The 71,430-nt window shown below is 44.8% G+C and overlaps 1 protein-coding gene and 2 long non-coding RNA genes across 8 annotated transcripts in view; all 3 read left to right on the plus strand.

Moving 5' to 3' along the window:
- LOC310700068 overlaps positions 1-4,696 on the plus strand; it is a 9,462-nt gene extending 4,766 nt beyond the window's left edge. The window contains exons 2-4 of one of the 3 annotated variants that reach the window (XR_014522392.1): positions 3,212-3,499; positions 3,768-3,845; positions 4,508-4,696. This is a non-coding gene — a long non-coding RNA (uncharacterized lncRNA). Of the gene's footprint in view, positions 1-3,211; positions 3,500-3,767; positions 3,846-3,995; positions 4,105-4,507 lie in introns of those variants that run through there. The other 2 variants (XR_014522393.1, XR_014522394.1) reach the window with 2 other exon arrangements.
- Positions 4,697-21,112: 16,416 nt separating this feature from the next.
- POC1A (POC1 centriolar protein A) lies at positions 21,113-58,231 on the plus strand. 4 transcript variants are annotated; one of them, XM_083488892.1, is made up of 12 exons: positions 21,113-21,568; positions 25,243-25,327; positions 25,464-26,368; positions 27,234-27,413; positions 29,277-29,384; positions 31,522-31,637; positions 32,829-32,962; positions 43,343-43,411; positions 45,185-45,337; positions 51,373-51,432; positions 53,092-53,244; positions 57,947-58,231. In XM_083488892.1, the coding sequence occupies exons 3-12, from the start codon at positions 26,139-26,141 to the stop codon at positions 58,043-58,045; spliced, it is 1,302 nt and encodes a 433-aa protein (XP_083345018.1). In that variant the 5' UTR covers positions 21,113-21,568; positions 25,243-25,327; positions 25,464-26,138; the 3' UTR covers positions 58,046-58,231. The 4 variants fall into 4 exon arrangements, with proteins under 4 accessions (XP_083345018.1, XP_083345016.1, XP_083345019.1 ...); XM_083488890.1 differs by having other exon boundaries at positions 26,197-26,368; XM_083488893.1 differs by having other exon boundaries at positions 26,201-26,368.
- LOC310700065 lies at positions 29,437-30,731 on the plus strand. The gene is made up of 2 exons (XR_014522389.1): positions 29,437-29,579; positions 29,696-30,731. It is a non-coding gene; the product is annotated as an uncharacterized lncRNA (long non-coding RNA).
- Positions 58,232-71,430: the final 13,199 nt, after the last annotated feature.

The raw sequence follows: 71,430 nt of genomic DNA on the forward strand, positions 1-71,430 counted from the left end.
CCTTTCCCCTCACTGAGTGTGAGCTCATGTAGTTATTTGTGTTAGCACACGGAAGTGAGAATGTATGTCAGAGTTGTGTGGTGCTTGGCACTGTTCAGTACACTCCCCAGTATGAGTAACCCATGCCTTGAAAATGTGTGAAGGCAATTTTTCCATTTATTTGACTGTTGATTTACATATTATTTAAATACTGTACTGGGTACCTCATGCTTTCAATAGCAGGAAGAACGGGGAGTTCCACAGACAGCTTATAGTCTGAATTCAAACAGGAAACTGTAAAACAGTAAAATAATATACAATACCACAATATAAAGCAATAAAAAAATCCATAAAGTGCAGTAAATGAACAATGATGCAACAGCATCACATTAAAAACACCAGCAAAAGCATAAGCACACAGGGCATCATGTAACTGAAATGTGTGCAGGATCTGGGATCAGAGAGGGATCAGACGATGACAAACCAAATGTGCTCTATGCGCTGTGAAACAAAATCATACATAGTATTAGCAGGGAATCTTGCAGTGCAGGCATGGCCTCTGGCAACAATAAGATGGAGAGTGAAGCATATGACTACCGGTCATGTGCTGTGTTGCGACATGGTAGTTTCACTTGAGTAAAAGCTGTAGGTGATTATTATTGTCCCCTGAGCATATTGCATCTGGCTCCCCACACAGCTGACCCAAGTTACTGTTTGGTGGACCTCAAGGTTTTAGGGGGGAAACCCATCAATGTGAAATTTGCCCACACCTGCTCTAAGCCATCTCATCAAGACCAGATTTGAACTTTGGTTACAGAAACCCACTGCCCTTGCCTCCAACTGTCTCTCCATACCAAACAGCAAAAAATTTGGCACCTGGCTTAAGGCACTCTGGTTTTCTTTGAAAGACACGTCTCAGTTGGAGAGTTGAGTTGCACAGTCAGCAATAGTGTGTGTGTGTGTGTGTGTGTGTGTGTGTGTGAGAGAGAGAGAGAGAGAGAGAGAGAGAGAGAATCTTGCAGGGAATAAAGAAGTGTGCTTATTATTAATGTCTACTGGCAGACGGTCTCATCAGAGTGTAATGTGCAAAGATACTGAACAGACTTTGTGACCACAAACTATGCTGGCCCCAAATCCTGGTATGATCAAATCAAAACCATAGGCTTGCTACAGATCACTGCCTAGGATCATATACAGTGGTACTTCGGGTTAAGTACGTAATTCGTTCCAGAGGTCCATTCTTAACCTGAAACTGTTCTTAACCTGAAGCACCACTTTAGCTAATGGGGCCTCCTGCTGCCGCTGCGCTGCTGGAGCACGATTTCTGTTCTTATCCTGAAGCAAGGTTCTTGACCTGAAGCACTATTTCTGGGTTAGCGGAGTCTGTAACCTGAAGCGTATGTAACCTGAAGCGTATGCAACCCGAGGTACCACTGTATTTACACACTGTACTGTGATTAAATGGTTGGCTTGTGCTATTTCATAACAGAGGCATTAGGCCTCTGAATACCAGTTGCTGGGAATTGCAGGTGGGCAGAGTTGTGTTCCGTTCACATCCAGCTTTCAGGTGTCAGGTTTCCCACAGGCATCTGTTTGGCCCCTGTAAAGACAGGATGCCGAACTGGATGGTCCATCTGCCTCATTCAGCAGGCTCTTTTGTTCAATGCTGCATGTGCACGTAAGACACGTTCTAACTTATCAGGCAGATTCACAAAAAAGGTGTATTTAACAGAAAATGCAACAGAGCATAATCTAGAGGTTCTATGTAGTTCACATATTACCTATTACATGGCTGCACATCCTAGCCTACAGTTTTTACCCCTGGCACTTTAGGAGTATCAGCTGCAGCCAATTCATCCCCCAAAATGCAGCTGCATGCCCTGTGAGTGCTGCACAATTGCTTCCCCTGCAAAGAAAGAAAGAAAGAAAGAAAGAAAGAAAGAAAGAAAGAAAGAAAGAAAGAAAGAAAGAATTTGAGAGGTTCACCCATCCCCTCTAAGATCCGCTACTGAACTAGTTAATTTAGACAGAACAGTTTAAGCAAACAAAGGTTTTTGCAATGTGGTGTTTGTAGCACTGGAAAGATGGAAAATACACGTTTGCTGCAGAAAGCCAAGTTAACATCTAATGCTTTATGAATCAGCAGGTGATGTGCCTATCAAGGTGGCCCTTTCTGACCTACATTTAATTTTCATAAAGTGGATTGAAAAAGTACTATTCCTAGTGCTCTTCCAGAAGAAAGTTTACATTACCCTAAGGATCTTCATCCAAAGGATGGCTGTTCCCATTCCTCTAGGTTGTCAGATGGCTCCGGAGATCTGTTGCTAACTTTCTCTACTTCATGTTTTGCCATGTTAAATCTCTGTTGGGGTTCTTTCACCAAAGAGTACTTGCCTCAAACTTGAATCTTGGCATCTGGGAATTAAACGCTACCCCCAACAGTATCTTCTCCCATGCTCAATCCACAAACGGACACCGTTGCTGTTTTGGGGTTGGATTCAGGTTGCGCAATTAAAGTTGACTTGGTGCAACAAACCAGCTTTCTGCAAAATGTGACTTTCTGCAATAAGGAAAGTGATGAGAAAATGTGGGATAACAATTGCTTGGCACAATGGCATATTACCTCCCCGCAGAATGAATGCTCAGAAAACAGGAAGCCGGGAAGCAACCTATACGTGTAACTGAAGCATATATCACAAAACGCCAGCAAGATTCCAGTGACCTCTTTTCAAGGAAATGAAATGAAGAATTGGAACACATTTAACAATATGTTTATGACTCTGATGCCTGTCGTCAGGCTGCTTTGCAGGGTTGTTGTGAAGGTGAAATGCAATAATCCCATATATTCTATAGGGCTATTGGAGGAAGGACATGATAAAAATGTTAAACAGACATTATGCATTTAGAATAGGCTGACTGAGCCAGAGATATGGAGGTTGCAGCAACTTGTATTTTTCTGTCATAATCATTATCCAGCTCTCTTCATCTTCGGTGATTCAGGGCCTTTTTCCACAGAAGAGGAAAGGAACAGCATAATAATGCTGCAATACAACACCACAATAACTCATAATAGGCCAATGTGGTCGTTCTGCAATTATTTACACTTTAAGTGGTTTATGTTCCCTTTGGCATGGCTGCTGCACAGCACATCCTGGTTGTGCTCTGAAAAGACTCCCCCATCATCCCTCAGCTCACTGTTCTTGACAGGTGCGTTTTGTTGTGTTTCTTTCAGAATACACTCTCTGTGCTATCAACAACTCATGGTTTTGACATCCCTTTGGTTACACTCCAAGATTTTACCTCAAGTGCCCATCATCCTGAAGCACGTTTGCTTCTAAGTGCTAAATTTTCCTCAGGTGGCAGCATCATGTGGGATGAAATGAAATCTGCTGGGTGTGCATTTCATTCTTTCTGGGGGTGTTTATTTCTAATATGCCATTTAGAAGCCAATTCATTGGGATCAGTTGGATTGTACGACACATTTTTCCTTCTGGGTCAAACCTCTCTTCAAGACCAAAGGGTGAGATGGGTTGAAGTTTCAGTCAGCACTTTTAAAAGAGATATTTTAATTATCTGCTAGCTGGTCCTAATCTCCATGCTAAACCACCATCATTATTAACTACACAAAGATAACCGAAACCCTACACCAATAAAATTATTAGTTATGCTATCTGAATATGATGTACACAGTGTATACATTGGTTGTAGTTGTATAATGTTATGATGATGATTTATAACATTTGTAAAAGTACATCATGTAATGCTAAACAATAATCTGTTTCTGGTAGGCGTAGCCAAAGTGTTAACGCTGTCCAATACTGTGACCCTCTGGGAACTTTGGGAGGATGGAATCTGGACATTACCCTGTATTTATTTATTTATAGTTATTGCATTTATATCTCACCTTTTCCTCCAAGAAGCTCAAGGTCTTCCCCTCCTCATTTAATCCCCATAACAACCCTGTGAGGTAGATTAGGCTGAGAGGCAGTGATAGGCCCCAAGTCACCCAGTGAGCTTCATGGCTAAGTGAGGATTTGAACCCTGCTATTCCAGTCACACTGACTCTCTTGTTGCCTTGTTGTTTACTATTTCTGGAAAGAAAACGACTTTGCTCTGACTAAAAAAGTATGTTTGCTCCATTAATTTCTCTGAACATGTGCCATAATAGGTAGATAAAGAGCAAGGCCACGTCCCAGCCAAGTGAACATAGCCCTCCATTTGTGACTTGAGGGATATTTTTATTTAGCAGCGTCGCTTTCCATCATCTGCAGTTGCTGCCTCTGAAGCTGCTCAAGGTTCTGTGGGCTGGTTGCGTCACGTAGCATTTAAATGTTTAAAATCAGCTTTGATGTTCCTGTGGAAATTAGCAGCACGCTGTCTCCCACCTCTCAAGGCTCTGGGGTTTCAGCTGAGTCTCCTCCAGTGCTGTATTTTAAAATACAGTGCTGTGCAAGGGGATCAAGGCAGGGTGATAAGCCGTCATGAATGTTCTTGTTCTGACAGTGCTTGTTTCTGTTCTGTCACCCAGGCTGAGAAATGGTCTGATGCCGAATTGAAGGCTAGGAGCAAAACGCACATCTGTGTCCACAGACTGATAGGGAAGCATGCGATAGAACACCACAATGACTTCAAAGTTTTGTACAAAGGAAGCAAACCTCTTGTGTCAAGACTTGAGAAATTCTGTCATTGAGAAATAAACCCAACTTGCAGAATGTGACTCAGTTCTCTCTCTCTTTTTAGACCATGCTTCAAAAGTAGGTAATTTGTTATGTTCTTTATCAGTGATTAGGATCTTTCTTTTAAAACACAAACTGGACCCTGACTTTAGAGAAAGTGCTATGCCACTTCTGGTCTAAAGTCTGCTTTCATATGAGTCACTTGACTCCCTGCATGTCATATCTGACTCTTGCAACAGAACAACAGAGTGATGAGTACAGACACAGCTGTTCTTGAGCCAAGATGGGTATGTTCCCTCTGAAAGAACAAGCTGGGATTTACTGGGTGCTTGTGGATCCACTTTTGCTGCTAGAAGCTCAGGTAGCCTCAGTGGCTAGGAGTGTCCTTTACCAGCTACGGCCAGTACATCAACTACAGCTGTTCTTGGACAGGGATAGTTTGGCCACAGAGATCCCTAAGATAACCTTAAGACTTGATCATTTCCAGCTAGTGCAAAAGGCAGCAGCCAGACTGTTGACGGGGAAGATGATTGCCAACATATAACTCCAGTGCCCAAAAGCTCACCCCGTCGCGGGGATTCAAACCGCTGACCATCTGATCAGCAAGTCCTAGGCTCTGTGGTTTAACCCACAGCACCAGACTAAATTTGTTCTGGGTATAAGCTTTTGTGTGCATGCACACTTATTCACATCCACTGAAACAGAAGTCATCAGACCCTTATATATAGGGTCCCTCCCACTATATATAAGGGTCTGGTATCCCAGAACATGATGCCCCAATTTTTGCCTTCAAAGGACCCTTCCAGCTGAGATCAGACAAGCACCCCTCCCCGCTGAATATCTGGTTTCATAGTTCTAACCGGTTTTTAACTTTTCTGTGTAATATTTTCTGTATACTGCTTATCGACAGTTGCAGTTAAGTGGTACATAAATTGCTTAAATAAATATAAACAAATATTTCTTTCAAAGCTGCTGTATGAAAATAGAGGGAAAGCACAATCAAACACACACACCTGTAACTGCTAACAGACAGGCATGTGAGGTAGCGCTGGCCAACAAATCAAATAAAAACCTTCTAAATGCCAGAGCACAATGGATGTTGTGCGCTTAGTGCACATGTGCCTCTGAGATTTATATAATACCAAACTCCTGCGGCAAAGACTTCGGCAGCCGCAGCAAGGAGACGAAACAGCTTGACTTCTTTGTGTGGTAGGCTATAATGAGGCTCATGTGGCGAGTGAAAGCTGATGTACTCTACAGTGGACTCTTAATAATTGCTGTGGGTAAGTATTAAAGGCACATGGCAGTTCTTATGCAGCTGACTGTCCTCGCAAAATCTCCACTTTGCCAGGCCTCCTCTATACCAAGAAAGCAAGCGCAGGTAGTTACTACTGATTGCTCAGCATCATCTTGATAGGGGCTCGTACCCTCCCTTGAGACAGCCAGAGAGAGAGAGAAGATATCCCTGAGTCTTACACCTCAGGTGCTACCAGAATCAAACATGTAATTATATTTCATTATAATTTAGAATAATATGTTGATAAAGTCAATTACTTAAAAAAGAATAAATATGATAGTCTACACTAGGGGTGTAGGTAGGGATATACTGGTAGATTTATGGGTGGTTTAAAGCATATCAAGGAGGATTTGTGACTCCCAATGGCATAACAAAATGACTTTCCCCCCTCCAAATTATACTGCTGAAATGAAAGCTCAACAGTGGGTGGGCTTTTAGTATGGAAGGATTGAGTGCTCGGTTAGTTCTGGTACTCAGAATAATTCTTTGACTCTGGGTTCTAGTGAAAAGCAAAGTAGGTCCCTTAAGCCAGAAGTCTGCCTTCCCATGGGTCTGCATAACATCATTGACTGCGACTCCTGTGGTTTGTATTATGCACCCTCCCAAGCATTAGAAAGTATCCTTATTCTTGTACAGTTCCAGAGGCTCCAGATTATGAAGCAAGGATATGGACTATTAAAACATTATTCTACAAAGTTCAAGCCCCTCCCTAGTAAGAGACAGACATTCCGAATATTTACAGTGCAATCCTATGCACATCTAAGCACATTTCAATTATTTCAATGGGGTTCTCTCCCGGGTGAGTGCAGATAAGATCGTAGCCCTAATTTTCGGAAGCAACTCCAAGGAGGCAAGAGTCATTCAAAACAATGACTCATAAAGCTGAGCTAAACAACAACAACAACAAAAGCCTGGCACAGATAAAAGTCTGCCCAGGCTGGTTTTTTTTTTAAAAAAAGGCCATGTGGCAAGCAAACACATGGATATTTTTAAGCTGCTCAAGCAAGGGCTGCTCTTGCATCACAGTAATTCCTTCTACCCTTTCTGAGGCACTGAAGTAGACAAGTAATAAAGATACATGCCAGTTGGTGGTGAAATCACTGTCTCTAAAACACGATTTTGTTTGAAGTAAAGATGGTGCTTACAGAACTCTCTCCCCCCCCCCCCCCGCCCAATGTTGCACAACAGCCAAAAGCTGTTCTGTAATCTTGGCACATCTATTTTGCACCTACTTCCAAGACTTGCTGCTCTGTTCCACGCTCAAAAGCATTCTTTCATGCATGAGACATGTAAGGCAAGTTTCTCTCTTGTATTATCTATTGATTAGTCAAATAATAGTCCTTCTTGATTAGAGATACCAACAGTACCATTCATATTTGCATTCAGTCTTGAAGTTTCGTGGTAGAGATTAGGTCTGGGTGATATATCGATGTATTGTCCAAAACTGGTTTGAAGTCTGTATTGTGATATTAGTTTCATAATTTTTGACCTGGCAATATATCGCGAACTGTGATGTGTGTTAGGCCTTGTCCAAAACAGGTTTGAAGCCATGAACTTATCATGGCCAGTGTGGTTCACCAGACCAAGTCATGGAAACATCCAGAGTAATACCAAGTTATGGTGATCCTCTGGTATGGATGCAGGTTATGGTTCACATGGCTGAGCCCACAATCTGCACAAGTGTGCTAATTTTATTTTCCACAAATATGGAGCACATGATCAGCACATCTTCATTTAATTGACTTTTAGAGTGGCCTGGTAAAAATGACAATCTATATGGTGAATCACTCAGGAAACACCCATATGGATTCATTGCATACCATGCTAACCTGCACCCTAGTGACCAAAAGGGTTGTTATTTTAAGGCACCATTCGACTCCTAGTCTATTGGAATAGCCTTATCAAAGGAGGTTCTGCTACCTGCTTGGATGGTACACTTGGCACCTTTCTAGTTAGGCACTCCCAATCAGCTCTGTAAGATCACTACTCAACAAATGCAGAAGGGTTTAAGTACTTTGCCTACAATTAGGCTTCACATTTTGCCTCCTCAATGCTGATTTCCTTTAGATGATCTTGTAAGTCCCGAGACACTTGGCTGACTTTGGTGCAAACATCTGAGAGCAGTTCTGTTCCCTGTTGTATCTAATATGTCACATGGCTTTTGCTTTGTGCCTTTTCCTCTCTGAAGGATATGACTGATTTGATGATCTCGTGGGTGAATTTCTTCCATCTATCAATATCCCTGTTGTTATCTACAAAATTGACAGGCTCCTCAGCTTTTCTCTTATGCTCCATACACATCTAAACTACATTTTTATGAAAGGTCTTGTCTTATTGAATAAATCCCTTATTGTATGTGTGTGTTTTAAAAACAAAGCCCTTGCTATCTGTATTTATCTGAGCTTTTCCATTGGAGTTTTTGCTCTCAATGTGAATAGTAACTTGTGCAGGGAGGGGGGAAATGGCGGCATGAGTTTTGCCAGAATCACGAGGGGGGGGGGTTTAAACAATTAATTCTATGTCTACTTTGGCCTTCTAATCCTCATAGAATAATTCTTGTGCATTTCACTGGCGGCTCACACTTGATTGTGATTCTTGAGCCAAACTAGACATGATGCTAAATGTGTCACATGGAATTATGTTACTTAAAACACACACAAGAAAAAGCAATCTAGCAAGCACAAGGAAGAATGGGGAAGTCCTTCAAATTAGGGGCTATGTAGGGCAAGATCAGGAAGATGGATTAGCCCCAGGTCTCTAGTAATGCATCCATCCCTGCTCTGTAATTTACAGGGCCGGCCCTACCATTACAAAGAGTGTGGCAGCTGCCTCAGGTGGCAGATGTTGATGGGGTGGGCAGCTGCAATGCATATACAGTATGTTTAGTTTCTGACATCTCAGAGTAGGACTGGGAAAAGGTCCTCTCTAAAATCCTGGAAAGCTGCTGCTAGTCAGCAGACAATACTGATATACTGAGGCAAAGCAGTGGTCAAAAGCAGTGTTGCAGACACTCACAAATAACAGTGCTTACTAAGAATAGCTTTAAGCTAATTGGGCAACTTTCAGCAGTTATATGTGGAGATCTGGCTGAGTTGGTCACCAAAGAAATGTGGTGGGAGATGAAGATATAAAACAAATGTTTTGAGGAGCTGAGATGTTTGCAATGTGTCTTAACTCACAATGGTGGAGCCAACAGAATAATAATAATAATAATAATAATAATAATAATAATAATAAATTTATTATTTATACCCCGCCCACCTGGCTTGGCTTCCCCAGCCACTCTGGGCGGCTTCCAACAAAATATTAAAATACAGTAATGCACCAAACATTAAAAGCTTCCCTAAACAAAAAGTCTGGTAGTTGTTGTTCTCTTTGACATTGGTGGGAGGGCGTTCCACAGGGCGGGTGCCACTACCGAGAAGGCCCTCCGCCTGGTTCCCAGAAGACAACAGAACACCATTCATGTGTTTCCCTCTTCCTTCTGTGTTCTCAGTGGGAATGCACAGACAAGGAAATCCCCTTTCTACCTCTTCTCCTAGGCTGCTTGGACTCTTGTAAATGATTAAGCGGAATGCCACCCCCCCTTTCAATGGCAGAGTCCATAAACATAAACTGTATTGAGAGAGCAGCCATAAATGGCTCAGTGAACTGGACAAGTGCAGGGAAGCAGATTCCCAAATCACAGGCAATGGAGAAAGGAAATAAAGAGGAAACGTGCAACAGGAGGACTGAAGCTGGGTACAACCGGATTTTCTTTGTTCTGCCCTGTACAGTGCAAGAGCCTTCTGTAAAGACACATTTATAAATAAGCCTGTGTGTCCTGCATCCAGATTCAAGTCCTTTACAGACATCCTGCCAATTAGCTGCCAACAAAACAGCAATGGCAAACTTTCCAGGTCATCTGCTTGACTCCCACACAGAGAGGCACATGCTCTTTAATGTTTCAATGAAAGTAGAAGGTTGGGCAACTGTCTTAGAGATATTGTGTAAGGTCTGAATTACCCATGAGAACTTTAAATATTATCATTTGTTTGTTTGTTCATCTATCAGTTTTTAGTCATACTTTTCTATAAAATGTATGGCAACTTTTAAGACACTTACGGTACAATCCTATGCATATCCACTCGGAAGTTAAGTCCCCCACACCCTGAATGACACAAAACGTTAATATCATCTAATGCGATAAACATAGCTATGTATAATCTTAAAAATTATGATATGAGCAGATAAATAAGCAATCAGTAAAAAGTCATACATTTAGACAGTGGGCTGTAAGGATACACAGGCTCGCTGCAATTAAATGAAATTCAAGGGTTCTGTAGAAGAAGGGTTTGGATTTGATATCCCGCTTTATCACTACCCGAAGGAGTCTCAAAGCGGCTAACATTCTCCTTTCCCTTCCTCCCCCACAACAAACACTCTGTGAGGTGAGTGGGGCTGAGAGACTTCAAAGAAGTGTGACTAGCCCAAGGTCACCCAGCAGCTGCATGTGGAGGAGTTGGGACGTGAACCCCGTTCACCAGATTACGAGACTACCGCTCTTAACCACTACACCACACTGGCTCTCTGTACTTTGAACCATTGCATTCATTTAATTGCACAACCTCTTCCCATTGTAGAAAAGTGACATACATATTTCCCACAGTTAATAAATGACACAACTTAAGATGCCCAAATGCTTGCTGAAAACAAAATCGCCATGCATGGCAATACTGAATAAATAAGGAATAAAATAAGCGAGCGCATGCTGACCATGCTTGATAAAAAGTAAGCCCCAATGAGTTCCTAGGAAATGAGCATCAACTTCCTATGCTTAGTGTATAACAAAAGGCCCTTGGTTCAATTCTCAGCACCTGCAGTTCAGGCTGGGAAAGAAGTATGAGAGCTGCTTTTCTGGAGATTCACCCCACAAGATTCCTGTAATGTCCTAAGGCTTGGAACCATCTGAGCAGGGCCAATTGTGCAAGCCTTTTCCACACAGTCGCCAGCCTGAGGGATCAAGTAATGATTGTTGGAGGGAAAGGAACAGTGCGAGTTATTCTGCCCATATTGTGCTAGGACTACAGCAGCCCCATGGGGTAGGAATGGAGGCTCTGAACAAAGGCTCCCACCCACTGCTGTACCTGCAAGGCAAGCCTTGAAGTTGTCTGTGATTCAGACATGCAGGACATCATTTGAAACTGCGGGGATCAAGTGATAATGTATAGCGTACACTGAGCTGTCCAGAAGAGTGACATTATAGCTTGCCTTGGAGAAGAACCCAGATGTGAATCTTGAAGTCTCCCCGCAACCACACCCTTTTTTTATTGCTGCTACTGCTGCTGGCCCAACAAGGCGAGTGAGGTGGTTCCCTCCGACTGGGGCAGGCAACAGTGCTTTAAACACCAAGATCTACAGGAAGCATCTAGAATTCCAAATCATTACACGTGGCATTCAGCAAGTTTTTATCTAGACTAGGCAATCTCTCACTGAACTTGTATGAACCAGCTGGCTCTGTGTCATGAAGCCAACCTTTCAGATTGAAAAATCTGCAGAATGAGAAGAGCGGGGCAGAAAAAGGGCTGGTGATAAAAGATAAGAGTTCTGGATTCCGTTCAATGCTACAGTACATCTGTGTTACTCATCCTTTGCCAACAGGGTTCTTGGCAAGGCATAAAGCAGAAATAAACATTGTGTGTGTGTGTGTGTGTGTGTGTGTGTGTGTGTTCTGTTTCTCTTCTTATTTATTTCATTTACATCTCACCCTTCCTCCAGGGAGCTCTAAATAGGGTTTGTCAGCCTCAGTCTCACCAAAACCACCTTCTGAGTTAGGATAGGCCAAAGTTAGGCCTGGTTCTCATAAATGTGGTAAAGCTTGGCCAGCTCTTTCCATTCCAGGAATAACAAAATAAATAAGCATTCAAATGGGGTAGGAAACATGAGTACACAGAATGAAGTCCGCTTGCGCAAGGAGAAGATTCCCACCTCTCTTCTACCCACCTCCCTGAAACTGTTTTGGGTTCCACCCCCATCCAGAGCACTTTTAGGGGGACCAGGGGGAGGAGAATTGGGGAGGGGGTCCCACTGTGTGAGCAAACCTTGTTCTGTGCACACAACTTGGCTGAATCTTGTCCAGAGGTTTCTACACACCACCTCCATATGAAACATTCTCCAGGTATAGGTAATACTGTATTTTTCACCCCATAGGACACACTTTCCCCCCTCCAAAAATGAAGGGGAAATGTGTGTGCGTCCTATGGGGCGAATGCAGGCTTTTGCTGAAGCCTGGAGAGTGAGAGGGGTCAGTGCGCACCGACCCCTCGCTCTCCAGGCTTTGCGCTGATCTCCGCAAGCTGTGGGAGCCCGCACCGGGCTCCCATGGCTTGCGGAGAGTTGCCTGCATGCCGAAGGCTGGGCGCGCTGAGCTCAGTGCGCCCAGACTTCGCGCAGCTCTCCGCAAGGTGCGGGAGCCCTGCGGTGGGCTCCCACGGCTTGCAGAGAGTTGCCTGTTCTGGGGGCTGGGGTTGGGGGAAGCTTGGGCTTCCCCCGCCCCAGCCCCACGCCTGGGGAAAAAATAATTCCCCCCCTTTATCCCCCCCCAAAAAAACTAGGTGCGCCTTATGGGACGGTGCGTCCTATAGGGCGAAAAATACGGTACATACACAGGGTTATATTTTGAAGACAAAGTTGTGAAATTGCTACTTTGACTTGTGATGGGTTTGCTCTACCAACAGATGGGCTGCAAAGGGGGTGCCTGTTACCTACGCAACTATAATTCTCCCAGTCCTATGGGTGTTCAGAATGACTCAGCAATTAGACCTTGAAGGTAATCAGAGGGAGCAGGGAGGAGGTGAACTTCCATGAACTCCAGTGGCGTTCACCTGATACTAATCTTGGCATCCGGCCTATTTGTGTCAATGTGTCCCTGAGTGCAGCACAGGTTGTGAACTTTGTTGACCTTCGCATGCGAACGCAAGCCCAAAGGAGTGTGTGTGGTGGTTCAGCAACAGAATGAGCACACATCAAGGCCAGAACTTTGTGCAAAATGAATGTCATGATTTCTCCCCTCTTCTTTAAAGGAATGTTTATTAAAAGGCTAAGTATCTCCTGCGTCAGAAGTTTCAGAACACTTGTTATTGGGTTTTTGCTCAGTCATCCCTGCCTCTTTCAAAGACCTTGCCTCCTCCTGAGCTTTTCAAGTGATGGATGGGCAGAATGTCCTCCAAGCCCAGTTGCTCAGCTGGTCTTCTGCTCTTCCTTAGGTACGTTGTCACCTGTGCCAGCGTTGGTTCCTCTTGCCATGAAGAGGCAAGTCCCTCTTTCCATTTCCTGTAGATCTTGTGTGTATCTTCTGCAAGAAGGGGTTTCATCTAAAGGTTTTGAAAGCCGGCTTGCTGGGAAGGGAAACATCCTCATACCATTAGAATACAGACACATTCATCAGTAATGATCCACTCTTACAAGAGAGGATTCTGGATTAAGAGATGCATATTTTTAAAGAGCTACAATTGTGGAACAGAGTCAGACTCATTTTCAGACAATTTAAGAAGATCCAAAACATCCACCTTCCAGTCCCCCTCCCTCTCTCTCTCTCTCTCTCTCTCTCACACACACACACACACTCCTTTGCATTTGCCACACAACCACACAAAAGCTGCCTCAGCCATACCTACTTTCCCTCTCGCTGTTTTCCGAATTAGAGATACCATCTCTTCTTACATAAAAGGTCATCAGACTGATTTGCTCTCTGAATTTCTATGACAGGAAAGAGTCCATTATAGTGAAAACAGTTATCTCTGCTTCTCCCACCCCCACCCCCGCATCTGTTGTGTCCAGAGATGGAGGAAGGGGAGAGGACACTGATAGGCATTTTATTTTCTTCTACAGTACTTAGTGGCTGAGTCAGTATTTCATTAAATTAACCCAGATAACTGGAATTTGAGACAGACATAGGAATATAGGACACAGTCTTATACTGAGCCAAAGCACTGATCCACCTTTGCTGACTGGCGGGTCTCCAGGATTTCAAGCAAGGATCTCTCCCAGCCCTGTTTGGACATGCCAGGGAATAAAATCTGGGTCCGTCTGCATGAAGAGCAGATGCTTTTAGCCCAGGATCGCCTACCCATTAGTGAAACATTTTTTTGAGAGAGAGAGAGAGACCAGGAAATGCAAATAATAAAGAGCAAAGGCCCACCCCAGCACTGCTACTTGAGATCTTAAAACACACACAGAGAGAAACTGGCAATGTCAGGGATTCAGCCTAGGATTTTAGAGATGTAAAACATGCACACTTATCATTCATCTCTCTGTGGTGAAATACCAGGCTTACCTGCACTACAGGAATTTTCTCTACCCTTCTTACAGGACTAGCAAAGAACTCAAAGGCGATACAAAGTCAATACTCAGAAAAACTGTTTGTTACAATTCAGCAGCAAATAGCAGGGGAAAGCGGGGAAAGCAGAAGTGTGGCTGAGCCCTCAAATATTTCAGATTCGACATTGCATTCAATAGACCATTTTACGTTGCACTTTTCTAACACCTAGATTTTAGTCGCCATCTGGTGGCTCCGATATGGAACAATTTCCACCATTGGAGGAACTTGTTAACGTGCATTTTCCAAAATGAGGGTTGATCAGTTAATGCAGGTATGTCCGTTTTGGGGGTCTAATCCGGTTCCTGTAGCAGTATATGTCCTGGGGTAAAATCCTAAAAAAAGCTCAGCAACTCCAATCCTAAAAAAAGCTCAAGAACTTTGGTAAGCCCTCACGCATATTCACTTCATCAAATCTGGCCCTCTTTGAAAAAAGTTTGGGTGCCCCTGAGTTAATGTAATTTATAGAGAAGAAAGTTTTCTTCACAGTTAAGACTAGCTCATAGGAATGTAGTAAGCTTCATTATATCAAATCAAATCAAACCTTTGGTATATCTAACTCAGCATTGTCCACACTGACTGGCAGGGGCTTTGCTGTGGATTGAACCCGGGACCCCAAGGAAAAGGCAACTCAATGCAACTGAGCTCCTATATTGTTCAGTGATGCATACTCCTGAATAAGCGCTTTCTGCACTTTTCCCAAGTCACAATTACTTGGGAGTAAATCTCACTACACTCAGCGAGACTTACTTCTTGAGCTAACATGCATAGGTCTGTTCTTTTAGGCATCCTTACTTGGGAAAAAATACAGATGAGATCAGTGGTGATTACTTTTGCATCAAAATGCACTGGAAGTAGGACTGATTTACTTTTCCATTAAAAAAATCACATTCATATGTTGCTGGACCACGGCTCCTATCAGCCCAGCAGTGCTGGACAATGTTTGTGGTAAACTGCTCGGTGAATTATAACAACAACAACAACAATATCAATTGTTTCCCCAGCCACTCTGAGCGGCTGCCAGCAGAATATTAGTAATAATAAAAAAGCGATAAAACATCAAACATCAAAAACTTCCTGAAATATACTCAGAGTCGCAAAGTGATTTCATGCTCTTTATTCAGCTCATAGTGGTGAGGAGGAATGAATGAAAGTCCCCTCACAGTATCTGCTTATATACAATATTTACACAATGGGCTGCACATGATTGGCTAATTCCGGAATTCTACTGTAAGCCAATCAGGTTGTGGATTCACTTCAATCTGGAGCAGGATTGGGTGGTTCCTGCTAACCAATCATACTGCTGCATTGTTCTAGGACCAATCAGACTGCTGCATTCTGAATCCTATTGTTCTAGGACTAATCAGACTGCTGCAATTTGGATCCTATTGTTCTAGGACCAATCAGACTGCTTCAGTTTGGAGCCTATTCAACTCAGTACATAAAACCCCTCCCCTCTAAGTTCCAGTCCTGCCCGGGAGTTCGCATTCATAGTCCTCAAGGTATGCCGGCGGCCTACGTGTACGTTGCGGCCTGGGGTGTTCCCTGGTCCGGGCTCCAGCTTCTGGCTCGTGCTCCAAGGATGCTGGCTGTGATGGGGTTGTTTGGTCTAGTGCAACCGGCTCGCTCATTCGTGGTTCTGGTTCTGGTGTCCTTTCGGCCTCACGGGTCCTCTCTGTATTTACTGATTCTGCCTCTCCTGCTGGCCCCTCCTGCTCTATGGGCCTCACTGCCCCGCTGTTCCCTTGGGACTCCTCTGACCTGTCCTCCTCCTGGGTTTCTCCCGGGAATCGTCGCCGTATCTGGTCGCAGTGGCGGCGCCAGCATTGCCCCCCATCCGTTAGCACCTCGTACGACACTGGGCCAGTGACCCTGGTGACTGTGGCGGGTACCCATGCTGGGCCTGCCCCAAAATTCTTTGCGTACACTGGGTCCTGGGCCTCGAAGGTCCGGGGGTTCCTGCCTTCCCCCACCACTACCTCATCCTGAGCTCTATCGGGGTGAAGGCGGTCCAATCTGATTGCAAGGCGCCGACCCATTAGTAGTTCAGCGGGGCTCCGGCCAGTTGTTGAGCTGGGGGTGCTGTGCTGTGCTAGAAGGAATGTGGCAAGGCGGTACTCCCAGTCCCCTTGCGTCATGCGGCGAAGGGTGTCCTTGGTGGTCCGCACCATGCGTTCTGCTTGGCCATTGGTGGCAGGGTGGAACGGCGCCGAACGGATGTGGCGGATGGCGTTCTGTGCTGTGAAGGTTTGGAATTCTCCTGACGTAAATGCAGTCCCGTTGTCTGAGACGAGAGTGTCAGGGAGCCCGTGGGTTGCAAACAGCCTGCGTAGTACTCGGATGGCTGCGGACGTGGAAGTGGATGGTACCAGTGCGACTTCCAGCCATTTGGTGTAGGAGTCCACCACTATGAAGAATGTTTTCCCCTGAAAGGGGCCAGCGAAATCCACATGCAGGCGTGACCATGGTGCTCGGGCGGACTCCCAGGACTGGACTGGGGCCCTTGGGGGATCTGGGCGGGATTCTTGGCAGGCCTGGCAGTGTTTGACCCAGGCCTCTATCTCGCCATCGATCCCTGGCCACCACACATAACTCCTGGCAAGGGCCTTCATTCTTACTACCCCTGGATGTGTCTCGTGTAGGGCTGTGAGGACCCTTTTGCGGAGGGGCTGGGGAACAACGACTCTGCTTCCCCATAACAGGCACCCCTTGTGGGCCGACAGTTCATGTTTGCGGGTTGTGTAGCCGGCGAATTCTGGCCCGGGGCTGCTGCTGGGCCATCCCCTCCACACCCAGTCCAGGACCCGGGAGATGACCCTATCTTTCTTGGAATGGTGTGCAACTTCTTGTGCCTGAATGGGGCGGTCGGGAAGCAGCTCCAGGCTCATAACCTCTTGTGCAGGTGCTGGGTCAGGGCCTGTTTCCGGTAGTGGTAGCCTGCTGAGGGCGTCCGCATGGCCCATCGCCTTCCCAGGTCGGTGAATCAGTGCATACTGGTAGCTGGCAAGGAAAATTGACCACCTGAGGACGCGAGGAGACAGCACTTGGGGGGTCTGCTTTTCGGGGGCAAACAAGCCAAGCAACGGCTTGTGGTCAGTCACCACGGTGAAGGGCCGCCCGTACAAGAAATCATGGAATTTTTTTACTCCCTTCACGATTGCCAGACCCTCCTTGTCAATTTGCGAGTAGTTCCGCTCGGTTGCGTTGAGTGTCTGGGAAAAGTACGCCACCGGTACCTCTCTTCCATCCGGGAGTTGGTGCCCCAGGACAGCGCCAATGCCATAGGGTGAGGCGTCGCATGCTAGCACCACTGGCAGCCTCTCGTCGAAGTGTGCCAAGACAGAGTTTGAGACAAGCAAGTCCTTGACTGCCTGGAATGCGGCCTCCTGGCGCTGGCCCCACACCCAAGGAGCCCGCTTGTCCAGGAGTCTGTGTAGGGGCTCTGCTACCGCCGCCTTGTGGGGAAGGAAGGAATGGTAAAAGTTCAATAGTCCCAAGAAGGCCTGAAGTTCAGTCTTGCTCTTGGGCGCTGGGGCATCACAAATGGCCCGTACCTTGTCCCCAGTTGGGTGGACCCCTTCTGCATCCACCATAAATCCCAGAAAGTCCACCTGAGGCACTCCTAGTAGACATTTTTCCCGCTTCACCTTGAGACCCGCCGTCTGGAAACGGTGCAGAACGGTGCGGAGGCGGTCCTCAAACTCCTCTGGTGTGGGCCCGGCAATCAACACATCATCGAAGAAGGGGGTGACACCAGGAATCCCTTTAAGGAGAGAGTCCATTAGATTCTGGAATATGCCTGGTGCCACGCTGACCCCGAATTGCAGCCGCTTTACCCTGAACGCTCCTCTGTGCGTCACAATCGTCTGTGCCTCTGCTGTGGCCTCATCTACTGGCAGCTGTTGATATGCTTGGGCCAAGTCCAGCTTGCCAAAAATTTTCGACCCAGCCAGGGTGGCAAGGACATGGCTGACCACTGGCACTGGGTATGCGTGGGCCGTGAGGGCCTTGTTTATGGTACATTTGTAGTCTGCGCAGATGCGGACCGAACCATTAGGCTTGACGGGTGTGACGATTGGAGTTTCCCAGGGGGCATTAGGCACTGGCTCCAGCACTCCCTGCTCCACGAGTCGGTCCAATTCCTCGTCTATACGGGGTTTCAAGGCGAACGGGACCCGGCGGGCCTTGAGCCTGACCGGTCGTACTGCGGGGTCAAGCTGTAGCGCAATGGGGGGGCCCGTATACTGTCCCAATTTCCCGTCGAAAACCCCTGGAAATTCCTTGCATATGGCGTCCACGTCCACTTGTAAGCTAGTGTGGTTCACCCCGGTGACAGCTAGCCCCAGTGGTCCAAACCATGCCAATCCCAGTAAGCTAATGTAGGGGCCCTTGACCACAAGCAAGTCCAGTTGCCGCGTCCGCCCTCGGTATTGCACCCTGAAGGTCCCCACCCCCATTGTGGGGACCTTGCGTTTCTGGAAGTCCCGTAGGGTGAATGGGGCCGGCCTGAGTTTGGGACCCCCAGTAGGACACAGTTTCCTTAAGGTCTTTGCCGAGATTATGGATAGAGTTGAACCCGTGTCAAGCTCCATGCGGCATGGGGCCCCCTCTATCTGTACCTCTACATAAATTTTTTCTACGTTGGGGTGGGGCAACTGGTATACCTGGCAGTCCGTGAGCTCCGTCGAGTTGCCTTGGTGCGTTGGGCCCCGGGACCTGGGGCTCTTGGGTTGGTCGTCAGATGCCTGGTGTCGGGTGGGCCGAGCCCGACACACCCGGGCGATGTGTCCCGATTTTCTGCACTGCCTGCACTCTGCGTTGCGGAAACGGCAGGTCCTCCTCTCATGACTCTCCCCGCAGCTTGCGCAGTTTCCTCCTTCTCGTCGAGGCAGCTGTGGTCTGTGCACTGCTTGAGTGCGCTGCTGTACTCGGTGCACCTCCTCCCTGTCGGATCCTGAGTCGTCGGTGAGGTCTTTGTGGTGGACCCTCGGTTGGGATGGCAGGCTCGGCCGTGCCTCTTGCGTCGACCTCTCGGCAGCTTCCGTTGCCAGGGCCTCCTCCAGAGCGACCTGGAACGTTAGGTCCTTCTTGGCGTAGAGGCGTCGTTGCAGCTTCTCATCCTTCAGGCCACCGACGAGGCGGTCACGAAGCATGTTCTCCAGCTCTGAGAAGTTGCAGAACCGGGCAGCTTGGCGGAGAGAGGTCACAAACCCAGTTATGGTTTCCCCAGGGGCTTGCCGTTTTGCGTAGAAGGCATTTCGACGAGCCACCACTGAGGGCTGCGGCGAAAAGTGCCCCTTCAGCTGTTCCATTATTGTTTTGTATGGAACAGTAGCGACGTCTTCAGGTGCAAGGAGAGCCCGGGCGATTTCAAATGTCTCCTCTCCGCAGATGCTGAAGAATATCGCCCTCTTCTTGGCGTCTTCTTCATCGGTGACCCCTTTGGCTTCTAGAAGGAAGGTGAAACGGGAGGCGTACGCTTCCCAGTCTCCAGATGCTGGGTTGAACGGCGAGAAGCTGCTGTCAGTTGCCATTCTGAGTTCCTTGTGTCCCGGAGCTGAAGCCTGGATACACGGTGCGAGGCAGCGGTGCGGCAGGTGGCGGTGCTGCGGTGCTGTGTGTGGCAGTCAGCTCAGCGGGATCCCATCCTCGTCGCCAGTGAAATATACTCAGAGTCGCAAAGTGATTTCATGCTCTTTATTCAGCTCATAGTGGTGAGGAGGAATGAATGAAAGTCCCCTCACAGTATCTGCTTATATACAATATTTACACAATGGGCTGCACATGATTGGCTAATTCCGGAATTCTACTGTAAGCCAATCAGGTTGTGGATTCACTTCAATCTGGAGCAGGATTGGGTGGTTCCTGCTAACCAATCATACTGCTGCATTGTTCTAGGACCAATCAGACTGCTGCATTCTGAATCCTATTGTTCTAGGACTAATCAGACTGCTGCAATTTGGATCCTATTGTTCTAGGACAATCAGACTGCTTCAGTTTGGAGCCTATTCAACTCAGTACATAACACTTCCTTAAACAGGGCTGCCTTCAGATGTCTTCTAAAAGTCAGGTAGTTGTTTATTTCCTTGACATCTGATGGGAGGTGTTCCACAAGGCGGGTGCCACTACCGAGAAGGCCCTCTGCCTGGTTCCCTGTAACTTGGCTTCTTGCAGTGAGGGAACCGCCAGAAGGCCCTTGGCGCTGGACCTCAGTGTCTGGGCTGAACAATGGGGGTGGAGACGCTCCTTCAGGTATACTGGACGGATTAAATAAATAGTAGGGCCCTCAGTATCTAGCCCTTTCCAACCTGACTCCCCCTCCCCCCCCCGTCTTAGGCTGTAATCTTGTACCCACTTTCCTCAGAGTAAGATTTTCTTCCTTTATTGCATTTATATCCTTCAAGGAGCACAAGGAGAGCACATAGTACTTCTCCTCCCCATTTTATCTTCACAACAACTTTGCAAGGTAAGTGAGCAGAGCCGGATTTAGGTTTGATGAGGCCCTAAGCTACTGAAGGTAATGGGGCCCTTTATACATCCAGCTGTCCCTTGTCAACAACAAATTGTCGCTGTCTTTTGTGTTGAATATATGCTCTATGGCAATTTATGGACCTAATAGGTATCTAAAGCCATTTGCCACTGTTGCTGGATGTAGTTTTTATTTTATTTTTTATCTTATATTTTGGAAATGTACATCCAGGGGTTTTTTCCCTTTAATTTTTTGGGGGGCCCCAAGAGAGTGGGGCCCTAAACTATAACTTGTTTAGTTTATACTGTACATAAATCCGGCACTGTAGGTGAAGGCGGACAGGGAGTGCGTGGGCCAAGGTCACCTAGCGAGCTTCACGGCTGAGTTGGGATTATGAACCCTGATCTCCCAAGCAAGAGTAAGACACTCTTAACTTTTGCACCACTGAACTCAACGAGGCTTATTCCTGAGTAGTTATATTCATCCATCCATTCATTCGAGACCCCTGCATGCCACATTCTGGCGCCGAGAGCGTCTCTCGTGCAGCGTGAGCTCCCCGCCCCCTTCGATTTGAAAACCAGGCGCCGCTTCCTCCATTCAAAGGACGCCGCTTTCCAGTCGGCGGACACTTTCCCGCTCGCTGCCCCGCCTCCCCTTTAAGCGCACGACGCCGTTACTAAGGCGGCCCGAGGAGCGGGCAAACTGAATCGCTCCGGCGGCGAACAGCAGCGGCGGCTCGTCGGTTCCACTTCGGCTCCGGCTCCCGCAGCGCCATGGCGTTCGCCTGCTTGGTAAGGGGCCGGGGTGGAGCGGGGCTGCGGGGCCGAGGAGGGTCGGGCAGCCTGGCAAGCGGGGCTTCGAGGCGGCGGGAAGAGGGAGGCCCCTCGGAGCAGGGAGGGCTATGGAGACCACGGCTGCTCTGTCGACACAAGTTTGCAGAGCCGCGGCGCCCTGTTAGCAGACAAAAAGAGGTGGTGGTGGGCAACCAGGATCACACGTTTCTCGATAGCAGTGGTTCCCAAACTTTTTTTGGCCAGGCCCCACCTAAGCATCTCTAAAATCCTAAAGCCCCCCGACATATAATGCTTATTACAGTATTCAAAAAGTGAACTCCTATTCACATGGAGGAAGCCTAAAAGGCCATTATCTGTTCATAACTCATTCTCGAATTGCCCCCCTTAAAAATCAATTTGCCCCCCTGTGAAACCATGGCTCTATTGGGGCTGTCTAAGAAGTCACAAAGAGAGGAGCCAGCATTTCCTTCTCATAAATATATGGGGGGGGGGGAGAAAATAGGGTTTGAGAGCGAAGTACGTTGTTTCGGCGCAATGTTAAAAGCTCCTGTCTGTAACACGCTTAAAAATGGCACTTTGGGCTTGAAGTCGGTTGGATTGTGCTTGGTGCAGGAAGAGCTGTTTGCCCTTCTGGGTCTAGGAAGTCCTGCCACCTGTCTCTGCCCGCCCCGTTAAATAACAGCTACAAGAGAGTAAGTCAGGGACCATTTCGGCTTTGCAGAATCCCTCTTCTGGGAAAAGCATCACCTGAATGTCTGCCAGGCATCATTGTAATGAATAAAGACACCGGCGGGGGTGGGGAAGGCTATGGGTCCGGATGTGTTGTCACAGTTTGTCAAATTTGGGATGATTCTAATCACTTCCTAAGGCTAACCCTGCCCATTTTTGCTTCTTTGCAATTTTAGGTTGTACTGTTTTTCACATTGTTCCCCTGAGTGGGTTTTGTCGGGATTGTTTTGCCTGACTTGCAGGAACTAACTACCTGAAAAACAACGTGTAGAGATAGGCATTCTTGAGCATTGCTGTTTCTATATCATTTTAGTGGTGCTGTAAAAAAACAAAAAACCTAAAAACGTTTTTAGATCAAATACCACAATCCCCTTATTGTTACTTAGAAGCAGTGCTTTTTTTCCAGGGGGAATTCAGGGGTATGCAGTACTGGCACTTCTTTTTTGTTGTTGAAAAGTGTAGCACTTACTATAACAACTTCATGGTGAGTACCGGTACTGATTTTTCTAGGAAAAAACCCCACTGCTTAGAAATAATGTTGCTTCTAGGAATTCATTCTGATCTGTTTGCACAAAGTTTGCAGGAAGGTTATTTAACAAGCATTCGTTCTGATTTGTGTTTGTGGGTGTTAGACAGCGCTGCATCAAGCACATGACTTCCACACTTTCCAGTGACTTTCCTGTCAATTTCCTTACAGCAAAAAAAGTCTGATTTGTGGGGAGAAAATGGATTTGTTGCATGAGAGCTCCAAATGATCCTCAGTTTGCCTGTTGCTGGATTTGAGCCCCACTCCAAATAGCGACGATCTGGAAGCTCCCTAAGCCTCCATTGATTCTAGGAGAGTTTCCAAGGAAATGTACTTAGGGTTGTGATGTAATAGCTGCTACTCACAATACATTTTAAAGAGACAGGTGTGTACACCTGTGGCTGAAAATATGCATGTTGCATGTACACTGTATATCAGTGTTCACGTTATATAAACTGTAATTCTTAGAACTGTTCTATAAAAAGTTATCACAAGATTTAGTGATGGCCACAACTTGATGCCTTTAAAAGAGGATTAGACAAATTTATGGAGGATAAGGCTATCTCAGTGGCTACTTGCCATGATGTCTGTTTCAGAGGCAGTACAGTATGCCTTTGAATACCAGCTGCTGGGGATCATGATCAGAGAGGTGCAGTTGCCCTCATGTCCTGTTTGTGGGCTTCCCATAGTCATCTGGTTGGCCAGTGTGAGAACAGGATACTGGACTAGAGGTTTGGTCTGATCCAGACATTTGGTCTGATTCAGCAGGATCAAACTGTTGTCATGGGCACCTTAAGGACTAACAAACTCAATAGATGGTGTTGACTTTTGTAGGCTAAAGGCTATTTCATCTTTTTTATATTAAAATCCATTTTGGATAGCTTTCTTCCCAAAAATTATCCCAGGTTTATGTGTATGGTGTTTAGTAAAATTAAATTTTACACAAGAACATCCAGTTTATGTAACAGGATGAGCTGGAGTATTCAAGTTAAACCAATTTGCAATTTGAAACTGCTAAACAAATGCAAGAAACCTGGCTTCTGCAGTTTTAGCAGGAATTGATAACACACAGACAAATATATCTTCACAGTCACAAGCGATAGAATTTTTTAAAAAATTGAGTACGGACTTTATTAGGAAGCTGAATTCTGAACTCTGCTTCTTTGGAATAATAGTTTATATACAGCCCTGCACTGATCCTTCCAAAGAAGTATTTGTGTGTTGAATGTTGAGAGTATCTAATCAGAGTATTAAAGAATAATCCTTGGGCAGAGCTCTGTAGCTTAAAGTGGCCTTGTGCATCCTAAACTGGATTCTGAAGAAAAGAATCCCAGGAAGAGAGGTATACTGCAAAGCTCAGTGTACAGAATATACATGTGTGAGTTTGGTGCTTGGCATTTGTCTCTGCCGGTATTGCACTTCCCACAGAGAATGCAAAATGGTACAGTATTTAAATGCTTACATTTAAGAACATGGCTCCAGCATTTTTGTGAAATAAAAAAAAATCCGTATGAATTCCTTCCTTATCCTCTACTCTCCTTGCCTTTGTGTGTTTTGTAGTTGTTAACTTTTTTACTGATAAGAAATGCATTGAAAACAAAAAGAAACAACAACTAGCAGTGCTTGATTTATAACATAGAACACAATTACTTTATAGTACGATCATTGGACATCCAGAAAGTATGATGTTTTGCACAGCGATTCTGGATCACAACTAGGATTTTGTCCTCAGTATCACTTGGCACTCCTGCTCTCATTTTGAAAAGATATCTATCCATATTATGCAAATAAAAGAAATAAATTGATTGAAAATGTGTTGTAACATTTGAATAAATGTTTTTAAATTTTTAAAAAAGAAATATTTTGGTAATATACTATACTATGCTACACTGAAATGTTAAATTGTTTTTTGATTATCATCTTTCTGCCATACTTGCCATCTTCTCCTGCCACACCAATGTGGTGTGCCACACCCTTGGAGAACCACTGACCTAAAGGATTATCTTACTTGGCTTCTACCAAGTGAACCAGTGGAGAACAGATGGATCTCGCCAACCCTTGTCTGCCTTCCAGTTCCAGCCCACTTGGTTTCTACACTGGCTGTGGAGGACAGGAGTTGCCTTCCCCTATGGCCATTGCGGAAATGCAGTGAGCTGGCCGATGAGGAACTGAGTGGTCTGTCCCTTCTCTGCTCGCATGCATCCTGAGCTGCTTGGAACTCCTTGTTGCCTGTTCCAAGCAGGCGAGTCAAATTAGAAAATGAAACTGTTAAACCAGTAAGAAATCACAATAAAAACGATGCCTGCTATGGCAGATGTGCAGCATCCAGAAACATATAAAGTGTGCTTCTTGCTTCAGAAATACTGTCTGTAGCCGTCAAAAATTTAATCCAGTATTGACTTCTTTCCTCCTGCAGGAAGATCCAACATTGGAGAGGCATTTCAAAGGGCACCGTGATGCTGTAACGAGTGTGGATTTCAGTCTAAATAATAAACAGCTAGGTAAGTTGTCAGCTAAGCAGAATTTTCTTTAGTATAGTTTTCTTTCGTAGAACAAAATAGCATTCAGTCTGCTTTTAGCAGTTCTCCCAAACTGTTTGGACTTAACAGCATACTAAAGTACCTTCCTTGGTTTTAGCTATCAGATATTAAGAAAAGTAGCAACAAACCTGAGATTTTACAGTAGAGCAACTGAGTCGTAAGATGAAAGGCTGGTTCAACCATGCAGATCTGTTAAGTTTTATTCGGTTTTTGATTATAATTTTTTAAAAAAATCACCTATATTTATATATTATAATCTTATTTTTTAGTTGAAATTCCCCTTGAACTTTTTTTTGTTGGATAGTATATAAATATTTGAAAACAAATAGCTTGCTGGAGGCAGCTAAAATGATGTGATAATAAAGGACATTTGTACTAAATTCTCTAAATGGTTGCTTGTAATTCTTTGGTTTCCTTCCTTGCCTGTTTTTAAGGTGAGACTGCATATACTTCAAGAGGTATTTCTCTCAATTACTGAATACAGTAATACCTTCCCGAATGTCCGCCCCGTTGAGCGTCCATTTCGGTGAACATCTGCAGCAAACCGGAAGTACCGGAACGGGTTACTTCTGGGTTTGCCACTCGCACATGCGCAGAAGCGCAAACCGCTCTGTGTGTGTGTGCAGAGTGGCTCTTTGTCGAGCGTCCCTTTCGCTGAGCTTCCGGGGCTCCGGAACAGATCCCAGACTCAAAACAAGGTACCACTGTACTTTCATTCAAGGAAAGGAAGAGAGAAATTGAAACTAGTGACTGAAATTCCTGCCAAGTATGTATGTATATGATCTCTCCTTTGAGTATAATTTTGAAAGGTAGTATATTCTTTTTGTCAGTAAGTGGCTCTATGGATTCATGCCTGATGATCTGGAGTATGAAACCTCAAATGAGAGCCTACCGCTTTGTGGGTCACAAAGATGCAGTCCTGAGTGTGCATTTTTCACCATCCGGCCATCTGATCGCTTCAGGTTCTAGAGACAAAACAGTTCGCTTGTGGGTTCCAAGTGTGTAAGTATATGCTATCTGAGCACTTTGTATGTGTGTTATTTCTCTTATTAGGAACATAGGAAGCTGCTTGTACAGAACCAGACGATTTGCTGATCTTACTCAGCATTTCACTGACTGTCCGTGGGCATATTTGTGTTTGCAATTCTGGAGAGCCACTGCCAGTCATTGTAGACAATATTGAGCCAAATGGATGGGCGGTCTGACTTGCTACAAGGCAGTTCCTATGTTTCACACACATTTCGGGTTTTTTACAATCAAGTGGTGTATAGATTTTATGAAATATATTTAGAATCAATGCCTTTTTTCTTTTTTAAACCCTGGCTTTGACCTTTCCTAGCTTGATGTTCTGTACTTTCATGTAAGCAGCAGAATCATATACAAGAATACACAAATATGCTTGTAGCTCGTCACTTATTTGTGCAAAAAAGTTCAAGGCGGAATGATGTATGTGTATAATTAAATGTGAATTACTCTTGAAAAGTTTCTCAAACTCATAGTATGCCCCTCATGTTTAGACGTCTTTCTCCTTTTTGCAGCAAGACCTATGATGTGACGTTCTTACATAATTTTTCTTTAAATTGCATCATTGGAACGAGTCTGTTTGACGTTTACTACTTTAAACATTTTTTTTTTTAGTTCTGCGTAAAAGATACAAACGCAGACTGTCTGCGTTAGGAGCCATTCCAGTAACTAGATTTAAGTAAAACAGTTTTCTTCCTGTGTTTGGTATGCTCCAGAGGCTTAAACCAACAGCTTTCTCCTAATGTAAATATATATATTAGAAGCCAGTAGGCAAATGTGCATAAGCTTCATACTGTGTGGAATGTAGTATGTTAATCTTTTGTGCTTTCCCCCCTAAACTTAGCAAGGGAGAATCGACGACCTTCAAGGCTCATACAGGAACCGTCAGAAGTGTTCACTTTTCTAATGATGGCCAATCATTGGTTACAGCCTCTGATGACAAAACAGTTAAAGTTTGGGCTGTCCACAGACAAAAATTCTTATTTTCATTAAGTCAGCACATAAACTGGGTTCGCTGTGCGAAGTAAGTAAAACTCTCTCCCCCCCTTTTTTTGTTGACCTTATTGTGATATATACTGTATTTTTCGCCCAATAGGACGCACCGCCCCATAGGACGCACCTAGGGTTTTTTTTTTGGGGGGGGAATAAATAAATAAAATTATTTCCCCCCCCCCAGGTGCGGGGCTGGCGCGGGGGAAGCCCGAGCTTCCCCCGACCCCAGCCCCCAGAACAGGTTGCTGCCTGCAAGCCTTGCGAGCCCGGCAGGACCTCCCGCCGGGCAGGGGAGGCTTGCGGACACCTTCCCGAAGCACGGGGCATCCTCCGGAGGACACCCCGTGCTTTGGGATGCAGGCTGCCGCCCCAAGCCTCGCGCGCCCGACGGGACCTCCCTGAAGCCTGGAGAGTGAGAGGGGTCGGTGCGCACCAATGCCTCTCGCTCTCCAGGCTTCAGCGAAAGCCTGCATTCGCCCCATAGGACGCACACACATTTCCCCTTCATTTTTGGAGAGGAAAAAGTGCGTCCTACAGGGCGAAAAATACGGTATATCATAAAACCAGTTTGTATAGCAAAAGAACACAACTGTAGGAAGATCTGAAATTCTGCTTAACTCACTTATAAACCCACTCATCTTTTAACCTGGCTATCAATATACTTTAGGTGTTAGCCACCTTTCAGAGCTTTAGTTGTGTTTCCAACTAATTCCTGTCTTGTTGGAAGGGAACTGTCATTGTTAGAAGAAGCAGTCAGTTGTATATAACCAAGCAGCATTCTCTAAGTCATTCTACTGAGTGCACTTTCTGAAATCCATAGATTTCAATAAGTGCTTTGGTTTCTTTCTTTTTTTGTAATAAATTTTTACTATTTTTTCACAGTTTTATACATACTGTATTATCTCTCACATATATCCAATTACAAGGTTGCATGAACCTTCCAGTTTCCTCCCCTCCCTCCCATGGGTTCTTAAATTTAAAAAATAAATAAATTCTTGCATATTGTAATTTTTCCAACTATTGTGTATCCCTAGTTTATCATAATCAGTTTCATGTTACAAATTTCATTACAACGCTACCAATGATTTTAACTGCTTACTGTGGTTTTTTAGATAAACTACGGATTTACTCCAATCTCTAACAAATACTTGGTCTTCTTGGTTTCTGATCTTCTCCATCAGTTTCTCCACGTGTTTTCAATAAGTCTACTATGACCACTGTTCTTTAAAATGGTTTCTAATAATTAAGCCTTCCAAAGAGGCTTAAATTTTAGATAACAAAAAGAGGGGAAAAGGGGAAATAATTGTAAGGAAAAATAAGACTTACCTGTACAGTATTTCATTAATTACTGATCCAATAGGATTGTTTAATAGAAAAGCTTACATTTTAATGCTGTGGTTTTTGTTGGTTACTGTAATATCTCAAAAGGATTGTCCGTGTATGGAAAAGTCCATTGTTCTGACTATATGCATAGTTGATGGAATCTTGTTGAGATAGATTGTCAAAGAGGAAACTCCTAAGAGTTAATCAATAGCAGTGTTTATTATTTATTGAATTTCTTACCTGCCCATCATTTTTCAGTCCCAGGGCAATTTACCAACTATAAGTAAACATTACAATTGGTTAAAACAAATTACAATCAGAAGAGTCCTTGAAAAAGGCCTATGGGTGGTATTTACCTACGTTTTAACTCAGAGTAGACCCATTGCAATTAATGAACATGACAAAGGTAAGTCTATTTTGAGTAAAACTTAGTTAAATAACACCCTCTTTGCTTAGCACAAGTGTCTCTTAGCCATTGACTTTTGAAATAATGATCTTGTTGTCACTGAGGACAATCCAGATCTAGCTTATATTGCTCCTAATCTTGCTTTAATGAATGTATTTATTTTAGGTTTTCTCCTGACGGAAGATTGATAGTATCATCCAGTGATGACAAAACTGTCAAACTTTGGGATAAAACAAGCAGAGAATGCATACATTCTTTCTGTGAACATGGTGGGCAAGTATTGGTGCAATTCCTTGGGGCTTCAGGGGACTGGCCTTCAGCTTGTGGAACCTCGATTAGAGCTTTGCTATATTGATGTACAAGAACGCACTGTATCTCCTTATGTGCTGTATGTTTCATTCTGTGAACATTCTCTGTAATTTGGTCACATTCTCTAAAATTTTAATACACCGTTTTACACCACACTAAGCTTAGAAGCCAGATAGAAGCCAGATAATAACAATTGCATTTGTGCATAGGTTGGTGAGTTTTTTTGTAGACTCGCAAGCATTTATTATATGAGTTTTAAGCCTGAGTCACAGTAGTGCTAAAGTTGTCACAGTTTCTTTAAAAACAATGTTGGTTTTACATGGTGACCGTGCCCATTTGAATGTACCCACAATATATTGTGAAGGAGTCTTGTTGAAGACTAGTGCCATAAATATTATTTGTAGTCTATGCTTAAAACGTTTCTGTGTTCTGGACGTTGTTTTCGCTTGGCTCAGCCATGCCCTTTAGGACAGCTCCTATTTATCTCAAACATTTCTATCACACCTTTCCTTGAGCCCCAAGTGGCTAACAACATAATATAATATGGAATACGTAGAAATAAAACAATGAAAGTCACTCCCACCTGGGATTTGGGATAAGGCTCACTTTTGTCCCCGATGGGGGACTTGAGGACTTACCACAGAGGGTGTTGGATTTGAGTGGGTCATGCATGAACTTGTCTTAGTGTTCTAGCTTTCCTAGGGTACTGGGGAATAGCAGATACTGTTGTACCTTGGTACTCGGACGTTTTGGCTCCCGGGCGCTACAAACCTGGAAGTGAGTGTTCTGGTTTGCAAATGTTCTTTGGCACCCAAACATCTGACAGGGCTTCTGTGGCTTCCGATTGGCTGCAGGAACTTCCTGCAGCCAATTAGAAGCTGCGCTTTGGTTTACAGACGTTTTGGAAGTCGAATGGACTTCTGGAACAGATTCCGTTCAACTTCCGAGGTACGGCTGTACTTCTCTTTTTTAGGCTCTTCTGTGGCAATGCAAGGTTTTTTGTGATTCCTTCTCAGCCCTGAAGTTATTTGGGTGACCATGGGCCTTTCACTGTCTTTCAGGCAGCCTACTTCATCTCACAGGGTTGTTGGTTAAGGTAAAGCAGGATAAGTGGGGAGAAGTGTAACCTTGAGTCCCCCGGTGGAAGACTGGGGCAAAATATAATAAATAATGATTGTCAGCCAAGGGCTCAGCAGTCACTTGCATCTGGACCTTAATTGGAGAAAGGAATATGTAATCTTTGGGGTGATGTTGCTCTTTTTTTTAATGTCTGTTTTAAAAATCTGACAACAAAACAAACCCAAAAACAAAGTTCTACCTAACGTAACGTGAAGATGCAAATTTCAATAAGCTATCAAATTCATTTATTGACAACATTAATAGTCAAAATAGTTGCACCATTAATGGTCTCAGCAGTTCTCAGCTTTCAATTATTCCTGTTCATTTTTCTATGTCTGACAGCTCAGATGTTTCAGGAGACTATAGGAGACTGAATGTTGTTCCATTTTTTAAGTCCTCAGTATTTTAGCAGGAATCGGTAATTTCATAATCCACTGATTTCAACACATTAGGCTAATTTTATTTATTAATGTTATATAACATCATTAAAGGCTCTAAATTAAGAGAATATTGTGTTACCTGTGAGATTGTATGTTACAGCTTTCAGTAGTTTTGTGCAGAGAGGACAAGACCTCTCTGGAGTGAGTAGTGTTCTGTAGGGCTCCTTATAATCACATCCAAAGAGATAAGCGTCCTAATGGAAGTTTCTCTAACCCCAAACCATGGGAAAGATAGTGCAGTTCACCCTTCTGTGGCTTTCTTTGCTGCACAGAGAGCCAGTGTTGCAGTGAAATAGTCAATACAATGGGCTGAGCAAAGTCTCATGGTGACTTTACCATGTGGGACAGCAAAAACTGGCTGATAAAAACATTTAATATCCATCTTACACACTTTAGGGGAAACTTACTATGAGGTTGCACAATGTTTTGTAAGAACAACTTGTGAGGAGCTAGTATTTTTCGCTACTTGCTTAGTTGAAAATGTTTTTTTCTTCCTCCAAAATAGAAGAGAGATTTGATCTTGTCTTCCCATCTTTTCGCAGCTTTGTGCCTCATGTGGACTTCCACCCTAGTGGTACATGTATTGCTGCAGCTGGCACAGACAACACAGTGAAAGTATGGGATGTTAGGATGAATAGGCTTCTGCAGCATTACCAAGGTAAGCAATGCGCTGTCAGAAGTCTTCATTGCTAAACTTGTAGCTTGATTCTTGAAGTGGATAAGTTAAACAAAAAAGGTAGTTTTGCCATCATAGCTTCCAACATCAGAAAGAGCTGCATGCAGAATTTTGAATTAGAACCATTGGCTTAGGACAGGCATGGGGAAGCTTGACCCTCCAGCTGTTGCTGTACTACAGTTCCCATCATCCTTAGCCATTGACCATGTTTGCTCAGGCTGATGTGAGTTGTAGTTCAGCGACATCTGGAGGACCAAAGCTTCCCCACACTTGGTTTAAAAGAAGATAATTTTTCTAAAATGTACAGTACCAAAGTTAAAGAAAATAAATAAAATGTGATCACACCGTTATACAGAGAGAGTGCTAGTTTTTAGTTAAACTTCAGGAATGACATTTTTGTTTCAATAAGGTATTCTGTGTATAAAGCTTATTATTCATAATAAAATGTTACTGCAGTTGTAGGGAATTCGTCTTCATAAACAAATTGGATTGAAGACTCCAGTTTCTCTCTTCTTTTTCAAATATACAGAAGCTGGTTTAGGTTGCTGTTAATCCAAAGATATTTCACATGCCATGGTCTTCTGAATTACACTTTGCTTATGGTACCTGGGCCATACATACTGTTTAATTTAATAGATGATGCTGATGAACTTTGGATTTCCAGGTCTGATGTCTGTCTCCACAACTCTCCCTTACTACTCAGTTGCCCTCTCATGGCTTCCCACGCCCTATCTGACATCAGTGCAGCTAACCAGAGGGGCTCAAGACGGGTGTAGTGGTCAGAAAATCTTGTAGCAACTCTTTGTAGAATTGCTTATTGCTACAACTGGGACTAATGTGTTTATTTTGTTAAAAATCAAAATTTGGAGGAAAAAAGGTGTGTATGTGTTTTAACTTGCAGTTATGGCAGACCTTGAACTTCTGAGGCAGTGCCAGTTTTCATAGGACTACATTTTTCTGAAGGTCCTTGAAAACTTACATTGATATAAGATGAAAATCATAAGCAGGGGGGGAAATGCCTTTCAGCCATTTTTTGTATTGATGTATGGACCTTATCCACCTTTCTTTTTCAGTTTGTATTTTTTAATGTCAAACTGTATTGGTAACTTGTGCTGTCTCCCTTTCTTTCTTTCTTTCTTTCTTTCTTTCTTTCTTTCTTTCTTTCTTTCTTAGTTCACAGTGCTTCAGTGAACTGCCTGTCTTTTCACTCCTCTGGAAACTACCTCATTACTGCTTCCAACGATTCAACTCTAAAAATACTGGATTTACTAGAGGGGAGACTGCTGTATACACTTCATGGCCACCAGGTGAGGAGAACCTCTTTAGACATGAGACGTTTATTACTGTAGACCTTTCAAAGCTCCACACGCATGTTTGTGTACACTACACCTTCTCCTGTGATATTATAATGGACTCAAGTAGATTTGCCTCCCCTCTCCTCTCAAAGGCAGGAGTGCAGTTGTCTCAAAAGTCTTTTTGGGTTTCCTCTCTTATGTTTCTGCCTTTGCTTTGAGTCGTTCACTGAGAATTCTATTTCTTTGTCTGCTCTTTTCTCCTTCTCTTTGGCTTCCAAAGAGTCTGAAACTCCATTTCATGGAGTACATTTCAACCGATGCTTGCTTGGCAGTACAGAAAAGCCATTGCTCTCGTTGCCATGCCTTTCTTCATTTGCCTTGCTGCCTCACCTGGATCCAATGTAGAACAGAAATAGAGCAGGGAGTGTAAAATCTCTGGGTGACATTGCTCATCAGTTTCATGTAGGTGCTAACAAGCGTGGGAGATGAGATGGAGTTCTGTGGGACCTAATAGCATAGATGTGCTGAATCTTATAGGACTAATAAGTAGGCTTTAAATGGCTTTTGATAGAAATGACAGTAAGTCAAGTGACTAGTCTACAGGGAATATTCGTTACTTGGATGAACAGCTTGTTAAATTCTTGTAATTTGCGTGTTAGTGCCTGGCTCAGATTTGGTTCTTGTTCTTGTTCTGGCACTGGACTGATGCTCTGGGACAATTACTCATGAGAGAAGCCTCGGATTCCTTAGAAGCGTTTTGACGCAACTATTGGTTTACCAGGAATTCATTACTAGCTGATTAGTACTAGTTTACATAGAGAAGGCTGCCAAGTTTACATTGCTGTCTTCAATTATAATGGTGCTTACTCTTCATACCAGAAGGATCATTGGGGAAATGGTGTTTTAACTCGCTGCTGATATTTGCAGCTGCAAAATTTGGTTTGCTGTGATTGCGTCTTAAGGCTTTCAGTTTATGGAATACATTCTTCTTGAAGTACAAACAGGGCTTGGAATGAATACATAGGCCCACTGCTGACATTTTACTTGTACAGAAACAGAACGTTTCAGAACTATGCAATTCTTGGGTGGTCATTAAAACCTGTGCAGAAGTACAGCGTCTCCCTCTCTCTCTTTGTGTGTCAATTGGAGGGTTGTGGGATTTTTGTTTGTTTTTTGATAAGGCTGTACTTGCTGTATAATTTGTCCTACATGATAGAATAATTCATCCTTCCCCAAACTGGTGCCCTGCAAATGTTGCTGGACTCCAACTTCCATTAGCCCCACCCAGCATGGCTGATGGCCAAAGACGATTGGCATTGTAGTCCAACAACATCTGGGGGGCACCAGCTTGGGGAAGGCTGGAACAATTGTTGGGCTAGCAGGTTAGACCCATTCTTAGGACATGTAATTGGATAGATAAACCAGGCTTGATAGAGACAAAGCTATAATCATCTTTAGAGAAACAACTTTTTTTTAGTGGGGAGCCATAGAATGTAACGTATAGACCACAAATGAGAGTCTGTTTCAAAGAATTAACAAGACTGAATAGGTGTGGGTACAACACAGGAGTACTGTATAATGCAAGTAGAAGCAAATCTAAGCATATTTATTGAGTAGATTTTTCTGGAACAAGTCCCAGTGGATGTGTCTATATTAAATCTGGACTAATATTAAAATGCTTCTATAATGCTACTGTTTTTTATGGTTTCTCACATTAAGGTCCCATCTGCACTATATATTGAAAGCAGTCTTAAACCACTTTAAATGGTCGTGGTTTCCACCAAAGAATCCTGGGAATTAAGGATGATGAAAGTTGTTAGGATATCCCTATTATTCTCATAGAGCTACAGTTCCCAAAATGGAAATTGTAGCTCTGTGAGTGGAATAACAAATAACAACTTTCAGCATCCTTAACAAACTACACTTTGCAAGTTTATTTAGGGGAAGCCATGGTTGATTAAAGTGGTATCATAGCGCTTTAGATGTATAGCGCAGATAGGGTTTTAAGATTAGTTCTGCAATAGAATCCATATACCCACTGTCAGAGCTGCTTCCAGATCCTAGCTCACAGAGGATCACGCTAGCCAGCGGTCACTTGTAAAAGTCTTTTATTGAGTTACAGTTTCCATTCTCAAGCTGCTGCGCGCAGCTCTACGTCTTAAGGGTTAGACCGGCTAAGCTCCGTCTGAGTCTCCGCCCCCTGTACACCAGCTAAATGCCCTAGCCTTACTCCACCTTTTCCGCCTGACCGTTCTTCTCTGGGTCCCTCTGCCCCCCGTGGTCTCTTCCTTCCGGGACGCTTCTGACGCTGACCCCCCGGACCCTTCTGTCTCCTTGCGTCGGGCTTTAGGACCTGGCTCCCTTTCCGGGCTGCTTACTGCGCCACCTTCCTGTGCATTTGAACTTGGCGCGCGCGCCCTGTTCAGTTTCTGTTAATTGGTTCTCGTGGGAAACTTGCAGATTCTAGCTTAGCACAATTAACTCAAGCTGGTGTCAATTTACTCTTGGCAGAAAGCCCAGGTCTGCTTGACCTAGAAACTACTCACTCTGATTGGTTAATGAGCAGCACTCAACTCTGTTATCAAGGGATTGTTAGCTCAGTTTGGTGTGAGGTGTGTTAGGAGTTAGAAGTGCTGTGTATGGTTATGAGAGAGAGAGAGAGAAAGAAAGAGAGGATTTATTTTGCTTTTATTTGTATGCAGAAACTCTGCTGGTTTTATTTTTCCTTTTAATAAATCCTGTAAATAGTTATTCTGAGTCTAGCTGACTAGTCATTACCGCCGCAACTAGCTTCCTCGCTGTGCAGGAAAACTCTGCTACGTTTGGGCTAAAGCCAATAGGGCTATGCCTGACACTTCAAAGTTCCATGACGCCCAACCTTCCACTTTCCGCCTAACCGTTTCTTCGCTCCCCGATGGAGGTGTGGCCACTCCTGACTCCTGCCCTCCCTCCTGCTGCGAGCTGCTAGAGCTCGATACCTGGCGCCCTTCCTCTCCACTGCGTTCTGTTGGTGATGCTGGTCCCGATTTCCAACTGCTGCCCTCTGAACCCTCTCTGGACCCTTCTTCCTGGGGTGTCTCCCTAGGCTCCCCCCTTGCTCTGGCCACTGGCGCCCCTTCCTGTGAATCTTCTGATTCACTGGAAAGACTCGGAGATCTCGGGTCGTCGTCATCGCTCATCTTTTCTTCTGCCTCCTCCCCTTCGCTCTCTGTTTCCTCCCTTGCTCTCGCCTCTGCTCCTGAACCCCTGACATCCATCCCCCCCTCGAAGCCCCCCTTTCCCCCCTCCCCTCCTTCCGGTGCGGGAGCTGGGTGCTGCAGTGTCATGGGGACGAATGTCGGATACAGTTCGCTTCCCGTGGCGGGCCTCCAACTGAAGACTTCCGGTTCTTCCTCCCTGCTCTCGTCGACGACGCTCACCTCCGCTTCCATCTCTGTGCCGCCGTGCTCGAAACCCGGGTCGTCCCCGAATACTTCCATGTCCGTCTCTCCCTCGTTTCCTTCTGGGGACGTTGCTCGTCCTGGACCCTCCAGCCACTTTCTGCGCCACTGCTCCTCTGGTCTATCGTCCCACCAATACGAGGGTTCTGAGGCAGATCCCGAGGGTGACCCCTCCGGGGAACGGGCGTCTCGTGTCGGTTCCTCGTCCGAGTCGAACCCCTGGAACGTGCTGGCTGAAAGCATGGGCGTGAAAAGCCAGTCGTCGAAAAAGTCTGCTGGCATGGGCCTATGTGGGAAGAGGGCATGAAACTCTTCTTTGAGCAGAGGTTCCTCTAAAGCGTAGCCCGGCACCCAGCTGTTGGCACTGGCCGGGGTGCCCTCCTTGGCTAGAAGGTATTCTACCCCCTCTTCCCCCCATCTGGAGTCCAAAATCTCTGTGACTTCGTTGATGTGCTCCTCCTGTGCCACTCCCCCTTGCTCGGTTCTCTCTCGGAGCGGACTTGGTGCCGTTCCTGGTTCCTGAAATCTGTGAGGTGCCTTGTAGGGAGTGAGCACCGATCTGTGGAACACCGGATGCATCCTGGAGCCCTCCGGAAGCGCCAGCCTGAAAGCCACCGGGTTGACCTGCTCTTCGACTTGGTAGGGCCCCAGTTGTTTATGCCCTAATTTCTTCTTCGCCAACGACCTGGCCGGCACTGCGTGGGCTGCTAACCAGACCCAGTCTCCCACATGGATCTCTTCGCCAACCCTCCTGTGTTTGTCCGCTTGTACCTTGTATGCGTGTTTAGCCAGCTCCAGGTGCCGCCGAAGCTGATCGTGGACTTCCTGCAACTCCGACGCGAACGCATCTGCTGTCTGCGGCTCCCCTTCCCCCATTCTTTCCAGTCCCGGGAAGGTTCTGGGGTGCCTCCCGTTGTTGGCGAATAACGGCGTGACCCCCGTGGACACGTGCTTCGTGTTGTTGTAGGCGAACTCGGCGAGAGGCAGGTAATCCACCCACGTCGCAGGCTGTTGATTCGCATAACATCTCAGGTACTGCTGCATGATGGCATTGACCCGCTCCGCTTGCCCGTTGGTCTGCGGGTGTCTAGCCGAAGCCAGGTTGATCTTGACGTTCAGGAAGCTCATCAGCTTCTGCCAGAAGTTCGAGATGAACTGCCGCCCCCGGTCGGACAGTATAGACCGCGGCAGACCGTGAACCCTGAACACGTGATCTATGAACAGTTTGGCGGTTTGTTCCGCCGTGGCCACCTTCGCACACGGGATGAAATGTGCCATCTTGGAGAACAAGTCCACCACCACTAGCACTGCCGTCTTGCCCCTCGAACTGGGCAGATCCGTGACAAAGTCCAGGGCCACTCTCTCCCACGGTTCGAACGGGGTTTGCAGCGGTTCCAGCAGTCCCGCCGGCGGTCTGTGTACTGGTTTGGCCCTCTGGCAGGTGTCGCACCTCGCCACGTAGTCCGCGACCTCCCCTCTCATTCTGGGCCACCAGAAGTCCCTGGCGACTAATTCTATCGTCTTCTCCTTGCCAAAGTGCCCGGCAGTGGGTGCGTCGTGCAGCTGCTGCAGTACCTTGGCGCGAAGATCTTCCCCCGGCACGTAGATGGCCCCTTTACGGAGGAGTAATCCATCGCGAACTTGGAACTCGCCGGTCGCCGCCATGCCCCTTTGCGCCTCTGCCATCTTGGCTCGCGCGAAGGTGTCGTCCTGCAGTGCTCTCCTCACCGCTTCCAGGTCAACTGTCGCCGAAGCGCACGCCCACACCGTCGGTGCGAAGATGTGCATGGCAGCCGCTGGCGTCGCCTCCTCCAGGTACTGTGGTTTACGGGATAGGGCATCCGCCATGACGTTGGTGTCCCCCGGGACATACTCTATTCGGAAGTCGAAGTTCGCAAAGAATTCGGCCCAACGTATCTGCCTCTGGTTCAGGAACTGCGCCGTGCGCCAGTGCTCCAGATTCTTGTGGTCCGTGCAGACCTGCACCGTGTGCTTGGCGCCGATCAGGAAGTGCCTCCACGCCTTGAAAGCTGCATGAATGGCAAGCAACTCCCTGTCCCAGATGGTGTAGTTCCGTTCAGACTTGCTGAGCTTCCTGGAGTAAAACGCTCCCGGCCTCCAGGCCCCCTGCGGGTCTTGCTGCAACAGGACTGCTCCCACGGCTCTGTCTGATGCGTCCGTCTCCACCCTCATAGGCCTGCTGGGGTTGACATGCAACAGCTGCTCTTCCGACGCGAAGAGACGCTTGAGTGCCTGAAAGGACTGCTCCGCCTGCTCCGTCCAGATGAATTTCTTCTTCTTGGAACTGAGCGTGTCTGTGATGGCTGCTGTTTGCATAGCGAACCCTTTGATAAACTTGCGATAGAAGTTCGCAAAGCCAACAAACCGCTGGACCTCCTTCCGGTTGCGCGGGCTCTTCCAGTCCAACACGGCACGAACCTTGGCGCTGTCCATGGCGAGCCCCTTGTCTGACAACCTGTAGCCCAGGAAATCCACCTCCGTCACGTCGAACTGGCACTTTTCCAGCTTGGCGTAAAGCCTATGCTGCTGTAGTCTGCTCAGCACTTCCTTGACGTGTCTGTCGTGATCCTGCTGCGATTCAGAAAATATCAGGATGTCATCCAAGAAGCAGACGCACGTCTTGTAGAGGAGCCCCGCCAGCACGTGATGCATGAAAGCTTGAAAACAGTGGGAGCCATTTTGCAATCCAAAAGGCATAACTCTGTATTCGTAGGTGCCCAGGGGCGTGAACATGGCTGTCTTCCACTCATCACCCTCCCGCATGCGAATGAGGTTGTACGCCCCACGCAGGTCCAACTTGGTGAACACGCGGCCCTTGCGTACCGTCGCGAGGAGGTCGTCGATCCTGGGCATGGGGAAGTCCGATGGCCTGGTTACACTGTTCAAGATCCGGTAGTCCACTACAAGTCTTTTTTGGGGCGTGTCCTTCTTCTTAACAAAGAATACAGGACTGCCTCCCACCGCCTTGGACTCCCGGATGAAGCCGCGCTCCAAATTATGATCTATGAACTCCTTGAGTTCCTGTAGTTCGTCCTCAGACATGGAATACAGCTTCCCTTTGGGCAGCGCCGCCCCTGGCAGTAGGTCAATCTTGCAGTCATATGATCTGTGGGGGGGTAGCTTATCCGCTTCCTTCTCGCAGAAGACCTCCAAAAATCCCGCGTATTTGTGGGGGATTGCTTGCAGCGTCCCCAGCTGCAGCTGCGCTTCCTCCTCCTCTCACTCCTGCCGGGGCAGGATGCAGTGTGCAGCGCAGTATGAGGAGCCAAAGACTAGCTGCCGCTGGTACCAAGCCAACGTCGGACTGTGTCTGTCCAGCCAACTCATGCCCAAGACAATAGGCGTGTCCGACAGTCTGGTGACATTAAAACTGATGATTTCCCTGTGATTTCCAAGTCGCATCACCATTGGTGGCGTTTGCTTCACCACCTGCCCCCCTAGCAGCTCCCTGCCATCCACCGTGACGACCTGCAGGGGCAGCGTGGCAGGCAGCAGCTGTATAGCGTGTTTATCAACAAAGTCCTGCCCTATAAAGTCCGCATTGCTTCCTGAGTCAATGGTGATTGGCACGTCCATGGTGAGTCCATTGGGTAGCTGGAGCGATGCGGTGAGCCTCACCACTGGTTTGGGTGGGAGGGGGTCTGTGGGCTGCAAAATCTCTGGGGACTGCTTCACTGACACGTCTGGCTGGGCCCCAGTGCCTCTCTCTCCAGCCAGACTCCGTCGTTTCCCTGCTGTGGTTCCCCTTGCTGAGTTGCTGCAGTTACCATTGCTGAGGCTGCAGTGTGCTTGTGGAGCCTCTGGGGACACTCTTTCGCCATGTGCTGCGGACTTTCGCAGATGTAACACTTCCTGTTCCCTCTAGGAGGCTTCGCTTTGATTGCTCCCGGTGCTGTGGCTCTGGTTGCTGACTGAGCCCTGGCACCGCCAACCTCCATCGGTTCCGCTCCCCCTCCTGGCGGAGGCGTGGATTGCGCACGTGCAGCTTCCCTGGGAACGAAGGAGAACCCTCTCGCTGGTTCGCGCCCTCCACGTCCTTCGTCCCTGCTCCATGGACGTTCCTCCAGCCGCACTCCCACCGCCAGCGCCCTCTGAACGACCTCGCGTGGTCCGGGGTCTCTCCCCCCTTGCAATTTCGTCTTTAACCGCACTGTTCAATCCTTCCCAAAATAGATCTCTGACTGGAGCTGAATCTCTGTCCCATTCCAAGGCACTGACTAATGCAAAGAAGCGGGCATGGTACTGTCTTACGCTGGCCCTCCCTTGCTTCAGCCCATGCACCTCCTTCCGGGCAAGATCCACGTCTATGCTAGATAAAAAGCAGCCATCCATCGCTTTAATAAAGGCATCCGCGGTTTGGAGCGCTGGATCCTTATCTCTCCACAAATTGCGCAGCCATGCTTTAGCATCCCCATGCAAATGGGACATGATAAATCCCACCTTCTCTTGCTCATCTCTAAAGTCTTTGTCCAGCAGTTGCAGTGCACACTGTACATCTGCTCTAAAGTTGGGGTACAGTTGTAAATTCCCATCGAAGTGAGAGACTAGACCGCCTGTTCTTCTCCCCAACCCAATCCCCTCCGGTTTGGGTGTCAGTTGCCCTTGCTTCGTAAGCACTTCCAACCTGACCTGGAGATCCCTGTAGGCGGCAGCTGCGTCCTCCTCTCTCTTCCTGGATGCAAGTATTTCGGCATTCAGACGTGTCACTGCTTCTCTGAGTTCTCCTGTCTGCTGTTCGGCCGTCATATTGTCTGCCGTTCGTGAGCTGAGTTGTAGGCACCCTCCTTCTCCTCTGTCCGCGAGGCTGTAGATGCCCACAACAGGAGACGGAGCTTACTGTCAGAGCTGCTTCCAGATCCTAGCTCACAGAGGATCACGCTAGCCAGCGGTCACTTGTAAAAGTCTTTTATTGAGTTACAGTTTCCATTCTCAAGCTGCTGCGCGCAGCTCTACGTCTTAAGGGTTAGACCGGAGAAGCTCCGTCTGAGTCTCCGCCCCCTGTACACCAGCTAAATGCCCTAGCCTTACTCCACCTTTTCCGCCTGACCGTTCTTCTCTGGGTCCCTCTGCCCCCCGTGGTCTCTTCCTTCCGGGACGCTTCTGACGCTGACCCCCCGGACCCTTCTGTCTCCTTGCGTCGGGCTTTAGGACCTGGCTCCCTTTCCGGGCTGCTTACTGCGCCACCTTCCTGTGCATTTGAACTTGGCGCGCACGCCCAACCTTCCACTTTCCGCCTAACCGTTTCTTCGCTCCCCGATGGAGGTGTGGCCACTCCTGACTCCTGCCCTCCCTCCTGCTGCGAGCTGCCAGAGCTCGATACCTGGCGCCCTTCCTCTCCACTGCGTTCTGTTGGTGATGCTGGTCCCGATTTCCAACTGCTGCCCTCTGAACCCTCTCTGGACCCTTCTTCCTGGGGTGTCTCCCTAGGCTCCCCCCTTGCTCTGGCCACTGGCGCCCCTTCCTGTGAATCTTCTGATTCACTGGAAAGACTCGGAGATCTCGGGTCGTCGTCATCGCTCATCTTTTCTTCTGCCTCCTCCCCTTCGCTCTCTGTTTCCTCCCTTGCCCTCGCCTCTGCTCCTGAACCCCTGACACCCACTGTGGTTGCTTTGTTTTAATTTAATCACATCAAGGAAGATAGTTGTGGGAATTTGCATTGCTCATTATTATAAAAAGGTCCCTAAGCATAATGTTGAAGATAATGTACAATTGCAAGTACAGTATCTCCCTTGTGTGAAAAATTTACATAGATCCGTTGAGGTAGGAATCATCTGATAGTAAAGCTCAGCAATGCACATTTCATGTCTCCTTCAAAATGAGATCTGGCAGATACTGGACATAAACGTTTGGAATTATATTTCCCACACACGTATTTCTAGATTAATCATACCAGTGAAAAAACTGTCCCAAACAAATGGTTAGTCTCTTGTTTACATTCAGTGGCCATGATTTGTCATCTGGGGATGCACAGATGGCCCTGTGCATGTGTGTTGTAAGTTCCATTGAGTTCAGAAATAAGTCCCATTGAGTCCAGTGGAGCTTAATCCCAGGTAAGTGGCTAGAAGAGTGCAGAACAAATCTGTGGGTAGATTCAGTTTTTACTCAGGGGAATTTCTGGCAATACCTTGGGAGAATCACTAACCTTGGAATATCGGGATTGAATGACTACGCTGGTTGAGCATAACGTTATTGTAACCAAGTTGTATTCTAGCTACTTCTCAAAAGTCTGCATGGCTTGACTTTGTTCACATAATTTAATCAGCCAGCAATTTTTTTTGAGGTTAAATCTAGTATTTTAGTAGTTTGGAACCTATCGTACAGTTTTGGAGATCTTTTTTAAAAAAGGCAGTAGGCACTTCTAAATTTTGTATCTTCCCTTGCTCTGCTTGGCTGTGGGTGGTTCTGTGCAAATATAATTGAAGGTTCAAGATACTATCACTGGGTAAGGTTATTTAGCGTGTCATAGCTGTACATTCTCAGCTCCACTCCCTTGCCTCTGAGGACGTCAGTGGGAGTTGTTGCCTGCCAGCAAGGGAAAACATGCTGCCATCATGGGTTGTGTGTGATCGAGCTGCTCAGCCTCACCCCCTTGCAGCCTCAGAGGACCTCAGTGGGATGCAGGTGGGAGGGGGAATGCCACCTGAATAATCTTGGCATCATGGGGACACCATGTTATTTCTGTTCCTGACTCCAGAGAACATTTTGTAAGCTGCTGCAAGAACCTCTTTGCTTTATACCCTCTCGGGGCTGCAAAGCATGATATAGGTATTCTTTCAGTCAACATTAATGCTTAGTTGTGGTTGAACTACATGGGGATTGCAACAAATATATTGCAATAGATAGTAGAGAAAAGCAGGTCCACTCCCACTGCCCGTTTCAATATATAGTTTCTGGCTGTTCAACCCATACTATAAGAGTTGTTCTCTTACAGGGACCAGCTGCCTGTGTTACTTTCTCGAGAACTGGAGATTTCTTTGCTTCTGGAGGCTTCGATGAACAGGTATCTGCTTCATGTTTATTTGCTATAAAACTCCCTCCCCCTTTTTTCTAATTCATACACATCTCTCAAGATGGATTACAACAAATTACAATTGCAATTTCACAATAAAAACCTATTTTATTTTATTTTATTTTAAAATATATATACAGACAAAATGCAGTGGGCCAAGGGCAGGCACCACAGATAAGAGTCTCCTCTGATTCTTTAGAAAAATTTTGTTGAGCAAACTGTTTTCAACCTGAGTTTGGAGATTGAGTATAAAAGGCCACCAGCATGTTAATATTGCCCAGCCCTTTCATTCCTTTTCATCAGAGTCCAAGATTGTAGGCTGTGTTGCAGTGTTTAGTCATGACTGGTAGTTGAAGATGGGATAAACCAGCTGAAATGGAGCTCAGGAAAATGAGTTGCAATAAGTTACATAAATATAACCCTGTCATGACTCAACGGTAGGATTTTAGGGCCAGTTGGAAGACCAAATATTTTGGTGGTGTTTCTAGGCCTAAATGGGGAAAGAGAGAGAGCAAGAGCTTTAGATATGGCCATTCCGTTCTTCTGTTTACTTTCTTCTCTGTGTCTGCAAATTTGCCTAAAAATATTGAAATCTTGTGTTTAATTTGAAAGCAGTTGAATGCAATTTAGGAAAAAATTGCTACCTTTTTATTAAAATGCCCAAGGCAGAGTGCAAAAGAGTATTGCAACTAGAAACAAACAAGAAGAGAAGATATCAAAAGCAGCCTTTTAGAAGCCTAGAAGAGTGGAAATATGGCAAATTTGTGTCAGAATTAAGGAAGTTCTTTGATGAGCTTGTTCTAGACGTTGCAGCGCTGCTAGAGAGGAAGCCCTGGCCTCCTGGTACTGATCTGTCTGGCATCGCTGGGGTGATGGAGCTGACACTTTCAGCTGATCTTAAAAGAACAAGGAGATATGTATGAGGGAATGCATTCCCTAAGGTGTGCTGGGCCTAAGGAGTCCAGTACCTACCATTAGTTAGCTGTCCTTGCACCTGAGCAGTATTCCCCCATAGTCTGCCCTTGCCAAGAGGTACTAATAGGAATCACAGACATTGCCCAAAGGATCTAATCTATGCTTCTTACCTATTTATTATATAGAGGCAACTTACTAATGACCTAAATTTTTCATTTTTGTACTGAGTGGCTCTCTCTCTCTCTCTCTCTCTGTCTCTCTGTGTTGTTAAAACAAATAAAAATAGGAAAGCATTAATAAGTGGCTCTTCCAATGAAGGCTTGTTAGATACAGCCCCAAACAATCTGCATGCTTTTGAAAACTTTTTTAAAAAGTAGCCAGTTTAGTTACTAATCTCAATGTTGCTTTTGATCATCTGAAGGCAGCCCTGTTTAGGGAAGTTTTTAATGTGACATTTTAATGTCTTTTTAATCTTGGCTGGAAGCCACCCAGAGTGGCTGGGGAGACCCAGCCAGATGGGCGGGATACAAATAATAAATTATTATTATTATTATTATTATTTATTAGTTTTATTTTGCATCAGTGCTCTCTGGCAATACGGAATCCTAGCTTCAAAAACTTAATAGCATCATGTGCTCTCTGGGCCAATCTTTCAAAAGCTTTTAAAAAAAATAAATAGCTTGTAATAAAACTACTCTGTTCGGGAGGCAATATTAATTAAACATAGTTTGGAAAAGCTTCATGGCATTATTTATTCTGGGGAAGATGTAATCTTAATCCTGTGAATTGTACATAAGCTATTACCCAAATCGTTGTATGTTTGAAAGCTGTTTCAAAATGGCTTTACAGGTAATGGTGTGGAAAACAAACTTTGATGCCGCTGATTATGGCGACCTGCTGAAAACACGGAAATGCAATATGAATGTGAATGGCACTGACTATGGTGATGCACTGAGAACACAGAGGTCCAGTATGAATGTGAATGGATCTTCCAACAGTGTGGTAAGTTGATGTCCTTGATGGTCATTCTAGATTTTTCAGTTCTCTGGTTATTCCACACTTTGGTAGAACCGATAGCTCTCAAGAAATTCCATTACCATAGTTCTAGTTTTCTGGGAAAGATTATTTGTAATCCCGGTTGAGCTTCTCATTGCGCGTTGACGATAAAGAAGGCAAAGCCTGGCATTCAAGTCCAGTAGCCCCATTATAACCCACCTGGTTACTGTGTAAGGCACTCCACTTCTTGCATTTTGTCAGTGGTCTCTTGGGCTGTTTCTGTTGCGGACTATAACATTTTGTTCTTTTTCATCCAGCTATTCTTTATGTAAGCAAATTCTTCTCAAACTGCTCATATGCCAGATGTGCTTTCTGTTCTGACCTTGTGGCTCTCAAATTAGGAATTCATTCTAATTTGGGCATTGGTTCATCTCTCTCCCCCCACAGCAGATTTTTAATGCATTTTGAGGGGATGGGGGGGGGGAGTAGGATAAACAATTTCCTTGGAACTTCTCCTAGGAAAAGTGATTAAATTAAATGGCTTATACTGTGCACAATGTAATTTTTTGAGTATTTATGTCATAAAAAGCAACTCCAGTGCGATTTTTCTAGAAAAAAGAATGCCAGAGCTCACCATAATAAGCCTTGTTCTCTTATAATGGCAATGGCATCCACCTGAGAGGTGCAGGAAATGAGTTCCGGCAAGTTCCGGCTGACAAAAAAGCCCTGAGCAAATTTCTATACATAGTGCAGTCTTTTATAAATGTCTGTTCAGAAGTTAACCCCACTAAGTAGAGCAGCACTTACTCCTAGCTAAGGTGCGCTATAGGATCATAGCCCAAACCTATTTTTTTTGAGAGAGAACCAGTTATTGTTTTTATTATGTCATTCATTTTGAGTTTTGTGTTGTAAACCACCCTGTGATCTTTGGATGAAGAGCGGTATATAAATTTTATAAATAACAATACTATCCCAAGGCTTGTGGAAGAATGTCATGAAGACTCAACCCAGAGTTTTGTAAGAGTTCCTCTTTGTCTTTCTTGACTACTATTTCCTGTGCCTCTTAGAAGCCTACACCTATCCCTTGCTGCTATATCTTTTCTGTTTATCCTGTCTCTGTGGCCCCTGTAGGATAAAAAAGGTTCCTCTTAAAAACAAAGCAAAAAAATTAACCAGGTTAGTAATCATGAGAGATCTGAATACCTCTGAGCACATGATTTGGTTTTCCCCTGGCTTTAGTCACTTTTGCAGTCCTCTTCTGGCCTGTATCACTCTAAACAGGGGTGGGTGAGTGTCGACTACCCTTCCCTCTTTGGCCTGTGCCTTCACAGGTACAGTTGCATGCATGGAGGATTCCATACAACCTGGAACCCCCAATTGTGTGTACAGGGATACCAGGCACATCGCAGCTCCCGTGTAGAGCAGCACAGGAGCTGCGATGCTTCAAGAGGTCTAGTGCATGCCGTGCTCCTTACAGAACCTTCTCAGAATTGAATGGCTCTGATCTGTTACCCGTTTTTGTCTTTAAAGTATCAGAAAAAGAAACGGGGGCAAAAGGTTATGGCAGTGTTCAGTCAGTCGAACTATTTAAGTGTTCTTCATATTAAAGACACCTTCAAAAACTTATTTATTTATTTATTAAACGAATGTTTTGGATTTGGGGGAAATAAAAATGAAAGTGGTTAGACTTCCTTCCTCCCTCCCTCAACTTTTCCCAGACTGTGAATAAAAGGAGGAGGAATGATAATTGGTTCCCTATCTTCAGTGGGGAACCTTCACTGGACTGCAGTCTCTTCTATTCTTTGGCAGTGGGGGGGCGGGGGGGGGAGCAGCAGCTCTGGGCCCAACCCACTGCTTGGTATGTATTCATTGATTGAGCAACGGAGAAAGTTGCAACAAAATGTTGCTGAGCAACCATGAAATTGCTTATATTTCTAAATGCAACTTGGAATTGTTGCCGTGCGCATTCTTTTATTTTTATGGTTGACCCAAGTTCCAAAAGACAGAATGCAACTCCCCCCCCCACTAAACAGTTTTAAAATGGCACAAAATAAAATAAAACTATCAGGTGGCACAAATAACTCTAGAGTAGAGAATAGTGAGATGGTGTGTATTGAAAGCTGAGGGTTTCCCCCCCCTTAAAGTGTTTTTTTTTAATCCCAGCTCCTCCAATATTAGGCAATTTTAATTAGTTTAGATTAGAATAATATGGCATAATCCTAAAAGAAGGACTTAATATGTGCAGAGCACTTGTGAGCATCGTCATCACCATGTATTTATCATCCTTCTCATCTTCATTTATATCCCGCCTTTCTCCCTGACAGGGACTCATAAGAACAGCTAAAAACATTTTTTAATCCTTAAAAAATTATGCACTAATAGAATTAAAAATTATAAGATCTAATTAATATGTACACATAATTACAGTAAAAACATTGCAGCACCTGCCCTTTTCATTAATAGCAGTCAGTTCCCAAAAGTCTGTTGGAATAAGGAAGTCCTCACTTCCTCATTAAGTAATTTGCTAGTTCTACTAAGCAGCACTTCCAAAATCAAAACCAGATTGTGCATCGTCTTTCATCGTTGCCGAAAGAAATAGCTTGTTTTGATTGTACAGTGCCTTACTAATTTTGATGCTTATTATTTCTTTCTAATGTTTGTGGGCATACTTGAAACGTTTTGTTTTGAGCTGACCCAGACTGTTGATGGGTTTGGCTTTCAGGTTTCAAGAAAGCTTTTGGAAGAATGTAGATTGATTGTCTGGTTGGATTATCTTCCAGTTACCTTGACTTTATCACCTTTTGCTTCTTATGATGCATGTTATAACTGCCAGTTTTCTACAAAAACTCATGCCCCAGAGGATCTGCTCAGTGTTTTCTTTTTCTTAGGAGAGTTATTCCACTGGGTGTCACTCTTTACTCTTTTTCTGAGCAGCTAGGGATGAAATAACCCTTTACCCATATCTAAAATAACTCCTCTGATAGGTGAAAATATTTTTATTATGACCTGAATTTTGTCATGAGATGTAAGCACTTCTTTAGTTTAAAAATGAAAATCGAATGTTTCTCCTTCTATTCCTAACTAGACTATCTGATGCATTAGATTAGCCATATACTTTCAGTTATATACAATCTCTATAATATTGGTTACTCTGAGTGAGAGTGGACTTTCTAGTTTGTACCATGGCTACACAATTTCTAGGAAGGATAGGAATACAATTTGCTTTCTATTTATGGCATTCTTTCTCTTGTTCGGAATTCCCCTAAATGTAAAACTGCAGAGAACTCAGTAAGGAAGAGTCGTATGTGTTTGATCTTCGTCATTTTACATGGGTTTGTATTTGAGAAATGCTAGCTGGAGAAAAGAAGCTTGAGCTGTGAAGCAGAAGGTCCCTGGTTCATATCTCGCCTCTCCCATGAACTTGCTACAGTATGTAGTGCTAGGAGGGATTTCAGCCTCAATCTCCCCCAATTTGTGATATGGAAATTAAAACCTGGATTTTGTAGAGGAGTAGTTGTTAGGATCATAAGATAACATATACAGTATTAAAACATTCAAAAGCAATATATAAATGCCAAGTAATTATGGTTGAATTTTCTGTTTCTATGAAGGATGGCTGCTCTTTATAACCCAATAAATATGGACTGACACCATTGAAACAACTTGTGAATAAAGTTCAGCTTCTGCAGGCCCAAATAAGTTGCTGGACAAACAACTTTTTTTTTTTTGGCAAACACTTGGCAGGAGTGAGCCAGCAGTAAATCACACTGAGCAAGTTGGAGTTAACTCTTTGTTAACAAAAACAGGATCTGCACAGGACAGTGACTCGTCTGCGGCAGGTTGCCTCCATGAAGCAGTTGCTGAGACTGAAGCTTCATGTCTTCCCACAGCTGCCCAAGTCCCCTCTTTGTCAGGGTTTTCTCCAAGACTTTTCTCCAAGACCACTAAGCTAACCTCCTCCCTCTTCATTCCTCTCCTGGTTCTGGGAGACCAGTGGGAAGGGGAGCTTGTCACAGCAGGAGGGGCCTTCTTCGCTTGGAGGTTCCCCAGCTGGTTCTTCCCACCATTCCTCTGTGTCCAACCAGTCTGTGACAACCCCCTTAGTTAGCAAGACTAGCCTGCTGCCTGGGAGTGTGATAGGGATTTTCAAAAGAGGATTGCTTTTATTCTCCTTCCCAACCCACAGTAGTTGCAGCTCTCACCTAGTAGAAGCTATAAATTAGTCAATTATGTTGTTGCCAACAATAGTCCCACAAACGGCTTGTCTCTCCTACCGTTCAGTGTTCTGTTCTTTTGAATATTTCCAGTACCTGTTAAGTAGGTACTTAGTATCAAATACCTTTGTTCTGTTGTGCTCTTCAAATTGTGCACAGGAACAATGAACTAAAATAGGATTATTCTCTGCACTTGTGTAATTATACAGTACCCCTTCTAAATAGTCCCTGTTTAGAATTTTGCATATTGGCTGCGAACAAGCTCTGAAAAGTGTCTTGTGCTTAATTTTTCTTTCTGTGGTTTGATAACCATTGAGTGAGTGCCATTGTCTTCATGCACATGTATGTATGTGTGTTTGCTTGGCTGAAAGGGTCTGAAGGCTCCAGCTTCCTTCATTGAAAAATAAAGTTAAAAGCGCTAAGTTGTGAATGACATTAAGTGTGTGCTAGGAATTAAGGGCTTTGGCACTGATCTTATGATTCTTTCTAGATAGTACCAAATATTGGTTTGCTAGCATTATTTATCTTTGATCATCGGTACTGTGATTTTAGGGTGGGGGCTGATCTTCTTAAAAGGCTTGGGAAAGCCCCATATGAACCTTGTGTAAACTATAGGTGTAATAATGAAGAACTTGAGTCAGTTTTACATGCCCTTCTTTAAATTTAGTTTTTTACCACAGGGCTAGAGAAACTCATGATATGCTCCACTCTGCATTCATTCTCAGGCTGAACTTCAGAATATTTTATTGGAAGGTTCTATTTTTATTCTATTTTTTAATCAGAGCAAGTTGAAAAATTCTTAAATGGAGCCATTTCACTTGGACAATCGATGACTGCTTTTATTTTATGTCATGCCTTTTAAAGGTTTGTGTCCAGTAAGCCACAGATTACAAGGGACACGGGTGGCGCTGTGGTCTAAAACACGGAGTCTCTTGGGTTTGCCAATCAGAAGTTTGGCAGTTCGAATCCCCATGATGGGGTGAGCTCCTGTTGCTTGGTCCCAGCTCCTGCCAACCTAGCAGTTCGAAAGCACGCCAAAAATGGAAGTAGATAGTTACCGCTCCGGTGGGAAGGTAAACAGCGTTTCTGTGCGCTGCTCTGGTTTTGCCAGATGCGGCTTAGTCATGCTGGCCACATGACCCGGAAAAACTGTCTGCGGAAGCAGACAAACGCTGACTCCCTTGGCCTGTAAAGCGAGATGAGCGCCGCAACCCCAGAGTCATCTGCGACTGGACTTAACTGTCAGGGGTCCTTTACCTTTAAGCTACAGATTATGTGAAGCCTCAAGGGAACTAAAGGAAGTGATGGTGGGGCTGTTGCCCATTGTGGAGAAGCCAGGCCCCTTGCATTTGAGACCGTAATCCTGGATGACCTTTCCTTCTACTCACAGTGCAGCTGCTTGCTAAGAAATGCTTATTAAACTCCCTGCTGTTCTATCACTCTTTTTTCCACAGTTCGAGTAAGGCAACTGAAATTATTCTTCAGGATCAAATTATGGGGAAAGCCACTTACGTAGATCTTGAGGAGCAGTGGCTAATGTCACAACTTGTGGGAATAAGTGATGAAAGCACTTAGTCTTCATTTTTTTGACTGCATTATTTGAAACAATCTTTCAGAGCAGAACCCCAAGTTTAGGGGCTGTCGAATTGGACATCAGGGCACTGCTTTGCACTTTGACATTGAGGTCAGGTCAGTGTGCAGCTCAAGTCAGCAGGTAGCTAACTTTTGAAAATCTGTCAGAGACAGATGGGAATATTTAGGGTGCATTGAGTTTCACATCTCAGGTAACGCAGAATAACACAACCCTCTTGGATTCCTTGCTTGTAGAAACCAATGGATACTGGCAGTAGAGAGATTCAGAAATCTGGAATTTACAGACAAGAAAAGGTAAGTGAAACCAAACATCTCTGTAGGGGATTTTTAATGTTACTGTGATGAGTAGAGGCAAGCCTTCACAAGTATTTTGACAGAGCTTTGTCACAGCCTCACTTATTGACTTTGACAGAAACACACTTTGTGAGCTGTGGAAAACGATAATCAAATGTCCGCTCTGAGTTGGTTCACATGTAATGCTAACACATGGTTTTAGCGCTACCTACTTAAGCTAGAATGAGATCAAGCAAAGCCTGAAAATTGCACACGGCCCCCTCTCTATCCTGCTACACAGCCAGAAGGAAGACTTATGTAGACTTTTTCCCAGCTTCCACAAATACTATCATTGTCTATGACCTAGAGATGGTGGTTTAAAGCAAATTCTGCTCAAACAACCACATTATAACCCATGGCTTGAAGTTAGCTTGTATTGAAACTTCCATTAGTTGGTTTTGAACCATCATCTTTGCTTCATATGCAACAAGAAGCCAGGATTTGTGGAAACTGAAAGTAAACACTGTCGAAGTCTTCCCCTAGCATTAGAGAGAAGAGGGCATTGTGCAAGACTGAGGCAGCACATGAGTCTTTATAGCCCATGCATGTAGCTAAACTTTAATGAGTTACGGACCTATGCGTGCTTGTAGTGAACATTGGAATACTTGAAGGGTAGGCCTCTGCCTGCAAGTGTGATTAATAAAATCCTAGAGGCCACAGATGTCCAAGTCTCCTTTGCTGCAGGAATAAATCTATTATGGTGGAAACAGTGCAAATGCTCTTCTTCCCTTTTGTGGAAAATAGCCCTATACTAGGATTTGAACCTGCAACTTTTCCAAATTCCACATTCGTTGTAGGTGGACTCTCCTGGCCTGTGCACCTGACAAGAAACAGAAGAAAGAATTATTGAAAGAGAATGTTGTATGTGGATTGAGCTAGAACGGATGGCCAACTATCCAGTAGGCTAGGAAAAGACTGTGCTGTTACTTAATAAACACACACTTTACATTATATTTTGAGTTATATTCATCTAAAGGTGCAAAATATCAACTGAAGTGCCTTGGGGTGTGAGAAATGTTTCTCCCCTGACATCAAATTGAGGAGCCAAGGGCTTCTAAATTTCTTGATGAGTATAAAAATATCAGTTGTCTGCTCTTCCTTTTGATTCTCTGGTTATATTTCACTTTTATACAGTCATACCTCATGTTGCATTAGGTTCATGTTGCGTCTTTCTGGCTTGCGAACGCAGCAAACCCGGAAGTGTATACTTTCGGGTTTTGCTGCGCGCACAGAAGTGGCACTTTAGTTATGGACTTTCGGGGTGCGAACGGCACCCCGGGATGGATCAAGTCCGTAACTAGGGCTACCACTATACTTACTTTAATTAAAAGAGAAATGCTGCACTGGGAAGGGGGTGGGTGGGGATGGCTTACGGGCAGAATGTCTGTGTTGCTGGTCACTACTAAGTAGTCTTCATGGCCACCATGCACAAATTGGAGGGTTTCAGCAGTACAGCTGCAGTACAGTGACTTGAGCAGCTTCCCTTCTCCGAATTTCTGATGCACATGATCCTTAACTGTGTATTTCAATTGAGCTGATGTCTCTCTCCACTAGTCTCCACCTACCCACTCCACCAATTTTAATTGAATATGGTAAGCAATGTTTTTTTTCATCCTCTAGCAATCAGAGATGGATTTTGCAGAAGTTCCAGATAAACATATTCAAGGAACTGAAACGGCAGAATCTGCCAGAAGACAACCTGAACAAATTGACGAGGCTGGTCTTGCCAGCACCCTCCAGCATATTGTGGGACAGCTGGATGTTCTCACTCAGGTATGCAATACTTTCAGGAGTCTCTATGAAACCTTGAATAGGGTCATAAAACTTCTGCATTTCATCCCATTATTTGTTGATAAGAGCAGGTATTAAAAGGAATTACTACTTGAGACTTTTCCTTGAAATGGATTCCTTGAAATGGAATATCCCAAAATATATTCTCAACCGATTCTTCTTTGATGTGTCTTAAGTCCTTTTCTACTTGTCTCGTCCACAAATAAAGAGAGGAAATGTTGTATCTTATAATTCAGCATGTGTGTGCTTCCTATCAGCGCATTTTATTTGATTTAGCACTGGGGACAAATGGTGAGGCATGGCCCATGAGACCCTAGGAACAGTGTTCATGGCAAACCAAACATTTGTACTGAACTTCACAAATGACAGCTTGTGTGTTTTCTCCTATAAGGGCATTATCTTAGTAAAGGAAAAAAACGTCATGTGTGGCTGGCCCCATTTGGAAGGTTGTGAGGCATAGATTCGTAGTATCACCAGCTTCTTCTAAATTATAAAATGGGATATTGTGCTCAAAATAGTTTCTCTCTTTCGCAGACAAAGACTCTCCCCCTCTAGTTGTCATTGGTATGCAGCTGGCTTTATTCTAATTCTGTTGCTTTATTTGAATTCTGCATCTGGGGAGGTCTGTTCAATACTCAAAACATAGAACGCAGAGTTCTTCAAAAATGAACTCAGTTCATGTTTATTGTGTGTTTAATTGTGGTGTTTTTGTGTTGTGAGCTGTGCACCAGGATGGCAGGATAGAATTTGTTTTTAAATTAAGATTCACTGGCCTATTCTCAAACCACTGTGGTGGACAACTCCAGTTGCGGCCAGTGGCGATAGTGTGGAATAGTCCGCTTCCTACAGAGACAAAAGTGTCAAGTGGTGTTTCTGTGTACATGAGAACAGCAGGACTGTTTTTATTCTGTTAAGTAGCTTCCATCTGCCAGACACGAATTATTTAGGAATGATGAGGATGGAGTGGTATTACGTCCCGCACAGCAAGATGTTCATACGCAGCCTTGCTTCTTTTTGCACTTTAGCTGAAGTGTTCATTTTGTCAGCAGCCTCTGCCTTGTTCTAGCTTGCTGAATGGGCGCTCCCTGACAAGTCAAGCATATATCTCAAACCCCACAGCGATTGAGCGAGTTGGTGGAAAGATTACATTAAAGAGACTTAAGTCCACCCCGGTCCTGGTCTCTGCAATTGCTAAAGACAGTAGCATTATCGTGAGATCTTTCTTGCTTGGAGTTATCAACCAGGAGGCTAGTCCAGATAAAGTTTCCTGGAAGAATGTGGAACTGGAAATTCAGTGGCCCAGAGATTACAGTTGAGTGTTTCCAAGTGGTTATAGTCCTTGGCCAGCTTGCTAGTGCTGCTGCTACCAGGGAAGCCTGCCAGAGGAGCCCTCTGTTGAGCATTCCTGGCAGTAGCAGCTTTCCAGGAAAGCAACATGATGTTGGGGGAACATTGTGGGAAACTAAAATGGCAGGTCCCAGTTGCTCAGACTGTATTTGTTACAGCAGTTTGAAACAGCTATTGTCCCACCTTGCCTTTACAAAAAAGAACAAGGTTGCTGATGCCAGAGAATTGACTTTAGACAAACAGAAGTTGATAGGTAGGGGTGTTTGTGTGTGGCATCTCAGAGTGACAGTATTCCCTTCTGGCAGGTTAATGTAGCAGAATGGTTCCCTTCTAATTGAACGTCTTGTTTCTTGGGTCATGCTCTAAGCACCGGCAGCCACTAGTGCATTGAAATTGTTAGTTATGATCTGGAAGTCTCCAGTTCAGACCTTAGCTCAGCCTCTCTCCTCTCCATTCTGTAATACAGGGATGTTCATATTGGCCTACCGTACAGGGTGTTTCTGATGATTACTGAGAGTGTATATGATACAGTGCTTGAAGGAAGTGTTGTATAAATACTAAATGTACTGGGTAAATGATCTTTCACACTTCTTTTACAGTTCCTTCACCAGTGCTTACAACAGCATTAAATGTGAATATATAGGCCTCAACTTGTATTCTGTTTTGAACCTTCAAAAACCATATTAACTGCACAAATTCACACCTGGTACTTATCGGAGATTTCTTACTATGGCATTCCTTTGGACAGTGCCATAAAAGGACCAGCAGAGGGCCCTAATACCCAACACGCTATACTGAAAGATATATGTTTAGCTTTATATACATGTGCCTTCTACATTTGGACTTCAGGGTCAGGTTCTAATATGATTGCTTTAAATATGTGCCTTTCTCACCCATAAGAGGCTTCAGATGGATTAAGGAGGCTGTTATTGCTGGATGCCTTAATGTTACATATCTGCAAACATCATTCAGCTCATCTTGCAAAATATTCTTCCCCCAGGCTTTGCAACACACAATGAAGTAGCAGTTTGCTATCTATTGAAGGGTGACAGCAGCCAGTTTTAGGTTGTATATGACTGGTGATTCTTTGGCTTCTAATACAGTGGTGCCCCGCAAGACGAATGCCTCGCAAGACGGAAAACTCGCTAGACGAAAGAGTTTTCCATTTTGGAGGTGCTTCGCAAGACAATTTTCCTATGGGCTTGCTTCGCAAGACGACAATGCCTTGCAAGTTCCTGCGAGTTTTTTTCCTCCCCCCCCTTTTTCTAAGCCGCTAAGCCGCTTATCAGCTGATCCGATCAGCAGATAAGCCACTAAAAGTCGCTAATCCGCTAATCCGTCAATGGGCTTGCTTCGCAAGACGAAAAAACCGCTAGATGAAGAGAATCACAGAACGGATTCTTTTCGTCTTGCGAGGCACCACTGTACTTTCACTGTATAGAGATACCTGTAAAAACCAGTTGTCAGTGTCCTGTGACCAAGAAACGGAACCCAGGGAATGGCTAGGCAGATCTGGGTTGATTCTCACTTGCTCCCATTCTTCTGCTTTAAGTCTGTGTGGGGCACACTTACAAGCTCTCCTGTCAATCCAAGCACTAGGATTGCTGGCAAGCAAGACCCAAGGCTAGCTAGCCCTATTACCACCCCAAGGTTGTCTCTCAGTGTTTAATAATTTCTTTTAAATTTTTTAAATTACTCTTGCTTTTCTGTCATATAACTGAATTGCTAGCATTCATTCCTATGGGACAGATTAGAGCACCACATGGAATGATGCAGAGGGAGGAAGAACCTGCCAGTCACTCCTGATGTGGCTGGAGTGGCCTCCACTGAAGGTGAGCCCGCGAAAAGGGAGCCCACCTTCCTTCCCAGGTCACTCAGTAATCATAGGGTTCTCTCCTCGCCCCACCCTGGCCAAAGAAACTACCTCCCCATGCCAGACAAAAATCCAAGATTTGACAGCTCAGTTGGTAGAGCATGAGGCTCTGAATCTCAGGGTCGTGGGTTCAAGCCCCACGTTAGGCAAAAGGTTCCTGCATTGCAGGGGGTTGGACTAGATGTCCCTAATGGTCCCTTCCAACTCTAGGAGGTCAAGGATTCCATGAAAGGGCGTGACCTTTCATCCTAGGAAACACAGTTCCTGATTGGGGAATCTGTTGTTGGCTTTGTCGTCTTGAGGGCTGGAGGCTATATTTGCTTGGGGAACGAGGACACCAGCTGTGTTTTCACCTCTCGCTGTGCCTGATGCAGCAATGTAAATTAATGGGAGGGTACAGGTTGGGTGTGTGGTGGGGGAATTCTCCCCGCCTTCCCTGTGGCTCAGACCCAGTGGTCCTTTAGTTAGTGTACAGTAAAAGCCAGACATTCTTTCACACAGTGCCTTTTTTCAGCAGGACAATATTATGGCAAATCCTTTTAATTAAGGTTATTTTTCTCGGTCGGGAATTAATTGTGGCATGAAATAGTGGAGAGAAGCAGGGAAATGATCTGCAGGGAAATAATTCCCTCCCCCTGATCACCCCCCAAAAAAGTCTGCGTCTAAAATCGAAAATAACAAGCTGCTTTGCTCCCATGTTGTGCCAGCATCCTACATCTCAAAAGTAGGCATTTTAAGTTCTGTTGTAACTTTGTGTGATTGTTATTATTCTCTTTGGAAGGCTGTTTGGTAAGGCAGCAAAACAGTCCGCAATGCATAAATAGATGTGCTACACACCCTGATCCTGGGCATAGGCGCCGACTCCATGGGGCCTGAGGGGGCCCGAGCCCCCTCAAAAATTCGTTTGGGGGGGCTCTGCTCCCCCAATAATTTAAGAAAATTATTAGGCACCTTGCCAAAAACCGCGCAGGGGACTCTGGCGCGCGCCTCCCAAAGTGACCGGGAGCTCCTGAGAAGGGGCGGGCAGGTCGGTCAGTCAGAGGAAGACCCCCAGCGGCGGGACTTTAGAAAGGAATGGAGCCGCGGGGCCGAGGAACGGCGTATTCGTCGCCGGCGAGGGACTGGGGTGAGGGGAGAATGGAGGGGACGGGAGTTCCCGCCGCCGGAGCGGGGCTTTTTTTCTGGGTTCGGCTAAGGTGACGTTGGTAGGAGGGGGTGGCCGCCTCCCGGCGCGAAGCCTGGGGAGGGCAGGCCGGTTCTTGCATGCAAAAGCACCACTGCCATCCTGCCGCCAGTATGGACCCCGGTATGGGCCCCCCCAATATTTTTTATAAGTCGGCGCCCCTGATCCTGGGCATAGTTGCTCAGAGGGAAGTCCCACCGAGTTCAGCTTTGTCCCAGGTGGTAGGTTTGCATGCTAAGGTTTTCCAACACCTTTCAGCTGTTGCCTTTCTCCTTTCGCAGACTGTTTCCATTCTAGAACAAAGATTAACATTAACTGAAGACAAGCTGAAGGAGTGCCTTGAGAATCAACAGAAGATTGCTCAAAGTAAATCCAACTGAGTTTGCTGGGGAACTGACGGCAGCCAGCATTGTGAGTGTGTGTGTGTGCGAGCACATTCTCAGCATATATTGTGTGACTGATTTGTAAAGTGAAAACATTTCCTATTTTATTAGAATGAATTGTACAGCTTAATAGTGTCTGTAAATATATACTTTTTTTTCATATTAAACTTTCTTACTAACGACGGTCATTTGTGATGCTTGGCTTTACTACCCCGATTCGCATTTCCAGGTGTTGAGGAGTTGTTCACTTTTAAAGTAACACTGGCTTTGCTTCTCAGAGCAGCTCTGTTAAGAATTAAGGCAGCCTCATTTTGGAAATGACAAGCTTCTGGAACCTTTGTCATAGACTTCTTGAAATTGTGTGTGTGTGTGTGTGTGTGTGTGTGTGAGCGCGCGCGCGCACACATTGAGAACAGTGTGGGAGTTTCCCTTCAGACACAGATTTCCCAAAGCACTAGAGGAAGAGGAGGAAGAGGACTCCGCTCCAAATGTTCTGCAAGCATTTCAAGCAGAAATATGACTCACTTCTGGGAGATACTGCTAAAAAGCTTCCTCTTAAAATTTGAATGTTACCTGCACAAAGCAGTCCTGCTATGTGGGATCTTTATACATCTCTTACAGTTCATTGAAGCAGAAAATAACACATGAAGCACTCAGAGTTAGATCCAGAATGCTTTCCATTTTTTTTTAACATTAGCTAAGTAATATCAGATGCCTTGTCTATTTCTCTACATGTGTATTTGTGTGGTCCGTGCCAGCTTTGCATGCATGTTCATGATCATAGATTTCTTTTGCCATGAGTATACTTATATTCCTGGTGGATAATTCCCCCCCCATCACCTTTGCATACATTGGAACTGTGGCGTGGGAGACCTTGCAGTGCAGCTTTTTCACATAGTGCAAGGATGACACAAAAAGCCCTGATTCGTGTGAAAGGAGTCCCAAGACATGGCTCCCTGCCAGATTATTGTTGCCCCTCCTAGAAGTTGGGGCAAAGCTGGCATAGGAAGGAGCCTGATGGTGAATTTCATTCATGTGATCCTAGGTGTCTGATGGTTACCTAAGCAGAATAGGAAGGGACCAGTCAGCGGTTTCACTGTTACTATAAAGGTAATCTATGTAGGGTTATATGCTCCTCATCTTAGCTTTGGGACCTTTAAGTGTTGCCGGTTTCAAAGACTGACCTGCACTGATTTTGCTCATTTTATCCCAACCCCCACCTGATCTTGTGGATAGAAAATCTCCCACTTCCACTCTTTATATATTCTAGAACCATCTCTTCTCCGCACCCCTTTCCATGGAAGCCTGTATTGGTCTGTGTTTTGCTGAAACCTTCAAAGTTGGACCTTACCATTTCCACGTGGGAGGATTTTTTAAAAAATCCAATTCCATTAAAAAACACCCCACACCTCCTTTCATTAGACTGTATTCCCACCATCTCAGAAAGTCTGTTAAGAAACTACAGGTTATTTTGCTTCCTGGCTTGAAATAAAAAAGGGGAGGGAGAAGATTTGTTCCCTGCTTGGTTTTTGAAAGCCATTTTTGTTGTTGTGTTGTTTTGGAAACACTTTACCCAGGGGTTTCTTGCCCATTACGGGAAGCGGGTCAAGGAGGAAGCAGGGGTGGTTTGGAACTGCATGAGTTCCAGATGTGAGAATAACTTGGCATCTTCCCATGGCAAATGCTTTTTGTCTTCTGTACGTTTATAACGACGATGGGGAAAGGGCTCGAGTGAGTTAGGCTTTCTCCTTCGCCATTTGCATAATGTGCAAAAAGCCGCCTTGCTTGCAGGAGTGGTGTTTGCATCTTTCCCTCTGGAGTTCCCTGTATGGAAACACCTTTTTGCAATGCAGTCCTGTGTGCATGGGATCCTTGTTTAGTAGGGGAAAGAGAGAGCAAGTATGTACTGCAGCAGAACTTTTAAACAGAATGTTCTTATCCAGGGGAGCTATAAATACACTCTCACTCCTTGTATTTAGCTCTTCTTCCTGACAATGAAACATCTGTTGTGATCATCTCGCAGAAAACGGCTGGTGCAGGAAGCAGTGGAATAGATGGTTGAGGGGGTGTATGTTGCAAATTCCAGGGTTAAACGTTCCAAGAGTTGAGAGCGGATCGTTTAAGGGAATTGCTCTGGGTGGCTTGGTCTGGGAGGAGCTGTCAAAGGGTTAAGAATCTGCGAGGCAATCACTAAGCCAAGTTCCTAAAAAAAGCAGTTTAATATGTTGCTATTAGGTTTGCCAAACATATGACCTCACTAAAATTTTAGTAACAGCTCTTTTTATTCAGATTGGTCCCCGGGGAAGCTACATATGCCAGAGGGCTGAAGCAAAGGGAATTTTTGGCTGTTACGGGCATGGAACATGTTAAAACATACTCTGACACTGTGAAAAATAGCAGTCTCTAAGCAATGCCCCTTTTTCTTCCTGTCTGGGTGTTTAAATTAAAGCAACATCACGGTTAATTCATAATTATATTGGCAGAAAGGTGCAGCACTATGAGAGTGACTGTAGGGCTATATATAGGTCAGCTGTCCAGCACAAATTGGCTTCTTTCACAGTGACTATGTTTGTTAAGACCAATCCTAACCCCACTTAAGTGGGAGGAAGCCCACTGAATCCGAAAGGACTTTTGAGTAGCCAGGGATAGGTCTGCAGCCTGAGTCTGTAAAACGTACCCATAGTTTTTAATATTGATAGTTGTACATATTATTTTTGCTTTTAATTAAATGACACAAACGTTTTTTATCATGTTTTATTCACTGACATGATTTCATTCACAACTGATTACGAGATAGCGGAGCTTTCCCAGGCTATTCTGAAAATCCAGCATATAGGAAGCTTTCTCCTATTTTTCAAACGTATCAAATAATGTTTGTGGGTTAGGCACACACGTTCTGTGACTCCTACCTTGTCAACGGATCATTCAGTTTTGTTTATAGCGGACAGCATTGGGGAAGCAGGCGAGCATGAATTCAATTCTTCTGTAATTTAGTACTGAGCGCACACTACCCCCCCCCCTTTTTGACAATTTTGTTGAAGGTTTCTAACATATTAAGCACTAGAATCCAAACACATTTATAAAAAGATAATCAAAAAGAATATATTGAAAAAGAATACAGAAAAAGAAAATATAGAATACTCATAATCCTTGCAAAACACAATTATAGAGAAAAAAGAAGAGGGAAAAAATAACTAAAAAGACCCTTTATCACATTTATAGCATATATCATATCATATCATTTATCCGCACATAGAAAGGGTACAACTTGTAGATCTAGGTCAGGCTTCCTCAACCTCGGCCCTCCAGATGTTTTGAGACTACAATTCCCATCATCCCTGACCACTGGTCCTGCTAGCTAGGGATCATGGGAGTTGTAGGCCAGAAATATCTGGAGGGCCAAGGTTGAGGAAGCCTGATCTTGGTAGCTGCTCTATAACAGTTATTCATGGATGTGACCAGAGGGGCCACCACAAGTATCTCCTGGGAGTGGGGCTTGGGATACGATGTACCTGCTGTTGAACTGATTGGGAACTGACCATAGTGCTATCAAATTCAAATGCAAGTGGGCGATGGCCAAGAAAATCTATCACATTCAGTTTTTATTTCAGAACGGAACTGGAGGAGATTGGCAAAAAGGCAATTGAAAGGGAAAGTCAAGAGAGTCAAATCTCTCCAGAATTCTTGGGGGTTCCTCAAAACCACAATAGTAGAAGTGTAGCTAGAATGTATATTGTATTTTGGGAAAGTTGCTCCCAGGGGCAAGATGACGTCAGCATGGTTTCCTGAGTGGAGTCAAGAAAAACTGAATGATAAGAAGGCTCCCTTTAGAAAATGGAATTATTGTCCAAATGAGGATAAAAAAAAGAGCACAAACTTTAGTAAAAGAAGAATACAAAACAGTGCAAAAAATAAAATAAAAAATTAACACTATCAGGACCAAATTCCTAAAACAAAGCCCAACAGCGAACAATTCTTTAAATACATTAGTTACAGGCCCTCAGCTTAGGAAGGTTATATAGACCTTTGAACAACAAGGGAGTCAAAGGTGGGCTAATGGAGGGAAAGGAAATAGCAGAGAAGGTGAATGAATTATTTGCACCGATCCTCACAGAAAAATATAAAGCACTCCTTGTGCCCGAACTGTCTCAAGAAGGGAATCTGAGGAACTGAGGCAAAAAGCGATGACAGGCAACCAAGTTCCAGGCCTTACTGCTAAATGAAAAACTGACAAATTGCCAGATGCAGATGGCATCCACCTGACCATTCTTTAAGAACTCGAATGTGAAATTGCTCATCTAAAATAGCTACATATTGGAGGACTGGAGAATGGCCAATGTAACACTTCTTAAAAGGGGATCTTGAAATTATAGACTGGTTATTAAGTCTATTCTGGTTGGTGGTAAGCAGTGAGGTAGCCAAGTGACAATACTAAATTGTTTAGGGGCATTTTCATTTATTTATTTTTAAAGGGAATTGTGAAAAGCTTGAAAAATCTAAACTGGGTGAATGGGCATCAAAATGGCAAATGCAATTTAATGTAAGTGTAAAGTGTTTCACTTTACTTATTGGGGTTTCACTTTGTGAAATCCCAATTTCACAAATATGCTAAAAGGGTCTGAAGAGGGAATGAATGACCACAAATGAGATCTTGGGCTCATGGTGGATAGCTAGATGAAGATGTCAGCCCAGTGTGCAGCAGCTGTGCAAAGGGTGAATTCCATGTTGCTGTTTTTTATTAGTTATTAAATTTGTATACCACCCTTCATGCGGAGATCACAGCAGTCAACAACATAAAAACGCAAAATAAGAATACAAAATGCATACTAAAACAAGTGCAAGAACAAGCCAACTCTACAAACATAGGACATCATTAAGCCTGTCACGCCTTTGATGGGGACAGAGTGAGTGCTCCAGCAGCTGCCATTGATAAATCCTTGGCTGCATACACATTCTTTGGGAACGCTGTCACATATAAATGTACTTACTACATGAGTTGGCCCATTCACACTTAGCAGCATGCCAGTAATCGGCTCCTGCAGGCGTACTACTAGCCTGCTTAACGGTACATGGGAATGGGAGAAGCCTCAGTGGTGGGCCCAGCGTGGGGTAAAGATTCGGAGTGTTGCTGCTGACCCTGATGTCTACCATGTCTGTTTTCTTCCTAAATCTTGGTTTTGATCTGTGGTTTCTAATCCTGGGTGAGGATATTCCCTCCTTTCCGCCTCCCTGGACTCTCTCACCCTGACATTTTCATCTGAGAAAATGAATTGGCCTCAATGCATCTTCTAGGGCCCACATACGCGACTGCTGTTGCAATACCCTATTTTGTTTCCAAAGCTAATAATTATCTTCCAACGCCTGCATCCATCTCGGGGGTGGAGAGGTATTGCTTTAAATCATTCTTAATTGTACCATGCTGCCTGCATCCACCTCACTTTCCTCTTCCTCCTTTTCAATTCAGCCAGGAACCATCAGCATTGTCCCCACCCCCACAATGGGTCACAGGAGCAGACCTGCCTGCAAAAAAAGGGTTAATGTAATACTTTTGCCGTGCGGGTTGTTTGGACGGAGTTCAGCATTGCTTCACTTCCCTTTTACACTCCCTCTGTGAGTATTTTCTTAACAGCTGTCTGGGATCTGTTCCATTCAGACTTCCCCTAGTGTGGGCCTAAGAAAACATGCAGTCTGCAACTCTCAGTAAAGTTTCCATTGTCGCACCCTTTACTGGAAAGACAGAGAAGCGTACTGCACAGGGCTTAAGTTTGAACATACAGTGCAACGTTTAATATCCTTTTTTAAAGGATTAATGGAAGAGGATAATCCCATCACAGTCTAATGCGATGATGACAAACCTGTCACCCTCCAGAACAGGGTGGTCCAGAGCATGGCCTGAGGGCTGCATGTGGCCCTCAACACCTTTTTTGCTGCCCTCAGCAACATTTGACACTCCCCTCCCCAACCGCAGCCCTCACCCTGCGTTTCCAAAGCAAGCCGCTGGGCTTTGGGAAGCAGGCATGAGGGCGTTGGCGGGTCCTAGGCTAGTCCTTCCTCCTTCCCAAAGCCTAGTTAGCTCTTTCCTAGCTTTGGGAAGGAGGTGGGAGGGCTCTAGGATCCTGCCAGAGCTTTGCGCCTCCTTCCCCAAGCCCCGTGCTTTGCTTAGCCACTTTGGGAAGACAGCATGAGGGCGTCCAATTTTGGCCTCGTTCCCCACCACCCTGCATGGCAAGGCAGTGAGCAGCCCATGGGTTCCTTGTCAAAGTACTCTTGGTTTGCAAAGTTGGGCCGCCCTGCTCCAGATGTTATTGGACTAGCTACATGGCCAATAAAAGGTAAAGAAAGGTAAAGGACCCTTGGACTGTTAAGTCCAGTCAAAGGCGACTCTGGGGTTGTGGTGCTCATCTCGCTTTCAGGCTGAGGGAGCCAGCATTTGTCCACAGACAGATTTCTGGATCATGTGGCCAGCATGACTAAACTGCTTCTGGTACAACGGAACACTGTGACGGAAACCAGAGTGCATGGAAACGTTGTTTACCTTCCCGCCGCAGCGGTAGCTATTTATCTACTTGCACTGGCGTGCTTTCGAACTGCTAGGTAGGCAGGAGCTGGGACAGAGCAACGGGAGCTCACCTCATTGTGCGGATTCAAACTGCCAATCTTCTGATTGGCAAGCCCAAGAGACTCAGTAGTTTAGACCACAGCGCCACCCGCATCCCCAATGGCCAATAGTCTGCAGTGATGGGAGTTATTGTCCAGTAACATCTGAAGGCCCACAGGTCCCCCAGTCCTGTTCTAACACTATATATCTAAGAACTTCTATGATTCTTGAACATCCTCACCACTCTGGTGGGTGTAACTGAAACTCCTTCTGAAATGCACTTAGAATAAGGCAGTAGATGAGGCTTTGAGTACGAAGTAGAATTGCTACCATTGCTACCATTATTCCACCAGAAAGTGTTTGCCTTTTTAATAGTAAACAACTGCAGGGCATGCAGAAAGTCAGTGGGCTTCTCCAGTATTGCATTTGCAGGCCAGGAAGCTGAACCAGTTGAGTACCGTATTTTTTGCTCTATAAGGCTCACTCTTTCCCTCCTAAAAAGTAAGGGGAAATGTGTGTGCGTCTTATGGAGTGAATGCAGGCTGCACAGCTATCCCAGAAGCCAGAACAGGAAGAGGGATCTCTGCTTTCGCTGTGCAGCGATCCCTCTTGCTGTTCTGGCTTCTGGGATTCAGAATTATTTTTTTCTTGTTTTCCTCCTCCAAAAACTAGGTGCGTCTTATGGTCTAGTGCGTCTTATAGAGCAAAAATACGGTATTTGCTGTTGTGTAGGTGCCCCGAGGGTACAGAATTCCTCCTAATGCCATGTCTTTACCTCCTTTTGTGGTTTTGAGTAGGCCACTGTTTTTTCCTGATCTCCAAAATGACAAGAGTTGTCTCTTGGTGAGGTTGGAAAAAGTAGCTATAAATCCATTTGCAGAATTAATGAGCTTTAGAAATCATTTTTTTCAAAATTGCCTGCATTCAGATGTGGGGTTTAATGTGTTAGCGTTAGTGGTTATAATGCTAGTGTTTCATAGAATCATAGAGTTGGAAGAGACCACAAGGGCCATCGAGTCCAACCCCCTGCCAAGCAGGAAACACCATCAGAGCACTCCTGACATATGGTTGTCAAGCCTCTGCTTAAAGACCTCCAAAGCAGGAGACTCCACCACACTCCTTGGCAGCAAATTCCACTGTCGAACAGTTCTTACTGTCAGGAAGTTCTTCCTAATGTTTAGGTGGAATCTTCTTTCTTGTAGTTTGGATCCATTGCTCCGTGCCCGCTTCTCTGGAGCAGGAGAAAACAACCTTTCTCCCTCCTCTATATGACATCCTTTTATATATTTGAACATGGCTATCATATCACCCCTTAACCTCCTCTTCTCCAGGCTAAACATGCCCAGCTCCCTTAGCCGTTCCTCATAAGGCATCGTTTCCAGGCCTTTGACCATTTTGGTTGCCCTCCTCTGGACACGTTCCAGTTTGTCAGTGTCCTTCTTGAACTGTGGTGCCCAGAACTGGACACAGTACTCCAGGTGAGGTCTGACCAGAGCAGAATACAGTGGCACTATTACTTCCCTTGATCTAGATGCTATACTCCTATTGATGCAGCCAAGAATTGCATTGGCTTTTTTAGCTGCCGCATCACACTGTTGGCTCATGTCAAGTTTGTGGTCAACCAAGACTCCTAGATCCTTTTCACATGTACTGCTCTCTAGCCAGCTGTCACCCATCTTATATTTGTGCCTCTCATTTTTTTTGCCCAAGTGCAATACTTTACATTTCTCCCTGTTAAAGTTCATCTTGTTTGTTTTGGCCCAGTTCTCTAATCTGTCAAGGTCTTTTTGAAGTGTGATCCTGTCCTCTGAGGTATAAGCCACCCCTGCACCATCTGCAAATTTGATCAGGATGCCCTTGAGTCCATCATCCAAGTCGTTGATAAAGATGTTGAATAAGACCGGGCCCAAGACAGAACCCTATGGCACCCCACTAGTCACTCTTCTCCAGGATGAAGAGGAACCATTGATGAGCACCCTTTGGGTTCGGTCAGTCAGCCAGTTACAAATCCACTGAGTGGTAGCATAGCCAAGACCGCATTTTACCAGCTTCTTTACAAGAATATCATGGGGCACCTTGTCGAATGCCTTGCTGAAATCAAGTTAGGCTACATCCACTGCGTTCCCTTCATCTACCAGGCTTGTAATTCTGTCAAAAAACGAGATCAGGTTAGTCTGACATGACTTATTTTTCAGAAATCCATGCTGACTATTGGTAATCACAGCATTCCTTTCTAGGTGCTCACAGACTGTTTGCTTAATGATCTGCTCCAGAATCTTCCCTGGTATTGATGTCAGACTGACTGGGTGATAATTATTTGGGTCCTCTCTTTCCCCCTTTTTGAAAATAGGGACAACATTTGCCCTCCTCCAGTCTGCTGGGACTTCACCTGTTCTCCAGGAATTCTCAACGATGACTGCCAGTGGTTCTGAGATCACATCTGCCAGTTCTTTTAATACTCTTGGATGCAGTTCATCTGGCCCTGGAGACTTGAATACATCTAAACTAGCCAAGTATTCTTGTACTATCTCCTTAGTTATTCTGGGCTGTGTTTCCTCTGCTGAATCATTTGCTCCAAATTCTTCAGGTTGGGCATTGTTTTCTTTATCGGAGAAGACTGAGGCAAAGAAGGCATTGAGGAGTTCAGCCCTTTCTGTGTCCCCTGTTTGTATTTCACCATCTTCTCCTCTGAGTGACCCCACTGTTTCTTTGTTCTTCCTTTTGCTATGGACATACCCATAAAAGCCTTTTTTGTTGCTTTTAACCTCTCTAGCAAGCCTGAGTTCATTCTGTGCTTTAGCTTTTCTGACTTTGTGTCTACATGTGCTGGCTATTTGTTTGAATTCCTCTTTGGTGGTTTTACCCCCTTTTCCATTTTTTGTACACATCCTTTTTTAATCTTAACTCAGTTAAAAGTTCTTTAGATAGCCACCCTGGCTTCTTTAGGCACCTTTAGTGTTTCTAGCCCGACTTCTAATATTCCCTTTATACTGTTGTGTTATGCAACGGTGGCATTTTAAAAATCAAAATACTGCCATCTTGGGCTAAATTTTAAATGGTGGGAAGGAACTGTGTGCCAGGATACCATCCAAACGTCATCACATCAACAGTAGTGGTGTGATCATGAGAACCATGGGGAAATTACAATGCAGAACTCCCATGATTTTCTTTGTTAAAGGATCTGCAAGCAGATTTCTTTCTGCAAACAACATGGAAACAAGTGCTAAACTTCTGCTAGGTTCAGCTGGATTTCCAGAAATGGCTTTTACGTCGTGTGAAATATCACATAAAATGTGAAAATTAACAAGTAAGAAAACTCATTGAAATTGAGAAAAAGAACAACCTGTCTTTGAAGCGGGTAATGTGAACTCACCTTCTGTGCCATCTAATTGAAGAAATGTGTGCTTTTTCTGAAGGACCTTGTCTATTAGCAGACCAAATTGGGGATTCAGCTGTAGCTAATCTGTAGCGCACCAGGTGCAGGCACCAGGCACCAGGAGGCTGTGGTATACCTGAACAGGTTCAGGAGGGTACCAGGGCATCTCTGTGGCAGAGAGTGTGACCTGCATTCTTAGTGGCCATTTCTGTGCCCTGCTGCTGCCTTCTTTCCAGAAAAGCAGACTAGTTTTGAGGCAAAATGGTATCAACACAGCTGCACAGGAAAGTGCTTGAGGGACAGTTTCATACTTTTGATGTGACATGCTCAACGCTTGCCAAAAAAAGTTGGCCGCTATGTTGCCTTCAGTCATTCACGAGAAGAAGCAAAGCCACTTCTCCTCCTAAAACCGATGTAAGCTGTTTCCAAAACAGTACATTTGCCCAAGGACACACCCCATTTTTGCCTTTTAGGTATAACCCTAAAGTACACATCCTTGAAAGTTAAGTTCTATTTATAGCATTAATGCAGAACAGACATTTTCTTGTGCCTCTCCTTATCTGTAGTAAATACTGATGGGTGAAGTAATATATTTCCCTGCATAAAAAAGAAACTTGAGTCTGCAGAGCTGAGCCAAACACAACAGTGGCTGACAGATTGCTCTAATTCAGGTTCATGAGAGGAAAAGTTGAGAAGGCTCGATGGCCACTCGTAACTGATGTTTGATGGAGCCTCGCTGACCAATTACCCAGTAAGAACAAAAAGAGGCCTGCTGGATTAGGCCAAAGTTGGTGTAGTTCAGCGTCCCAATTCTCACAATGGTCAACAAGATGCCTCTGAGAAGCAGGATATGAGCATAATAATAACCCTCTCCCTCAGTTGCCTCACAGCAACTAATATACAGAGACATGGTGCCTCTGAACCCAGAGGTTTCATACAGCTATTGCAAGTGTTGCCGTTGATAGCTTGATCCTCTACGTGTTATGTGAACTTCAGGGCTGAATTGGAGAGACTTGTCCGGAAGGTCACCAAGCCAGCCGAAGGTCCCAGACAGATGGAAATGGATAAAGCTCGATAGACCAGCTCCAGACCATTCATTTATCTCCAGTTCAGGGAATGGCAGTAAGCAAAATTCAGAACTGTGCTATTCCCCTCTGTGCTATTCTGTTTGTGGGTATTTAGGTCTGAAAATCACCAGCCTGCAATTTGCCAAGCATCTGTCAGTAAAATAGGGGGGAGGGGGGGCGTGATTTGTGCTATATAAACACCAGCATGCAGAAGCCATTATGCGCTTAGAGTACTAATCTATTACTGTCACTCTACGTGGTGCTTTTCAATGTAATTTAAGAGAAAAGGGGCCAGGTAACTGTCCTGGGGACCTTATGATCTAAACCGCCAGAAGTCTCTTTCCCCGTTATATGGGGTAAAACATCATGCCACATTTTTTTCTTTTCTTTTTAACAGATAATATGCTTTTTTAAAAAACTGCTACAGAATTTACCAATCAGTTCATCTCCATGCAAGGAACTCCATGCAAGGAACTCCATGCAAGGAACTCTCAATATCTGTTACATTTGTTCTTTTCATGTACTTGTTAAAAGACTTGAAGTACATAAATCTGTCCACTTTGGTTTCTCGTTATTCCATTCTTACGTTCTGTTCATCACACTTCTCTAACAACTTGCAACTTTTTAAAAAACAAAAACAAAATCCTTATAAAAATCGGTTGACATTGTAAAGTGCTGCTCTAATACACATTTCTGAATGTGCATTTGCCTTGATTAATGCATTTTAATATGCTATTTTCACCAATATATGCATTTTTATGCTGACATCCACCAAATACATGCATTTTTTTCAATAGATACATTTAGCGGAGAACTGTATTGCAAAATTTAAGTTAGGTCTTCTGTCCACCAGCTTATCATGTGTAGGCTGGCAATCAGATGTCAATGCCATTCAAAGCAACCATTTTAGCTCTAAGCAGATAGCTGTGCTGGCATTTTTGCTTTCCTGAAAGAAAGATCTACCCTCTCATCCCCCTCCCCACTCTGTGCAATGTTCCATCCCCCACACCCCTGAGCAATTTTATTTTTTTTTGGTGGAGGGGCACAGGGGAAGAGAGAAGGGGGAAACCCTGTTGCACCAGCAAAAGCCATTGTATGGCTTCTGCCCAAGGAACTGCTTGGTTTAATCTGGACCTTGATCTCTGGTTATGCCCATCTATTCATTCTGAGATGAGGATGGTAAAGAATAATGCATACAATTCATATGTGAAGAAGAAGAAGAAGAAGAAGAAGAAGAAGAAGAAGAAGAAGAAGAAGAAGAAGAAGCCATTTGCCAGTGCCTTCAGTAGGATTTTGGGTTTCAGCTGTCCTTTACTGCCTCTCATGTTTCAGTCTGAGAAGGAAGGCTTCTACAAAGGATAGAAGTTTATAACCTAAACTGATGGAACACTGGCATGAAAACGCCACGTGTTGTTCTTTTTTAGATTTAAAGGAACGATCTGCTAATATGTCAAAAGTGCTAAAAACCAGACTAGGCTGAGAAAATTCTGCTTCCAACAGATATGTACTGTGCTTTCACTTTTCAGCTTTTACTGCCGAAAAGCAGTTTGGGACCTGTAAGCAGAGCAGTGTTTGCCTTAACGGTTTGGATAGCATCTGACACGATCTCTCAGTCAGCTGCTTTTATAAGATTATTTTGATATGGACCTATTTTGGGGACAGCCAGTGATTGCAGATAACCCAAGCGATTTGGATAGTAATAATAAAGTTTTGGACAATGGGTACTCTCTTTGTGCTACAGTTGCATGTCAAGGGGCCCCCTGAGACAGAGCAGGCGCAACGCAAACACTGTGGTCCGCAGACATGACACAGACTTCACCCACTTCACAAACTTTACCCGCAGACTACAGGTTCAGCTGTAGCCTCTAGCGAGATCCCCCCTGTAGAACATAGAAACTACCATGCTCCCTCTTTTATTTCTTTATTTGCCTTTATATCTTGCCTTTCGACACTCAAGGCAATCTATTCACTACGGTTTTGGATCCCATGTATGTACTGAAAGGAAGAGCAGCAAGCATCAACTTCTGGGGGAAAGGTATGCTGTTGCTATCCTCAGGTCATTTATGGAAGTCTCTCAGGCAGCCTCTTGAAAACAGATGCATTCCTTTCCCCTGTGTTATTTCCATGGTCATAGGAGGATGCTAGATGGACCACTGGTCTACCTAGCTTTGCATTGCCTACACCATGGATGGGAGACCCTTTCATATGTTTCTGGATGACATCTCTCATCACCTCTGATCATCAGCCATGCTGTAATGGGAACTAGAGTTTGCCCTCCCTGGTTTCCAGCCCTGATAGGCAGGATCTCTTTGGGGTTTAATGCAGAACTTTCCCATTTCTC

Source organism: Podarcis liolepis (genome assembly GCF_965112155.1).
Source record: "Podarcis liolepis genome assembly, chromosome: 2".
NCBI classification, from domain to species: Eukaryota; Metazoa; Chordata; class Lepidosauria; order Squamata; family Lacertidae; genus Podarcis; species Podarcis liolepis.

Coding starts and splice junctions, on each gene's coding strand:
- POC1A (XM_083488890.1), top strand. Junction 25,328..26,196: donor TCTAAATAATAAACAGCTAG/GTAAGTTGTCAG, acceptor TCTTTTTGTCAG/TAAGTGGCTCTATGGATTCA. Junction 45,338..51,372: donor ATGGATCTTCCAACAGTGTG/GTAAGTTGATGT, acceptor CCTTGCTTGTAG/AAACCAATGGATACTGGCAG.